Source organism: Alosa alosa, chromosome 17 (assembly GCF_017589495.1).
Source record: "Alosa alosa isolate M-15738 ecotype Scorff River chromosome 17, AALO_Geno_1.1, whole genome shotgun sequence".
NCBI lineage: Eukaryota > Metazoa > Chordata > Actinopteri > Clupeiformes > Clupeidae > Alosa > Alosa alosa.
This window is the reverse complement of record NC_063205.1, coordinates 7,609,474-7,671,607: the sequence shown is the minus strand read 5'-3', so window position 1 is coordinate 7,671,607 and position 62,134 is coordinate 7,609,474. Positions and strand designations below refer to the sequence as shown.

The window sequence follows — 62,134 nt, the reverse complement described above, 5'->3', positions numbered from 1 at the left end:
TGTTTACATTTTTTTTTTACCAGATGTACTTCATAGGAACCCCAATGTAGGCCTACAGAATTAATAGCCCTCTGCCAGCCAATCAGAAAATAGTATTTCTTGTCTCTTGGGGATACGTTCTCAATAATATGCCTTGTAGTTTCTTTTTAAAAACTTGGTATACCATGATTATTGTGTGGATATGTTTGTATTTTCAAATGACTAATTACTTGTATTTTAATTAAATACATTTTTCACATCAGTATTTTGTATTTTATTTAATTACATTTTATGAGCCAGTATTTGTAGTTTGTAACAAAATAGTTTTTGATGTATTTGGGCCCACCTCTGCATAGGCTACTACTTCTCCTCTCTACTTACAAACCTCTATAGAAACATACATACATACATACATACATACAGTACATACTACACATACATACACACACTCACACACACTATAATATCTATAATAAATCTGAGAGAGAGAGAAAGAGAACTACATAATGTGCACGGGCTATTAATATGTGTAAACACTTGATTTATTTATTTCTAGTGTAAAATACATAACATTCAACATCAGAAGGCCTGGGCCTACAGCCAGCATACTGTAGAGTGGCAGGTTATAGGCATATGGATTGCACAGGGAATATTAAGGTACACTGCATTATAAAAGCCATGAAAAAGCATATATTCTGAAACAACTGTTTACAAAATTGTTAGTTGGTCATGCAGGCATTTACATGAGTGTCAGTGAAATGTAGCCTACTATATTTTGCAGGTGACCATTCGCATAACAATAAGAACATCTTTCATCAAGGCATCTGTGGGGATCACAGTTTATAATCATTGAAATGATTACTGAACTCTATGGATTATCTGGCTCATGGACACATCTAGAGATACCTCAGCATTCATTGTATTTGTTCCAAAATGCAGAATAAAATGTTTAACTCCAGCAATTTGTTCAAAACTCACTGACTCACAACATGTTCAGCACACACATAGCAACGAGGTGTGTTTGTGTGTAGGATTAAGATTCCAAAGTATATGTAACAGACTGCTATTGATAACAATGTGTCAGGCAACAGAATAGTTATTGTTTACATGCATGACCATGTTTTGAAAACAGTAACCAATGTAAACCTCATGTTTAACACTGAAAAGCAAGTGTTTTTTCTGTTCATTTTGGCATGTATTCTTAACCTGGCAATAGCCAGATGAATTTCGCTCCGCCTAGCTCCACTCATCCATCTGGAACCGATCCATTGAAGTGTTGCTTCAGAAGGCTGGGCCAAATCAAAAAATGCTTGCATATGATTGAATAAGCCACTTGTCCGTCATCTATTGACGTGCTACTTCAACCACTCACATCGAAGCCAACCCGTGACGCTAATAACAGACTCACAGTCGCTTCTACGCTATGTCACATCTATGAAACTCCCGCCCTGCGTCCTGATTGGCTAAACCATGAAGTTGGTTGGAGAAATCACTCTCAATGGAAGAGGTCCCAGATGGATGTGAGTGAAGCTAGGCGGAGCTAAGCGGAACGACATTCATCTGGCTAGGGTCAGGTTAATGTATTCTAGCCACAATCTTAATTATGTGCAAGGAATTAGTCAACTGAATTTTATAAAAAAATATCAACACATACAAAATCTAGAGTAATTTTTAAAAATATATAATACAGTGGCTCACATTCATTCATCTATCAATGACCTAACTGCCACAGTGTTTTTACAAATACTCAAATTTGGCCCTATATTATTTTGTGCCATAGTTTTTGTGTTGCAGGATTATTTTCCTGTTTTCTAAAAAAAAATTGCATTGTATTTTATTTCTGGATAACCTGAGTTAGTGCTACCCAATCTTAACAATCGTACCACAGGTAAACTGATCGACTCTCTGGGTAATACCACATTTCCACAGGAATGAATCCCACTGTCAGTGCAGGAAAGCGCTTGCTAATGTGGACAGAACCTCCACTTGGTTCATGAAATTTCGTTACTCAGAGAGGCTTATAAGTGCAGGTCTATGTCCTCACCCTCCAAATCACATGCGAGTTCATCCATGAGGGGCTTCACTTTATTGGTGACCAGCTTAAGGTTGACCTCGTGGAGGAGCACCTGAGTCAGGTATTTCTCTCGCTTGATTTGCTCCTTGACCTTGTAGGGGACATCAGGGATGGTATAGGATAGAATAAATTTGGTGAGGTATACGATGTGCTGAGGAGGGAAAAAAGGCGAGCAAGCATTACAAAAATGTTCCAAGAAGTGAGAATGACCAAGCATTAAACACACAGAGAAATGACAACGAACATTAAGGTCTCTAACCTCAACAACAATGATGAAAGCTAGTTTGGCAGCTATGACATGCCAATAGTACATGTTATGGTCATACTGTTTGGGGTGACCTGGTGGGTATCTGAAATCTCGATACCTAAAATGAAAAGATATATTTGTACATGTCATATAGCACACACACACACACACACACACACACACACATACAAAACAAACAAACCAGTTATTGTCTTAATCACACTTTTCAGGGAAAATGAAAAAGGTAAATAAAGTCAAACTAGTCTAGTCCACAAAAATGTCATGTCTGTTGCTATATGTTCAATACCTGCAGGTGGTGCTGTTGTTAAACCAGTAAGGAATGATATCTTCAAGAGGTCTGCTTATGTTTGAGAAATCACTGATGTTAAAAATGGAGAGTGTGTTGTTGATGTAGCCTGCCATGGAGTTGCTGGTGATCTCCGTGTATGGTGACACAGAAAAAGACCAGTAATAGACCAGACGTGGAATCATGTCGGATGTGAAAGCTATTATGGCAGCCTACAATAAAGACATAAATAGCCAATTTATTAATTAGATTTGGTAGATTCCTATCTTCCATCAGATATATAATAGTGACATTCAGTGGTTACTTTGACTATTTACATATTCAAAGGTAGAGGGTTGTGGTTGTTTACATTTTCAATTTCTTCTTGTTGTAGATAATCAGTGTTACATGCATTTATGTGGTTCGGTATACTGTCAGTGAGCTCACATTGGTTGCTACAGCCAAGATAGCAACACCCTGAAGAATTGGTTGCCACGCTCCAATATCCTGGGCCTTTTCGGGGACAATCCGACGGAACTGCGTAGTCATCTTCCATGCGTCCACACGGATCTCAAGCAGGTTGTTCACCAGGGCCAGAAGAGGCGCCAAAGGGAAGGAGGCCACGAAGAGTGTCACAAAACCAAACTGGATTACTGGGCAAAAACAAAAAGGGTGATAAAATAACAGAAAACATTATTTACAGTTTGGAGTATGAAGATCAAATTCAAGTTCTATGGTATTTTTTCTTGACAACATTGTTAGACATTCATGATGGTGCCTGCCTTTAAAAATACTATTTTATGACTGTGGTAGTAAAATCTAAACTATTACCCCATTAGTCAATAGAGATTATGCTTGTCCACTTTTATTTGCCTTTCTTTGGTGTATGTAGTTAATGTCTCACCCATTTCCAGGTACTCGTAGAACAGGCCCAGCTTTCCCAGCGGCTGCAGCTGGTAATCCTGCTCCCACCGAGGGATTATCTTCTCTGACTTCACTTTATTGCAGTAACGGAAAATAAAATTTTTTACCCACCTGAGGAAAAAATTAACATGTGGCTCTCATCATTTTCATGTGACATTTCATACATTTTCTAAGATAAACTATGACTATACATAATGCTTAAAGCATTTTTCACAATGTGTTCATAACATCTTCACATTAATTTTAATGATGCATAAGGCAATCATGTAAGGCAAGTCTCGTGGATGTTAGATGTTTGCAAACAAAAACTCTGTCTTTCTTCTTTAAATAGAAGTTAAAGCAGTATATGTCTGAATGTTTGAATATGTTCCATACACAGAAAAGAGACCAGACTAGACTCTGAAAGCACAGATGGCTGAGGTGGGTACGCTTGTGACAGCCTGTGTGGGAGATGTGGTGAGTGTGTGGCAATCTCTGTGGACAGTAAACTCCAGACACTCACGGAACCAGAACTTCCTGTATGTTGTTCCAGATGGCCTTGCCTCCCATAATGACACTGAGCTGGGTGGTCAGTTCAATAAGACATCCTCCAGGATCACACTAACGAGGAAAAACAATTAGTTAATCAGCCAGAATAATGGCTAATTAGTAGCTGAACATTTTGTGACATGCCTATGTCAAAGAATCCACTGGACAATTAAATCTTTTCATACGATGGGCAAATAGGAACTTGGTGTTCTGACTAACGTTGGTGTTTTTTATTTTATTTCTTACCTCCTCATTCCGATACAACCCCAACCAGTACACAGGCTCTCCTGGGTAGCCCACCACTTTGCCCTTGAAAAAAGCAATGTAGATACAGGAGGAATAGTAGTTGACAAACTGAAAGAGGAACATCTTCAGTGTCAGGCTGTTCTCATAGTCTGTCTTTGTCCTTGGCAGCTCTGAGTGGCACAAAAATGGAATATTTTGAATACTGGGTTACAGGCATGGTTATTAAATGGGTTATTAAATGTATATTACAGGTATCTTCATTATATAGTGCTATGTGTACATTACTATGTGGACGTTCTGGAGCAGCACTAACGGCATCATCTCTCAATCAACTGACCAGGGTTTGATTTTTCAACCCCGCTGTCGCGAGTCTGTGTCACTTTGGGTTAAAAGTGTTTGCTGAACACCATACAACTTTAATTCTAACTTTATTAACTTTTAACTATAGCTGAAATATCAACTTAAGAAGTGCAATAACTGAAGAGGAAGTCTGTATTTATGCTGAAAAAAAATGTCATGCACTATTAATTTCCTCTTCTCTAAAAGACTAGATTATCATCAGCATCAGATTATGTTGTGACAAGTGATACACTGCTGACCCTTAACGGACTGTAGCAAAGGGAAAGAGCAGTCACCCCACCCAGTCTCAGTTTAGCAACCCGGCAGCTTGATTGCAACAGCAAAAAGCCAGACTCATTGGTATGGCAGTCAGAGTGCAGACTCAACCTTAATGAACGCACTCCATCTCATCGGCCTCCGCTTCTGAAGGTGTGTCCATGCACTTCACGCACACAGGTGTCCCTCATGCATCCACCAGCCGCTTTTTCTCCCATCCCAGGGTAGCCCACAGGGGTCAACCTACCCTGGAGGGTCCCTCATTCAACTTGCATACTGGTCACGCATCTGATGGCACATGTATCAAAAGAAGAGCAAAGTCCCCCCTCCTGGCCTTGAACCCTACAGGTTAACTGCGACACCAAACTGCGACACCACAGAGCCAAGCTCATTGGTATGGTAGTCAGAGCGCATACTCAACCATAGCCACAGGGATGGCACTCCGTCACACCCACTATCATCTGCTTCAGTCTGATATGATCTACTGACATCTCACAAACTAGCAAACAAACTTTTATACCCACCAAAGTCGGTTATCCAGATGGCAACCTTTTCATAGAGGTTGTTGAGGATCATGATGATGATGAAGTTGATGATTGATGCCGTGACGGTGGTTGCCATCTGGGGCGTCACATACTCTTTGAAAGGCTCCAGTCCTTTGATGTCTTCACGGAGCCTTCTAGAGAAGGTAAAGAAGACGGCAAGCCGGTAGATAATCACAGCCACCACCGATGCTATGATGAGAAATATCTGTAATCGCGGGTCAGAAAAAAAGAACATTATTAGAGGGACTGTAATGAACATTACATTTTATTCTTCTTGAACAATTGTAATTTGCTGATAAAATGCCATCTAATGGCTAGAATTAATAATTATCTAATAGAGTACTGTAGAAACAGACTTATTATGTGTGAGTTGTAATATACTTGAATAGTTATAACAGTATGAAGGATAAAATACACTATGTAAAATAAGCAAAGGTAGAGCTAATCTACACTGACACAGAATGGCAACAGTGACTACATTTACACTGACAGCAACAATCATGATGCTTACTTGAGCCGCTTATAGAATATTCCAGTCATATTCCTGTTTACATGTTACAGACCATAGTCCGATTAACTCAAGTTCACATTAAGCTACAAGGCAACCCTCTGTACGCGTCACATAATGCTGCAAAGAAATATCTTCCAATATTTCAATGTTCAATTAATGTGTACATGTCTACATAATGTCTACATAATGTGAAGTGAAGTAAAGAAGTTTGGAATGATCCACATCTTATTACGACTATGAACGTTTTTGGTTTACTGCTGTCCCTATAAACATAACAGTTGTGAATACTTGATTTATTACCCAGAACAGAACAGTCCCAATTCCACACGTCAGTCTCACACACCTCCCACAGGCAGTGTAAGGCACTTTCTCTTCATCCTGAAACAAAGTCATTAATCATCATTTTCTTTCTTTTGGTAACTATTAACTTTCAAGAGGTGCAAAATACAATGGGGAACTTGTACAGAGTCAAACCCAAGCAAATAAGTATCTTGAAAAGTCATGAACTCTAGAAACCTATTATTATATTACAGGAAAATGTTGGGAGGTATACTGTATGTCATAGTAGACCAACAATGCAATACAGATCAGTGAAGTTGAACTTCTTGAGGCAGGACCTGGTTGGTTGATGTGTTGGTTGATATACATACATATATATATATATATATATATGTGTGTGTGTGTGTGTATGTGTGTGTGTGTGTGTATGTGTGAGTGTGTATGTATGTGTGTGTGTCTGTGTGTGTATATCTGTGTGTGTGAGTGTATATCTGTGTGTGTGTGTGTGTGTGTATCTGTGTGTGTGAGTGTGTATATCTGTGTGTGTGTGAGTGTGTATGTCTGTGTGTGTGTTTGTGTCTGTGTGTTGTTTATTTACCAGGAGCTTCGGCTTGTTAAAATAGAACCCTGAATGTGTATGTCTGTGCGTGCGTGTGTGTCTGCATGTAGTTGTGAGAGTTAGTGTATATGGTCTGTGTGTGTATCTGCATGGGGTGTGAGAGTTAATATGCATATTGTGTGTGTGTGCGTGTGTGTGCGCGTATACAGGCTTTCAGACTGGCCCTGTTGATTCTCCACTCGAGCATACCCCAGTGACTGGACTCGTCCTGCTGTAAATGCATTTGGCCTCGTACTCTGGCCTTGGCTGCTCCTCCTGCTCCAGGAACTCCACCGTGTCCCACTCGTACTCCAGCTCCGCCTGATAGCGCTTCCAGAACTCCAGAAACAGCGTCACTGAGGAAAACCAGACGCTGAACTAGAACGCTTTTGCACATACTGAACTGAAAAAAAAAGTCATATATCCTAACTGCATGAAAAAATTATAGGTGAATGATACATTTTCATTCCTCTTCACTAATTATTAGGGCTGTAACGATACACCAACCTCACGATTCGGTTTGTATTACGATTTTTGACCCACGGTTCGATACGAATGTCGATTTTTCTTTTTTTTTAATAGCCTCCCTTAGAACACCAGAGGATTACAATATAATATATCTATTATTTTATATATAAAAATATTTTTCTGAATGACTGATATTTACAGCACACTTTATGCAGATTAGCCTATAGCCTAGGCCTGCTATTTTTTTATTACAACTCTACCTCTTTAATTCAGCTGTCTGGTTGAAGCCTGGAAATATTGTAAACAAAGTAGCATAGTTGGCTAGCTTAGCCTATCATAGTCTACTGATTGGACTGTTCAGTTTTCCCATGAGTGTTTAAGTTTCAAGGTAATACTTGTTCTCCTTGGGACAGGCCCTTTTGGGAAACGTTGGTATTGAGATGATTAGTCAACTTCAATGCAAGAGTTTTAAACAAATATGTGCAGCATGCTAATGATGCTAAGCGGATTTAATAGTAATTTAGCTAGTCGTCTTCTATGCGTCCTTGCTTTCACGATTGTGAATGTTTTATTATGACCGCCGCAATGTTTTATTATGACCGCCGCTAGCGAAGCTAGCAAAACGGTCATATAGGGATTGTCAAAGTTTTTTTTTTTTTCCGTCATCTACTTCCTGAATTTTTGGTCAACGATACCCGGGACAACGAACCACCGGGGCACATGACATTTGGTGGGTATGTAGCACCACTAGACTTTTACGGAAAAATTTTGTTTCGTCCCCGGGGGCCACTCACCCCCCCGTGCTGGACCCCCCGAACTGCAAAAAAAGCAGTTTTTCCTAAATAACTACCTGAACCGTGGCACTGAGGATGAAGAATCTTTTATGGTATGTTGGTCTCAAGGGCCCACATCAATCTGGCCCATAATCACTCATTTGTGATTTGCTCCCCCCGGTAAAAATGAAAATGCAATATTATTCTGCTTTAATCGCACCTATCTTCAGTTAAGATGTTCAGAACTGCACCAAATTTTATGTGTATGATTGACCTGGCATTCTCTAGGGGTATGCCAAGTTTCGTAGAATTTCATCCATGGGGGTCTAAAAAAATTAGGTTATGTGTACATTTAGTGACTGTACAGTCATTGGCCTGTAGATGGCGGTGCACACGTATACACATGCACACACACACAGGCACCCACATACTATCGGTATTAGAACGGCCGATACATAATTACAAATTCAGTAGGATTAAAAGAAAGCCAAAATAAATATTCATCATCATCATCATGGCTGCATTTCCAGTATTGGCGATAAGTAGTCGCTTGTCCACTAGATAACGATCGCTGCAGTGAGACGTAATTTTGTTGGAAGTTAAAAAGTGGGTTGGAAAAACAATGGACACTTCCTACAAGGACTGTAGTTTACCGCAGAGAACGCCTAATAAGGATAGGATGACGCTCACATGAAATGTAATTCCCATTTCTTCTTGAAGCCGAAATAAATCTGAGGATGTTTATCGGACATGCTTGGTTTTACTGCAGGTAACGTTAATCTTATAATATCAATAAGGACCTAAGTAATTACCGTTAGCGTTGGTTGAGTGATGGAGGCCAATTTGATTGATTGCATTTGTAGAAAACTATAAATGCGGTTATACCAAGCAAATTGATAGCAGCACTGTAATTGTATCTTCGACTGTCATTTGTTGCACGTGCTACAAAAAATCATTCTGTGCAATGGAAGATTTACCTACGTTACACCGGTCTGATACAGTTTTGCCTATACATGGGTGAGACTGAGACGCCTGTTTATTTTGTTTTAAAGGAGAATTCCGGTGTGATATTGACATAAAGTGTGTTGAAACATGATACCGAGTGTGAACGTATGTCTCATAGCCCATCTCAGATTGTCCCCTGCACTCCAAAAATCTGGCTAGTTAGCCGATGCTACCAACAGCTTTTTTCAATGGTGGTGCTTCGCATCGGGCTAGCCATGCAAATAAATCACTGTTTTTACGAGTTTTTACTGTTTTTACGAGGCTCAATGTATCTCCACACTTCATTGGTAGACTTCCGAGGGCCCTGACATTTAAAACGAGACATTGAGAACTTTGAAAAAGCACTGGTAGTTTACTTACAAGACGATTAATGCAGACAGTATCTTCACGAAGTTTAGCGTTTTGCAGCCATCTTGAATTTAGTCACGCGATAAGTCGAAGCGACGAGTAAGAATGAACAGGTATGATAAGGGATCAGATTCCAAAAATAATTCTGTGGAAATGCATGGATTCCAGTTGCTGCTACTGGAAGAAACTGGAATCCATGCATTTCCACTGAATTCTTTTTGGAATCTGATCCCTTATCATACCTGTTTCATTGAAGATACTGTCTGTATAAATCGCCTTGTAAGTAAACTACCAGTGCTTTTTCAAAGTTCTCAATGTCTCGTTTTAAATGTCAGGGCCCTCGGAAGTCTACCAATGAAGTGTGGAGATACATTGAGCCTCGTAAATGGTGTAAAACAGTGATTTATTTGCATGGTTAGCCCGGGATGCCAAGCACCACCATTGAAAAGCTGTTGGTAGCATCGGCTAACTAGCCAGATTTTGGAGTGCAGGGGACAGTTTAAAATGAGCTATGAGACATGCGCTCACACTCGGTATCATGTTTCAACACACTTTAGGTCAATATCACACCGGAATTCTCCTTTAAGTGCGTGCAGGGTGTGAGAGAGGAATCGATGTGCTTTGATTCCAGCTTGGTAGTTGTAGTCTGTGAAATTAAAAAGCATGTGTGTGTGAAGTATCCAAACAATGACACCTTCATTTCATTATGGCTGCTTTAGCAACACACCTTAAGCTACTGTGTAGTGGGTCCCATTTAGAAGTGGCTACTTCATTCGCGCTTTCCTTGACTCATGGAGCTGCGTGAATTTTACTACAACTTTTCGCCACGATATGGCAGTTTAAGTCCGCTTGATACTGTAAGGCGTAAGCCATTGGTTTCCAAAGGAGATTTTAGGATTTAGATTTGTGTCGCCAGCATATCCTATTGACAATTTATGTTGTAAATAGGCCTACCTTATAATCCTACCTGTAGCTTAGGGAAGCTAACAGCTTTCTATTAGGATCTAGTTTGTTAGTTACAGTTTTGTCATAACTCCCTGATGCATTTTTGCATTTAGAATAGCCAGAGCGTGGATATCTCAATCGGAAAATTAAACAATATTGGGTGCCTATGGACTAGGCTGGGTGAACCCAGCCTGATTTGCCCGCTATTTATTTTTTGATTTCTTAAAAGATTGAGCTCGGTCTGGTGAAAGCCAGACTAGCCATGGACCTCAGTTACACAATGCAAGGGAACATGAATCAGCCTATATTTGCACGAACAATAACGGACAACAGCTCTTTAACTTTGGCCCGTTAAAATGTGTATGAACAGTCTAGCTTAATGATTTCATCAAGGCCCATTTGAACATGTCAGTTATTTGCACCACTGGTTAGATGTAAAACAGCATTTCGTTTCAGACTACTGTTACTTAATTTGTGCATTAACAATAACGTTTCAGACTACTGTTACTTAATTTGTGCATTGACAATAAAGTATAACATGAACTAAAGATGACTAAAATCTTATGTAGAAGAAGAAACATTCACAAAAAATCCATCCATCCAAAAATGACCTTTGTTTTTGATAGCTGTTGAAAACGGCATGGAACTGATAGAGATGTTTTGTTTATAAATAAATAACATTATGCTGATACCTTTTGCTTTTCCCAAATACAATGTAGCCTACAGGTGTAAGTGACCTTTCATCAATCCAGTTGCAATGGATGAACTGTGATGAACTGCCCTACTTGTGATTGTTTAGAGATTTTAAAGGTTTTATAACAATGCTACATCATCTTTGGCTATTCTACAATCTATTCACCTTTTCAGCACCAATAGGCTACTTTCTGTGCAGCCAAGCACACACACACTCAGGCATGCCAAACAAGCATACACAAAAGTTTCAAGAGTGGGGGATGGAGTAAAATATGGAGACAAATTGAAGTGTGATTTATTTTCGCGGAACGGATGTACAGGACTGAGCGGCGGTCATATTTTGTACCGCTATGCGGTACATCTAGTTTAAGTCGCGCGTGTTCATTGAGCAGGAGAGGGAGGGAGAGGGAGAGGGAGGGAGCGCGAGAGAGAGCGGGGCAAGGAGAGGGGGTTTACTTCTATACTGTTTGGTAAAGTTGCACTTATAGTCTACAATGAAAGCAAGGAGAGGTATGAAATTATTATTTATTTATTTGTTTGTTTTTGGACAACGTAGGCTACCCATAAATAAAGCGGGAGATGTGGGTTGCTTTTGCGGCCGCGTAAGATGCAAAGCACTGCGTGAAACACTAGAAAGGTGTGTCGCGATTCTGCCTTTTCACACCGTGACAGTATCGTTGATATGAATGTCGCGATTTCGGTTTCGAATCGTATATCGTTACAGCTCTACTAATTATAGAACATTACTCACCCCAAATTGCCATGAATACAGCAAACACCAATGTCCCATAATTGTCAAATATACAAAGATCCTAAAGAAGCAAAGAAGAGTCCATGGAACAAGACATGCATAGATATGTTTTGTATGCTGTATGTATGTAACATGTATGATGTTAAAGCAAAGGTCTTGCATTGTGAGAGCAGAATAGAGCCTTTTGCCACAGCAGTTGGAATACTGAAGGGCTGAAATCAATGTTTTGCTTGAGGTCTATAAATACACTTGTAGTGCACTTGTGTCCAGGAGAGAGAGTGTTACTCACTTTAGAGGTCTCACACGTGCTGTTGAGCCGCCAGTAGGAACAGTCCTTATCACATCGAGGGCACATGAAGATCTTTCCCCCAATCTCTGGGTCACACACCTCTTTGCTGTCAAAGTGAGGAGTCCAATAACCAATATATTTTCATACAGTGAAAACCAACAGACACTAAACACTATGCTGCTCTGAGCTGCAGGTAGTAAATGCTGCTACTAGTATGAAATGTAGAAGTTTTGATGATGTGCACTTAACGGGCAAACCAATGTAAATGACAAGATTCATGTTTGTGGTTGTAGGGAATTGTGTGTACAGTAATAACCATGTCTCACTCTCACAGTTTGTCCATGGCTGCCTGTATTTGCATGCTTTCATACAGTGCACACAAATGAGCTACACTTGACTAAGCATTCAAAGTAACACCGTTCACTGACTATAGCACTGAGGAAGTGACATAAAAACTGTTCATGCGGAAAACTAAATGTCAGTTTATTGATTAACTCATAGTCTGGTTAAGCACCGTATATTACCTCATAGACCGGTTAAGAACCATATATTACCTCCACGTGCTGCTTTCCCGGGTATTATAGCCAAAGATGAAACAGCAGAGGCCCACAATGGCAGCCAGTGTCAGCATAATTGTGTAGAATCCCAGCCAGGCAAAGTAAATAGCAATTTTCTCTCCATAATATTTCCTATACAGAGAAAATTATTTTTAATTGTGCCATTAATTGTGGCATGTATTGATCTCTCTCTCTCTCTCTCTCACACACACACACACACACACACACACACATACACTCTCTCTCTCTCTCTCTCACACACACACACACACACACACACACACACACACACACACACACACACACACACACACACACACACACACACACACACACACACACACACACACACACACACACACACACAAACATACACACACACACACACACACACACACACACACACACACACACACACACACAAACATACACACACACACACACACACACACACACACACCTGATGAGGTCCAGGGGCTGCATCTTGTAGAAGCTTTTTGGATGGGCCCACTCATTATACAGCAGATACCTCTCATTGGAACATCCATCCTCTTTGGATTTGGCATTGAATTTGCACTGTAAATGGACAAGGACACACACAAGCACAGCATGAAGGGGCTTGTCTCTCTCCACGCTGTGAATCAGTGAATCAGTCCTCCTGTGAGTTAGTGTTTTGGTAACATGTGGTTCCACGAAAGCTGGAACTTCCTGCCCCATCCTAAGACTCTATAGCCCACACAACACCAGGTGGGGCAGGAAACAGGGGATTGTCATTGTTACAGCTAAGTCTCTTGAGAGTCATTATGCTATTAGAGAGGAAAAAGGTAAGCTTGGATACTCTTGGATAAGCTTAGTCCTACAATGCAGCTTGTTTTCCTCTTGACCTCTTCGTTTTCCAACAAACGAATTCCATGTGAATGAAGCATCGACAAATGCTACAGTATAGCTTATGTATGACAGATAACTGATTAATATTATGAGTTAAAGGAATACTTTGTAGTTTAATTGTTGGGGAAAAAACATTTGGTGCTTAACCTTAACTTAACCTGAGTATAAAATGGCAATGCTTAATTAAAAAAAAATTGCCATCATTCACCCAGATCAGAAGACTAAGGCATGACCCAGTCTGTTTGTTATAAGGCGTGGGACCATTCCTCTGCTGGACTATTCCCATGGGGTCAGTGCAAAGTTGTAAAACCACAGGATTCCAGCAACGACACAACCGAACGACACAATGCAACAACCCAACGACACAACCCAATGATCCAACCTGTTGTTCTTACGTCATGGAGCGGGTAGGCAGCCTTGTAAACGCCTCCATCCAGCAGCTTAGTGATGCCAAACTTCTTCACGTGACCCCTGTCTTCATATGGGGCCCGACAGAGAATATAGTATGCCTGAAAATGAGAGGACAGACTGCATCGTTGACAAACATTCAGTTGTGCAATTCATGTCTAATTGTAATCCGAAGCAGAGTTCTATCAGGAATTACATTGTTATTCTTTGTTTTAGAGTTCCCTTACTAGAAACACAATCTCCCATCCACCAACACTGCAGTCCAACAGTGCAAGTGGCATTGCCGGTTTGGAGTACTAGAAAGAATGTCATGCAATGTTTTTGCAAAAGTGCATAGTGGCATTTCAGACATTACACATAACAAGCATGATGTCAGTGCACCAACCATTCTGCTTCTCATGGCAGGCGTGAAGAACTGATCCTTGTCTTTGATATAGAAATACTCCAACCTATTCTTTTCAAAGGGAGCGGTGAAGTACTCTGTCTCCTTGGCAATGACATCCTCACTTGGGTAGAAGTACTTTGTTAAGCAGTTGAATGGTGAGGGTTTAGAAGCCATGTCATTAGCCTGGATAGGCAGTTTGATGTGGAGGACTTCAGCATATGTACATAGCACATCCCAAGGCATGTGGACCTTCACAAAGAGGAGTTTATCGTCTACTACCTAAAAGAAACATGTTGGAGAAAAAGGCAAAAAAAAGGAATTACAAAAATGTCTGTCAAAACATCATTGGCTATTTACTAAACAATTGGGAACTGTGTTTATTTAATTTGTAGTAATATCATTGTGCTTGTAATCATTATGCTTGACTTTTCAACTACCGGTACTTAAAACTGTCATAGGCTTTTCTAACTATGAGGATGTTATAAAAACCATGATTGTTGTCTTTTGTTGCTTTAAAAAAATCAGATAACAGTCAGGCCAGTGGTGGTGCCTCACAAGCATAACCACAATCTGATTCACTCACAGATGGAGTTGCCTCTAACACCATCCCCCTCTTCATCAGACTGTCTTCAAAATACTCTCTCCTTCGCTGCAGAGAGTTACCAGGGGATAAAACCCAGAGAGAGAGAGTGAAAGAGAGAGAAAAGGAGAAAGAGAGAGAGAGATTTGAGCAATGATGAAGTGAAAATGAAACTCAGTACTGCATGACAGTGGCACGCACTAAAACTGGATAGCCACATCCTGTTCACAAAATGCCAACCTGGTCATTCACCAATATCTATAACCCTTTTAGAACAATAGAAAGGTAACTGTATGTAATTGATCACAGCTTGCACGAACAGCCACTAATGCATCCAGTCTTGTAATTAAAGGCTGTCAGCTGTCTGGTTGCGTCCCAGAACATCTGTTGTGAAAGATCTTTGCAGAGATCTAGCAAGGTCGGTGGGAACATTTCAACACGGAGAGGATTTATTTCTTTACTCTCCTACATGTCTGCTTATTTCATAACACATAGTATTTACACAACACATCTGAACTTAATTAGAAACCAAAAGATATTTTCCACAAAAACATAAACTGAACCCATAAACTCGCTTAAACATCTAACATCAAGGATGACAGGAAATATGAGTGACATCATTTTTTAACAATGTGTTTCCTCCTTAAGTTTACCAGTAACATTCTCAGTCCTCATTTATTATACAATGTGCACACAAACATCCTCTCTCAAAACAACCCACATGTATTGATTTTTTTGTACATACTTCTCAGCTATACATTAAACCATCACATTCATTGCTCTGTGGTCACACTCTGAACACTTACTTTGCGCCGCTGGAAGGTGTGCTTTTTATCAACATCCTTCTTGCTCTCATTCTCATACACCAAAACAAAGTCAATGCGCCTCTTGCCATCGTTAAAAAAAAGGGAGTCCGGGTGTTGGTTAAATTCCGCCTGGGGACAAAACTCAGTGATGTCAGGAAAATCAGCCTTGTCAAACTCATAGTCTTCATCCATCATCTTTCAGGACAAAGCAGAATGTCTGGTGTTCTAACATCGAGTCCTACAAAACTGAAATCCCTGGCTTATGTGGAAAACAGAGCGATGAGTTCACTCTGGGAAATACTGACCCACCCAAGTTCTTTCCATGTAGGCCTACACAAGCTTTGCAGACATTTTACATGGATCAACTTAAAGTCAAAACAATCCATGGATTAAACTGAGTAGCCTACTTCTTTCTTTACCTCATTTTTAAAAGCAAATTATAAGACCAAGACATTGGAGACTTGAAGACTGACCTGTTCCAATTTAGACACTGTTTCTCCTTGAGGTCTGTATGATGGCAGATAGTTCTCTGAATAAACTGCAAATGCAAAATAATTTTAAACAGTTTTAACCTCTTTTCTGTTTATTTTAAACATGACAGTGGTGACCTTAAACGCAGGCTTACAAAGTGCTATAGAATTAGGCTGAACAACCATGTTATCCTAGAACACTTTCAAACTTTGTGACATTATTGTACAACAATGTTATACATAGGCGTGAAAAACAAACACAGGCAGGCAGCCCAAAGAGGATGGCCTTATGGTCAAATTTAACTCGAATCAGATGCTGCTATTTTGTTTGGAAAACAACCCCATAGCAACGCCCTCGTAAGTGCTATAAAAGTAGCCACACACTTCAATGGCAGTGCATGCCTGCACGGGATACAGCAAAACAACAGAGATATCGGACTGGTTTAACCACAACGTAGTATTCTTCTAATGCACAGGGATGGATTACTGCACGGGCCTACCGGGCCCAGGCCCAGGGGCCCAAGGGGTCAGGGGGCTCTGAAGCCCAAGCCTTTGCATGGAATCATTGCCTCAATATCAACAAATCAGGATGTAGGCTATGAATCTGATTGAATGCCATATGAATCTGATATTGGCCATCCCCAAAATGCACCAGAATACAGAAAATCACATCAAACAAATTCAAACATTTCTGGGGGAGGACCCCCACAATAAGTGGGGGGCCCTAAATACATCTGGGCCCAGGGTCCGGAAAGTTCATAATCTGCCCGTGCTAATGCAAATGCATTAAGTCAAAGGCTGCACTGGTAAACACCATCCATAATTCAAACGCCTATGGTATAACCTAGTTAATAGGTCTAATCTCTTCGAATCAGTGCAGAATTGCTTTACAGATTTACAGTAAACAGCATAAAACTATAAACTAGGTCTCTGACTGCCGATGCCGAATATGAAAAGGTAGGCCTACGCCTACTTAAGGAACAACATTACTTTTGAAAGACGTAAAGCTGTCGGTCGGCTGAGAAAGAAGAACAAGAAAAACGACACTAATTCAGTCTAGCCGATTTAGCAATCTGGATAGGCCTGTAAAATATTCCAAAAGTGCGCATAGGAAAAGTTTGAGCCTATTGCAACATGAAATAAACCACGTTTCGCCTACTGCTGTCATGCATCAAAAAGTGACTAAATTGGACCATGTGATGCTCTCCTGTCATAGGTAGATTACTACCATTTTAATTAGTGCCTACCAGATCACAAGTTAATCGCGAATAGCCTATAGGCTATAGCCTAATGAAACAATTTTGAACACCACAATCATCAGATTTAAGCCAGTTATTGTTACTCACCAACTTCATCTAACAAGCCCATCTCCGTCCCTCCCTCAAGATCTCTCTCCAAGTCCATATCAGAAATATTGTCCTCTTCTTCACACATTTTCGCAAGTCAGAACGAGGTAAAAATCCCGATAGGCTATAGGCTGTAGCGCATGCGATCGCAAAATGTTAAAGTTCTACAAATACATCCATTCTACAAATTGTTTAGGCCTACTGTGCCACTATTTTGACTGAAATGGCATCATCGGCATGTCAGTTCAAGCCAAGACATGAGAAAGGAAACCCTGTAGGTGTGGCCGATTTTCCCCCACTTCAGTAACTTCGTAACGCACCAGCCTACATGTGGTGACCGCCCCCAAAAACAAGTCACTGTAGTCTGCTTCTCATCGCATTCTTACACTCTGTAATATGATTCCATACAGCAAAGAGAACTACATTTTCCATGGACGTTGCAATTTAGTATGCTTGGTTATGTTATCATTGGAGAGGCTTTAGCCTACAATTTTTATCCACAGTGGCGGAATCGGCAAGAAATCCTTTGAAGTCCAACTAGGCCTATCTGTCTGTCTATCTATCTTTAAAGGGCCTAATTTAATTGATTTCATTTTAACTTTGTAATACACGTTGCCTATCAATGTTATAATAGCACATTAAGTTAACACATTCAGTTGTGCATTTAGCCAACATGTTTGTTCCGTTATATGTCTATAGTTTTGGAAACGCTGCAAAACTTCATTCTTGCATTGCCAAACCATACGCCATAATGGCCCATGGTAATTATTGCTAATAATGGTAAAAATAACGATACACAATATGCATTATTATTATTAGTAGTATTATTATTATTATTATTAGTAGTAGTATAATAATAATAATAATAATAATAATAATAATAATAATAATAATAATAATGTTATTGTCACTAGCTATCCTAAGATGCCATTATATATTTTAAAATTGCTGCTGTATTTTAGGGCGCCTGTTAAGATCTGGCTAGGAACAACAAATGGAAACTATAGCACTTGTAGCTAACTCCGGCTTGTTTACAGCAAGTAACTTGTCTGTTGATTAATGAGCATTGTCCCTAATAAATAAACAACACATTTTTTTTTGCAAAAACAGACAGGTAAATTTTCATACATAATTTATAATTGTGAATTTCAAAAGATATAAACTGAAGTTAGGTTGTTTAGATTTATTGTGGTTAGTCGTGTCTGTTTATAAAATCTGTCAATGTTAAGTAAATAGCCTAATCCTTATTACTTCTTTATTGCAACAATTGTTGCTGCTGCAGCTGTTTGTGTAGGTTAGGTGTTGTCGCAGGTAATGGCAGGCTATTTCACAATTCAAAGCTCCTTGGCAAAGTAGCCCAATGTATTTGGCCATTTGTTTACGTACGGCGCTATTTTAGTGATGGACACATGTTCCAACAAAGACATCCTCCGTCAGAATCCACCCCAGTGTGGTAAGAAAAGTGAGTGAGTTAGCTAGCTAGCCATTAAGGTAGGAATCTGCGTTGAACGCAACACTCAAATGCACCCATCTTTTTGACCTTTTCTCAGAAAAAACACTTTTGTGCAGGTCAAACAACTGAAAACTGCAAAATAAAAACGGCACGAACTTGTTTCCAACGATCGATGGAAATGTCTAACATTGCTAGCTAGCCCATTGGCTGGTTAGCTGAAGCTAACCGAGGTACATGAAGCATCTTTCCCTGCATCAGAATTTAGTGCGAAGATCAGGTACAGTAGCGAGTTGCTTGCATCGTGTAATTAAATAGTTCTTTAACAAGATTTGTGTAATCCTTATAGCGATCATTATATTTTGATAACGTAATATTGAGAGGTAATTTTGCTAACGCTTGTGTATGTGCGAGCAAATTCTCATTAGTTTACCGTGCGGCGGACACGTTAACGTTAGTTTATGTACTTGACCCCGGCTACTAGCATTAGCAAGATTTTTATTAACTTTGATTTGTAGCTGGGATGGGTTGATGAAACAGTGCAACAATCATCTATATCAGAGTCTGTTTGGTGTAAAAGTAGGTTACTTATCTTTCTTATCTTACCATATTCTTAATTACGTGCAAAGTACTCTGTAAAGCTTACGTTACTTAAAGTGTTATATGAAATCAGCTTTCAAATGAGCTAGCTAGCTTATAAGTGACACCTTGCACAAAGTAGTTCCAATCAGCCTGAGAGACATCTAATGAGAGACTCTTTCTTCCTGTAGTTTTCTAGACTCACCTATTATTAAGATATTGACTTAAAGTCTGTAGAGGGATTATTTGTATCAGTTTTTCAAGGTCCTGAGCCATACTTTGCCTGTATTTCTTTTTCTTCTGAGCTGTCAATCACGAAGTCCATGACAGGGCCTCATAACAAGCAAATGACACTCCCACAGCACATCTTCTCCCTTCTTGCTTAGACTACAAGCTGCAGGGGTGCCAGGATGAAGATGTTCTCAGTCTCCCACAAGACAGTGTTTGTGGTGGACCACTGCCCTTACATGGCAGAGTCCAGCAGGCAGCAGGTGGAGTGTGACATCCTGACCAAGAGCCGAGGCCAGGGTGTGATCCCCCTGGCCCCTATCTCCAAATCCCTGTGGACCTGTGCTGTGGAGTGTTCCATGGAATACTGTCGGATTCTCTATGATGTTTATCCCGCTGGGAAGCTGGTGAGTTTTTCATTTTATGTTGTCTTTAGATTGCCATTGCCATTTAGATTAGATTGTTCATTGAAAGTGGGAAATGGTTCTCTGTTGTCTGTTTCATTTTTAACAAACTAACGTTTGACTGATGTGAAAAAATGTCAGTGTTTCCCAAAGCCCAAGAATATGTGCTCAAATGCCCTGTTTAGTCCACACACTGAAGATGGTTAGTTTACCATCATGGAGAAGAAACTAAAGCATATATTTTAGTTTAAGGATGTAAACTGAGAGAATGTAGAGGTAGTTTCCTTGAAAAATTACACAAACTGATCTACAATAATCAAAATAGTTGTCGATTAATTTAATAGTTTACCAAAAATCTATTAATTGTTGCACCCTTACTATCTCCCGTTGCTGACATAGTTGTTACTGTCATTCCATATTTTGCAGGTGAACTATATTGTGAGTGACTCTGAATTTCACAGTCTAAACACCTGGAGACAAGAGGAGCAGAGCACTCACGAGGTAAACACTGAACAGAAATCCGAGGGCAGATGACTTAGTTAGCCATTTTAGGAGTTCAGTGCTAGCTACCAGTGTTCTGTTAGTAATGCAATTTCCTCTGTTGTAGCTGATGTCTGCACTGGCAGCTGTAGGGCCACCTAACCCTCAGGAGGACCCAGAGTGTTGCAGCATCCTTCATGGCCTGGTAGCCGCAGTGGAGTCCTTGTGCAGCATCACAGAGTACCAGCATGAGTCACGGACGACTCTCATGGAAACAGCTGAAAGGGTGGCCAACAGAGGTCGCATTATATGCCTGACCAATGCCAAGAGGTCAGCGATGTGCCATCATTACGTGGCAACTTTATACTGTGAAAAAACCTTTCTCTCCCTAATCTTTGCAATGCTCTTACTTGTGTCTTTTTTATCTTAGTGATACACATGTGCGGATGCTGGAGGACTGTGTGCAGGAGACCATACAGGAGCAGAACAAGCTGGCAGCTGGATCTGACAGGTCAGTTCGGGAGGCTTGTGGTTGGTGCAGTTTATTTTACGATGATCACCGCAGAGCATTTTCTCCTACCTTTTACTGATTGATTGATTGATTGATTGATTTGTTTATTTAAGTGTCAAACACCATGATGCCCAGCCCTCATGGGCTTATTAGACACTGCAGTAATAATTTCACAATTTTCTCCTACCTTTTAAGTACTTTTTCGTAGCGATGTGACGACCACTAGTAATAAATGAAGATGCTATAGAGTGCTGTGTTATGTGTCTCCCTCAGACTGATGCCCATCCAACAGTGCGAGCTGGTGTTAGTCCATGTGTACCCTCAAGGAGATGACACCTTAGTCTCAGACCGGTCAAAAAAGGAGGTAGGCCTAGCAATTATACCAGGTCTATGAGCTGTCTCAAAAAAACCTGGCCATGGAGTGGCAGAGATTATCTCATATAAACTGCATATTACCATGGGCACAGTTTTTCAGGATGCCTTACCGGATGTTTTACTGGCTGTCCACCACGGAGAGTGTAAACACTTTTGGGAAAACATTTGCGTGCTTGCCAGGGTGTAGTGAGACAAGGTGTCATTTCTGGAGGCGCTTCACACTCGTCTCTGTACCTGCAGATCTCGTCGGTGTTGATCAGTGAGGTGCACAGTGTGCGGGCCGGGCGGCACCTGGCCTCCAAACTCAACATGCTTGTCCAGCACCACTTTGACCTCGCCTCCACCACCATCACCAACATCCCCATGAAGGTACCACTTTTTCCTCCTTCTCCTACCTCTGCATGACACTCAAGCTATTCTTGATCAGGCCCCAAATGCCTTTCTGCTCACCTCACCTCAGTTTCAATTGCATTTACAAACTCTCTGTAATGCATTAAAACTCTCACCTCATTAGGTTGGACATGAGTTCACGGCTTGTTACTGTCAGACGTTCTGTTGTGTGACCTCTCTTTTCTCATGCACTTTGAATTCAGTTTGATTTGACTCATTTTGTTGCCATTTGCTCATTTTGTGTGTGTGTGTGTGTGCGCGCGCGTGTGCGACGTGTGTCACATGTTGTGCTGACTCTGAAACGGCTGCTGTTTTCATGCACTATTTTCTGTTTTGCTAGCCCACATTAAATGTTTGTGAGCAGGTCAGTACTCTTAAACACAGAATGACAGGTCTCCCTCCAGGCTGTATGCTTTGACTGTTGTGTTCATCCATCAGGCACTAATTGCCATCATTGGTTGTGGCAAATCTTTAGCCTGCCTCAGCATTCTGCCACAGCTTCCTGTTGATTCTTTAAGAGGTCAATGGTAGACACGTGTCTCAGAGCCCATACAGTTGGACTATTAGTGGTCCTAGTGTCTGTGTTATAAAGAAACACTGCCTGGTAGGTCTATAATATCAGCTATTTGAATGCCTTACAGTTGCCAAACGCTAATGCTCTTTGTTGTCTAATGCAACACAAAGAAATCTGTAAAAAGATACCAGTAATATAAAAGATAGTCCATTAGTATATTTCTAACTTGTGACGTTACTACACACTGAAACCTTTGCTGTTATCAATTGTCTTGTTAAAATGAAAGGGTGCTCCAAAAAAATATACCCTGATCAGGGTATCATAGTTCAGATCTTTTCCTATGAACAAGCACTGTGGGGATTGAAATGAGCCTGAGACATAACTCTTTGAAACACCAGTCAAGCATTTGTCAGAATGTTTGAGTTTAGAAGTGTACATATACTTCCTAATCAGTGTGATGATGCTGAGCTGGATGAAACTTCACATGCCTCTTAGTCACCACCATGTCCCATTAAGACCCCCCCCCCAATGTTTCTTGTACCTCTTCAGTACCTTCCCTATTTGAGATGGTTGGTCACAACCTCACTTGTAGTGTCTTGCAGTGGTCTGATCGTTTGTGCAGTGTTGATTAGTGGTGAATACCCCTTTGTTCTCCCTCAGACATCTCTATCTATCTCATCATCTTTATTTCTGAGCCGAGTTATTGAATCACACATTAAACTGAACTTCAGGAATGTAAACTCTGCAAACAGGGTTTTACATATCCCCAAACAGTTGGTGTTAACATGAATAATGAAATGAACCGGGAACTTTAGCCGAGAGTTGGTTACCTTTTTTAAATGTATTGTCAGCTTAAAAGCTGCTGTAGATGTTGTTGATTATGCACAGCAAACTGGTAGCATTGGAAGCACTGGTTTATAATGCAAATATTACACTAAGTTCTCTGGCCCAATAGGTTTCAGGCCTTTACTTGTACCAAAATATCCTCATTTGGGAACTGCCTTACTAACCCAAAGTACATGCTGTTGCATCAGCAGTAGTGTGACAGTCTTAGGCCTTGTGATTCCACAGACCTCAGTAGTCTGTTAGTGGTCAACTCTCTGCCTGTCCAGTGTCCACCCCTCTCCTTCCGTATTGTGCATTTCCTTTATGTCTCAGAGTGTCCCAAGTTGGTCACAACTGGCCTCTCTCACCGATCTCTATATCATCCAGGCGTCCCCCAGCATATGCTGTCGAGGCCGCCACATTGCTGTATAGATCGGTGAAGAGTGCCCCTTTTGTGCCACTGGAGCTCAGACAAACATGAAAGCAGCAGTGCCTTGCCACACAGAGTGCAAGTGGGAATAGCACGGCAGATGTTGTTTGATTTGTTTTGGTCGCTGTGCAGGAGGAGCAGCATGCCAACACGTCCGCCAACTACGACGTGGAGCTTCTGCACCATCGGGACGCTCACATAGAGTTCATCAAAAGTGGTAAGCCACATTCGGCACACTTCTTTTTTTTTTTTTTTTTTACCTTTTTTAACGGCAGTTTACCAGTAAAGGTGCCCCAGAGAGAGGTAGTGGTACTGCCCTTGCAGTCTTACGCAGAGCTGTGTAGCGTAATGGCAAATCTCCGTTTGCTATTCAACAGGAGACCTCCACATGGCAGGAAGCACCAGCCGTGACAGCGGGCTCAAGGAGACTGTCACTCTAAAATGGTGCACGCCCCGTACCAACAGCGTAGGTGAGTACCAGCACTCTACAGTGTTCATCAAGTTCACTTTGGGTGAACTTTTCCCTGAGGATTAATCTTTGATTTCTGATAGGGATGGACAATAACGGTACGACATCGGTATCGGCAGATATGAACATTTCTGCAGATATTCCTGCCAGATGAATCAGCAAGACTATATCGACACAACCTATTTGGGTTTCAGAGGAAGCATCATACAAATCTGTTCAAATAGGATGAGATCTACATTTCTAGTTGAAAATGTCATCTATATGCATATTTTACGTACATGTATACTTAATGTTACAATGATTACTTTATTTTTCATGAGGGAATGTCCACTTTTGTTAAAGTTTACAATCAGGGTAGAATGAATGACAGTGAATAAATTAATTTTCCCTTTATATGTAACACCAAGGCCATCACAGTAATAGAAATTGGAGAGACCCTTAAAGGAAATAAAAAAGATTTGTATATATTGGCATCAGCAATTGGCCAAAATGAGTTACAAATGTTGGTATATTGAATATTAGCAGAAATCCAATATTGTGCATCCCCAAGTCCTGATGTAATCCTCCGCCATTGTTTGTTTTTTGCAGAATTGCATTACTGTACGGGCGCCTTTCGGATGTCACCTGTGGATGTGAACAGTCGTCCCTCATCCTGCTTAACTAACTTCCTCCTGAATGGTCAGTCTCCATTCTGAACACCACGAAATCTAAACCTCTCAGAGAGAAACGGGGCAGAACAGGACAAGCATATTTACTAACCACAGCCATGCTGTGTCTTGTCATCCTCCACTTTTTTCAGGTCGCTCTGTGCTTCTCGAGCAGCCCCGCAAGTCAGGGTCAAAGGTCATCAGCCACATGCTGAGCAGCCATGGTGGCGAGATCTTCCTACATGTGCTCAACAGCACGCGCTCCACGCTGGAGGACCCGCCATCCATCAGCGAGGGCTGTGGCGGCCGTGTCACGGATTACCGCATCACGGTGAGTCTCACCTCCACCAGCTCTCAATGATGAGACCACTGGGAGGAAATGTGCTCGTTCATACTGTACAAAGTCAGAGTGGGCTTTTGTCTTGAACAATGTCTTGAACAATACACAGACTCTGGGGTTGGGATTGTCTTTGAGGTAACTGAAGTGAGTTCCAGTCTGACATTTAACTTGCACTGATATCCACTCATGTGAAATTTAAAGAGGGCTCTGGGTGTCTTGTGTTGCCACTCCATTTGCTCTGCTTAAAAGCCATTTCCTTGTTTACTGCGTCAGTGTTTGGAGTTGTCACTGTAATGAATGTCTGCTGATTTACAGGACTTTGGGGAGTTCATGAGGGAAAACCGCCTGACTCCCTTCCCAGAATCCTCGAGCAGGGACAGTGCGGGGAAGACCCCGTCGGAGAGAGCCAAAGCCCAGTTGGAGCGGCACACGCGGTACTGGCCCATGATCATCTCCCAGACCACCATCTTCAACATGCAGGCCGTGAGTGACCATCATTTTGTCTTAGAGCGCTGGTAGCATTGTTGTGGCAACGGTCCTTGAAATATGAAAAAAAATGGTACAAAAATTGTTTCCTTCATTTTTATCAGCGTTGTCATCTACAATGATACTACACCATTTTACATTTAAGATGTAGATACTGTAATTGTTTCATGTGGACCAATATGTGGTAACCTATGTCACATAAGGTCCTTTTGTACTGTAGGGACTTTTTCAGTTCCTTTTTTTTTGCACATTCGGACAGCATGGAACTGGGGATTATTGAGTTCCTCTGACTACAGTCCCTCTCTTTGAGCACCTACCTTGGGGTAGGGTCTTTTCCCTGTGCATAGCAACCATGACTGATGTACATGTCAACTTGGCCAAGGCAGCAGAAGCGCCATTTTTAAAAAATCTCTGTAAGAATAATTCAGCTTCTGTTGAAAATGTGCGTAACATAAAAACTCCACAAGAAGGTTGCAGAGGCATTTATTACTTCATGTTCACAGGCTACTAACGTGTGTTAAGTCATCTCAGAGTTCCTACTGTGTGCAAATGCAAACAGACAAAAAAGCCCAAGGAACTGTGGAGTTCTAGGAGTAGCCTCTCCAGTTAGTATGTAATAGGACTGTATTCTTAGAACTGTTGTGTCTGAATGCGCCTATAAACTGAAGCTGTGTTAGGTTTGTGTAGCAAGTGCTGATTAGCTGTTCTGTATGCCATGCAGGTGGTCCCCTTGGCTAACCTCATTGTGAAAGAGTCATTGACAGAGGAGGATGTGCTCACTTGCCAAAAGACTGTCTACAATCTAGTGGACATGGAAAGAAAGAATGACCCATTGCCCATTTCTACAGTAGGCTCCCGTGGCAAAGGGCCGAAGAGGTAAGTGCCTGTGGTCATATTTATTTCCTGGACTCAAAAGGCACCATCATTGTATTTGCATAAAGACGCATTTCAATTAGATTTAATAATAGAATTTAATTCAAGTTTTAAATGTCAACAGATATTTTTGGAGGACCTGGCAGTTGTACAGACAGGCGCGCGCGCACACACACATACACACACACACACGCTCAGCTTTATTTCCAGAATTTGTCCTTTTGGCACATCCTCTTCTAATTAAGACTGTTAACACCTGCTGCTTTGTTTGGTTTGGCATTAGCATAGCGCTCGATTACCATTACAGTGGCGGACTGACAGACAAACACTGTTGCCTGCAGGGATGAGCAGTACCGCATCATGTGGAACGAGCTGGAGACGTTGGTTAAGACCCACGTGAACACCAGCGAGCGGCACCAGCGCGTCCTCGAGTGCATCAGCGCCTGCCGCAGCAAGCCCGCCGAGGAGGAGGACCGGAAGAAGCGAGGGAGGAAGAGAGAGGACAAGGAGGACAAAGCTGAGAAGAACGGCAAGGATGAGGAGAAGTCATGGCAGGACTCGGATAGGTGTGTTACATAGCAGGGTATTTCAATGTTGTCCAGACAGTGTTGTTGACTACTATTGCTAATGTTTCCCACGGTGTGGAAAATGTGTGGTGGGGTTGTGGGGAACGACTAATGAACTGTTATCATAACTTTTTCACAAAACTCTCACTTTATTGACAGGAGCTGGGTTATCAGCAGATCCTTCTTTTAATTAGTTCACTAATTAATGTTTTACTTAGCAGAGCTACAATTGGCCTTTACTGTATGCATACTTATTATGCGGCTCTTCACAATGCAAGTAGAACGCTCCATTGACTTGAATGGGATTTCCCAAAGTTCTACCGGTCATTATTTTCGCCCAAGGACCTCTAAATAATGACCGCTGTCAATGGCAACGGACTTTCATTCAAAAGTGAAGGCAGACGGTTGATCAGCTGAGTTCTAAAGAACGTTTGATTCAAGTTCAGCGTGTGTTGCGAACTATTTGTTTCTCAGCAAAAGCCACAACGAAATGGTAAATAATAAATGTAAAGAGACATCGTGGAGTTTATTTTTTCGTTTTGGCAAGTAGCCGTATAATAAGCGGGATAATGTATAGATAGGCGGTCAGTATTGGAAAAATAAGTCCCTTCAGGGCGAAGCAAGACCCGGTCCGGTTCGCCGTGTCGGGACTTATTTTCCCAATGATGACCGGCGTTCTATACATTATCCCTTACTTGTATGCAGCAGATGCTTTATGCAAAGCACCAGCACCAGTATGTTTTTCCAGTGTCTACGATCCTTGGGCAAAATGGAAGAGAAAAACAAGTCTTCCACAAGGGCATTATTTTCATGCCTGATTCAGTGTGGAGTGTAGCCGTTCACTTTTCCAAGTCAATTGAATTTGTAATAAGCTCATATGAATTCATGCAGGATTCGCATTTACCAGCCTATGTCATTCTTCAGAATAAATTGCCATGCTAGCCCTTGAACCGTGTATTATACTCACCTGTCCTTGTTTTATTGGGCTGTTTGTTTCCCTCACTCATGTTAACATATCAGTTATGATCGCACTCGATGCCCCAGAGGTTAAATAGCTGGATTTGGAGAGACTTTTCGTTTAACACAGGATGGCCTTTGTGTTCCCTGTTGTAATAACTGGTGTGTTTATTTTTTTCCAGACTGAAGTGGGCACAAGACAAAGAGGATCAGACAGAGTCAGAAATCATCAAGGACTCTCCTGACTCCCCAGAGCCACTCAACAAGAAGCCGCGCCTTACAGAGGAGGTGCAGGTGCCGGAGAAATCAAAAGGTAGAGCTAATGATATTTTTCCTGCTTGCCACTGATACAATAAAAAAAACCTTGTGGACATATATTTAATTTTCTCGTCTTGTTCTGTATCGATTAGGTCCTGTCTCGCTACTTTCTATGTGGACCAGTAGGATCACAACGGCTAACTCCAGGAAGCACCAAGAGTTTGCTGGGAGAATCACCTCAGTCAACAATAAGGCTGAGTTGTACCAGAATCTTAAGGATGAGAATGGGTTAGTGTCTTCCCTACACATTCCATTCACCTTGTCCGTGCTTATTAATAGAAAAGAAACATACCTTACTTGGTGCATACCTGTTGGCAACATTTTCTTGAGAATTTGTTTAACTATAATTTTTGACAAGGTTATCTGTCTGACAATCTCAACAAATTTTGTCTCCTCACTGCATATTATGATTTGCCTCCTCAGAATGGATACACATGAGAATGGCAAAGCCACTAGATGATGTGCAGGAGCTCATGAGTGGAAGTCTCACCACATCTTCAACACCACTTGAGGAAGGATGTCGCTGCTCTAAAGGATGTGATGTCACGACGAGCCCTCACATTAGCGTGATGTCTGACAGGCTGGTACCCCTACGTGCTTCACAGAGACTTTTCTATACAGGGGAAATGGCAGCGGTCTTAGGACAAGGCATTTGTTTTTGTCTTATTTGTGTTTTTTAACCCATGTGTTTGTAGAATCCTAAAGATTTTTGGGAAAGAATAAACATAATTGCGCATTTGTTCATTTTATCTTTACATCTCCCCCGAGAGGAATGAGCCTCTTTTGAACATGAAATGTTTGAAATGTTTCATTCTTAAAATTATAATTTGAACCTTTCATTCCAACACATGGAGGAATAACAATGGTAACTGTATCTCTGTATAAGTATATTGAACCAAATAATGTAACAAATCCAGTCTGTATCATGCTGTGAAAAGGCACAATCCACACAAAAATATGCCCACATTTATATTAAATTACTACATTTCAAATGTCTTTCAGTGCCCTCATCAAAATATGTACATCATCTGCAGCAAATGCCCCTGTGTAAACTAAACAAGTCACCTTGTAACAAACCTTTTTATATCTAATGAGATGTGTCAATTTCATAACAAGCAACAATGGAATGCGTTAACATTTAGTAAGTGGTGAAATGTATCAAACCATTGTTAGAAGTTTTATACATCAACTTACTGCAAAGGAAATTTGGAGGCTAGGAACCAAAGGGTCTTATTACTACCTCTGTTAGTTCTAACTCTGTAAATTGCCTGAGATAAATAAGTTTGGCTTCAGCTTGTTTGCAGTTTGTACTTTTTACATTAAAACTTTATACATTTTACATACATGCTTTATGCTGAGCCTCAAAAAATGAAGTGCATTGCAAATTCCCATATTCACATTTCAGAGCCTAGTGTGGTGGAAACTGATAATGTGGAGGAAATTGATAAGATGTTTTTTTGATGAGATGTTTTGCCATGTGTGTCTATACTTTGACCTTCACAATACGTTTCAGATTTATCCTGGGCTGTAGTAAGATTGAGCCACAGCTTCAGGGGTGGTGGGGCCATCTCGTGTTGGAACTGTGGAGGGCTCCTTGGCTGCAAGGCCTTCACATCCAAAGGGTATGGAGCCATAAAACCGTCTGAAGGCCAAAGGGTTGTCCTCTGTGCCCAGAAGTGGTCCTTACAAAATCGTAACAGAGCCCATACCAGGATGATCAAGAGCAGCAAGCAGCAGACCACCAGCAGTGCTGTCACTACACTAGCCACCCAGTAATATCTGTCTGGTGGTAGGGTCTTTGTGGTGGTTGGAGGGGCAGGTGTTTGAGTCAATGTTTTTGTAGAGGTGTCAGGAGAACTTTTTGGATCAGGTAAGGTAACTTGGAGGCATTTTCCCCTATAGATTACCTGACCTATTTTGTGAATGGGGAATTCTGGAAGCATCGCTGTGTTAAAAGAAGGATTCACCTGTCCATCAATTGTGCTCATGGCTGCCCACATACTTTGAATCTGGGTCTCTGGGCACAGACTGTCAGACTTGTAGCTTTCCTGACACAAAGTGAAGTTGTACCAGGAAACAACTGTGGATCCGGGCTCCAGGGACAAGAGGGCAAGGTGATTCCCACTGGGATCGCTGAAAAACTCAGACAGCTTCTTCAGTAGGAGCTCCACCTTGTTCCGCTGAAGGAGTAAAGAGTAAAGGCTGCGCTTGGTAATCAAGCTAAAGCTATAGCATGGCTCGACGGAGGAACGACCGAGTTCCAGTGTGATCGGTAGTTGCGTGGACAGGCCATACCGGTCAGTGGCAACCAACACCAGATGCTGGGGAGAGAACTTCAGGTCTACTTCCAGGGGTAGACCATGCAGTTTCACTCCGGTCAGTGATAACCAAGACTGCTCAGGTGGAGGAGGTCCATTGATAAACAGAAGCTGCAGAGAGAGAGATCCTGCTCCACCATCCTCTGGGTCCTGGAAGGTTCCGGATGGTATTGTGAAATGGAATGGGAATCCAATGATGGCCTGGAGAATAGGAAGATGTTCCATCACTCTTGGAGGATTGTTAGTTAGTCCTGCAAACATGTAGAGAGTGTCAACATTAAGTTTACCCTAAAAACAGCACATCATCATCACAATCATCTCAGTATCCTACACACAACTGGGATTCATCTTACCAAAGAAAACTGTGGATGAAGCTGTCGGCTGAATAGATGACCTTTGCTCTACTGAAAGGTCCGGACTCCATGACAACTTTGAGGTGAGAGCACAATCCTTTGGCTCTCTAGATGTTGCTATTGCACTCAGAGAAGAGAGGTGTGGGGTGTAGGGCAGATGGACGCCTGAGGTGTGTATTGTATAGATGGATCCATCCCAGAAGACACCTTCAGAATAGGTTCCACTGAGTGACGCTGGTTTCATAGTCATAACAGTGGTAGAACTGAACGTTTTTGATATTTCCAAAAGCTCACTGGTGGCAGAAAATTGAGTAGTTATCCATTCAGTATTTATCGTGCTTTGCATGTCATGGTTACTGCTTTGTGTAGAAAGTTGGGTTTCTTGAATAGAAACCTTTGAAATGTGCTGACTTGTGAGGTATGTTACAGTTTCCTTTTGAGTACTGAAGGCCTTTTCTGAAGTATTTTGAGTCCTGTGAATACTTTGGCCTATACCATGGGTGGCTGAGGTGAGATAGCAAGGCTGGTGGGACTTCAGATTGTTCATCCACAGAGGGGATAGTTCTACAGGACCCTGAGGTTCTGAGGGATCCAAGTTTTCCTGCATACTTGTGCCTTCTATACCCACTGATTGTGGTGGCATTTGGTCAGCTGAAAAAACAGAATCCGCTATTGAGGGTATTGAAATGCTCTGGATCACATCTTCATTTACAGTGAGAGAAGGTGTTTTTGTTTCAAAGCTTAATGCTGTCATTGTTCTTCCTAAATCAAAAGTAGCTGTGATCTCTGTTTCTAAAGTTCCTGATGCCTCAGAAAGGAGAGTGGTTGAGAAGACCCAAGCAGACTCCAAGAAGCCCATGGTTAATGTCAGACTGTTAGGTGGGGTCTGCTTGGCAAAGTTCATGTTTGAAAAGGTCAGTGAAGTTTGAAGGACTGGATTGAAAACTGTTGAGACCATATCTAAAGTAGATTTGATAGAGAGGAAAATAGATTCCTGAGTTACATCTGTGGACTTTCCTGATCTTGATCCTTGCTTAGCCTCTAGAGGCTTGGTCACTGATTGCCCCAGTGATTGCGTCAGCTCAAACAGCACACTCAAATTTTCCACAGCAAATGGTGACTGCAAATATTCAAAAGTGCTATATGTGGTTGATGTTGGTTTTATTTCATGAAAGAGTGTCTTCAATGTCAGTCTATTCTCTTCACTGACACTAAAGGATTCTGAAAGAGAGAAGAGGGGGAATGAAAAGTCTCATCATGGTGTAATGTTTCGAAAACAAAATGAATGGTTTTTGAAAATGAATTACACTATACGCACTCCATATGACATAATACAATTTTTCACATACCTGCTGTATCTGATGCTTGATACAAAGACACTCTAGCCTGTGACTGTCCCATCCAAACTGTAGATAACACTTCTCCCATTGATGACACGTATGCCATTAAAGTACAACTCACTTGCTTTTCAGACAAGTGCGAAGAACTTGAAATAATAGTTTGTGTTTCAGTAAATACTAAAATTGGCATGGTGGTTGGTAGCTCTATGAAAGATGCTGACTGATATTTTTGAGCCTGGTTTAACACAGAATAATGAATATGGGGTGTCAGTGATTTTGTTGAAATAGGAGTTGTAGAAACCCCAGTAGTTTCTCCCTGGCTTGTGAAGACCGCAGATGAGTCGATATAGGGAGGGTAAGTCATCAATAATAATGAAGGATGAATAAAATGGTGGCTGATCTCCGAGTGCATATGAGAAAAAATCAACGGAGAGTCAGTTGGGATTGTATGGAGAACAGATGTGGATTCCTTTGGTTCATCTTTAGTGCTAAAAGAAGTCAGCGATATTACAATAGTTGGTGTATACATTATTGTAATCTTTTGATTGTAATCCTCAAGGCTTGCACTCTGCAAGGCTTTCCTGTCCAAGTCTCTACTTGACAAATCAGAGCTTTTCATATACTGGCTTGTCTGCTCCTCCGAAATCATGGGTTCCCATCCAAACACTGAAGATTCAATGTACAGAGGATGCTGAGATGGCTCCAGAACAGACCAGGAATCATTGAACGGTATCCATGGAGATGCATTTTGAGTCTGTGATGTCTTTCCATCTGAAGAGCTATCCACTGAACTCATAAAATTTGCTTTTCCCACATCCACAGTGCCTATAGCTGTTGTGGCAACAAACCCTTTTTCTGAGGAGGTCAGAGGTTCCTGGTCGATAATCTCATTGTCAGGACTCAGGTCTGACCTAGGGACTTCAGTGCTGGTAAAGCGTGTCTCAGGATCTATAAGAAATGCCTTGTTGGAATGGAATTGTGCTGTTAGAAAAGGAGTGGATGCAATCAAGGGAATAGTCCTTAAACTGGACCACTGAGGTTGCACAGGTTTTGACTCCGTGAGTTTCACATTTGTTTTCGAAATGTACATTTCTGACAGTTCTACAGCCGTCTGTACCTGAGCTACGTTGTAGGTCCCAGAAGAGGCTAATGACTCGGAAATCATAGAAGCATGATGAGTTTTGAAAATAGTGCTCCCCCCAAATGAGTGACCTGGTTCAAGTATGTGAGTAGAGTCGGTGGGAGACAAAGAATTTGTTGATGTTAAAGAGTGTATAGGTGTGTGTTTGACTTTAAGACAAGGCTTGAGAGTTGGTTGAGAAATTAGGTCTTGGTTGAAATCATGAACCCGACTTTGAGTCACTCTCTCCAATATAGATGGAGAGCTTGAGCTTGGCAGATGTTTGATCTCTGATGAAAAATCAATAGTTTTTAGATATAAATTTGTATGGATTTCATTGAGAATTGGCTCTGATCTTGGCAGGTGGCCTGGCTGACTTGTATCTATGGATTCAACATAGTTTAAGCCACTGGTTAAGATCTGATTGACTTTCTTTGAGGAAATCAGCTCCTGGATCGTTGTCTGTCTGTATGTCTGTGTATGTGGAATAACATCCCAAGACGAAGTTCTTTGGGTTTGTGTTACTTTCATGCTAGAGGTTGAGACAAGAACAGGTGTAGTCTCCAATGGCAATGGACGTTTTTGAATGTCTATCATGGTTGTTGTCAGTTTAGCAGATGTATGATAGTCCTGCATCTCAGCCACCCGGGTTGGAGGGGGCAGGCTGAGTGTTGGTGTAGGGGTTTGGCGTTGTTGCTGGGTACTCCTGCTCGTGCGTGATGGATACTTGTTGCCTAGCACCCTCCACCCCAGCACGGGTGTGCCCAGCAAGGTGTCCAGACGCCCAGTAGTCACACTGTGCTCCAGCACCTGGGCGAGATCGGACAGTTGGTCTAAATCTCCACAACCCACTGGCCAGAGGAGTTCAGATGAGGGAGCCTCTTTTCCTTCGGCCCCATGTTTACCATCTCCCTTAGCAACAAAGACTGTGATGTTTTCTGTTAGTAGTATGGACACGTTCATGTATGATAGTAGCTTGACTGATGCTGGGGTGAGGCGCAGGTACTCAGACAGTGTATGGACCAGCTTCACACGCCCCTGTGCATGCAGACTCAGAGCTCTCATCTGCAGAAGGAGATCTGCCCAAATGATGGTCTCCTCTTGACACATTAGAGTACCCCTGTCAAAAAATATGACACAAGAGCATTTTTATTGATCCCTTTTCTATTTCATGAATGATGGTATTTGCAGTCACCGATGTCTACATTTCTATTGAAATGTTTATGTTTGTATGTGGATTGAAACAGAGGAAATCCAGAGTTAAAATTTGTCAAGAAGGCAAAAGCAGGTTTTGGTTTTTAAAATCTAGCTGAAATAAAATCTTTCTTCAGTCACATCCTAAAATACATGTAATTTTAGATCATACCCTTCACACTTCATATTGTTAAGTCTTTACTTGACTTACAATGCAGAAACACTTAACAAACATAATTAGGAGAATGAGTGTGGAATATTAGAACAATTATGAAGATCAGGAGTGTAGGATATTAGAAAGATTATGAAAGTCCTGAGGAGGATATTAGAAAGATTAGAAAGAGCAGTGCTCTTACTTTGTCCTTGTAGGTGTCACACTTCTTTTGGTAACATGTATTTGAAGTTTTAAAACATATCTCAGGCATTGTCCTTGGATAAATTGCACTTCCAAGAAATGTTTACCAATCTCCTCACTGAGTGCCAGGCCAAACAGTGTGTTTGTGTCGGTTCTGTATGCAATCCATTTGGGGAGAGGTCCCTGTTCATTTCCTTTTGACACCTGTGAAATACCCAGAGGTCACAGTTAAAGACTTATCAAAACACCATAAACAGCAGCACTCCGTGGCTGGTATAATGTGAAGGATGTAGCATTTGAGCAAGCAATTGTGTACTTGAAAATGATAGTGAAATAAATAACCTTGACTAAATTAGTTTCGTGGTTGTTTGTAGGTAGCTGAAAACTGAAGACAACGCCAGTGAAGACAAAGTGTTCAGTGTGTCCATGCTGCTGATCAGGCGGAGGGCAGTGTTTTAGTGTCACCTGGTCCTGAAGCTCATAGCCCAGAAACAGGACGCCCATGATGGAGAGGATAAGAAGCAGGAGAGCGATGTGCCAGTTTGGGGGCATGAGACTTACTCCTTCTTCATCAAATCAACCATACCTTCCCCGTGATCAAGGCAACAGAAATACAATGATGAGAGTCTCAGACAATGACCCCATTCTGTCTTCCAAATGAGCTTTTGAGATGAAAGCTTTTTTCCCCGAGTCCTATTGTCTGAATAAACTCTGCCAAAATCCTCTGAAGCTTTATGACTCATTAACTGTCATTAACACGCTCAAATAGATTTCCCAGCAGAAAGCAGCCTCTTCAGTAAACACTTAGCTTTAGAAATGCTCGACTTAAGGGCAGTCTTTCACGTGAATTCCACTGCACTTGTGCAGCACTTCTGTCTGTTGCCTTCTGAGGATCTAATTACATGTATCTCAAGGTTGCTTGGAGACCTGTAGTGCTACCAGACACTTTCTGGCTACAATGACACCCTATACGAACCATTCAATTGTGTTTTAGAAAGGAAAAACGAAGCACATGTTGAATGATGACAATGAATGATGACAGTGAAAATGAACATATTTATGGCTTGGTGTGAGGAAAAATAACAAGACTAAGAGGGTTGTACTTTATAGAGCTATTCAACAGTTACAGCTATTATTCAGTATCAAGGGCATGTCAGTCAGCTATACTATCTAGCCATGTGAGAATAAAGGCTTTTTATTTAGTCCTCATGAGTGCCTCAGACTTTTGCTTAGAAATATGTCTGTCTATTTTATCTACTTCCATCTCAGAAATGGTATGTGCACTGAGATGCAGTTTGGCCTCTGTCTTCTTCCTTTTTTAGAAATGAGTGAGCCCAGGCTTTGGCTCTTCAATGTCCCTCTAACAAACCACATTTTTTGTCAGCTAATGAATCTCCTCTCTGTTATTAATATAGAGGGTCATACTATATGCTGCACCCAACCTCACATCGAGTGTTCCTGAATGAAAGCCCTCTTTCTTGGACCTATGAACATAAATCAAGTCTTTCTTGGTTATTGGGGAGTCAGTGTTTCCGATTCCGATTCCGATTCATTTGCCATGTCATCCGTAGAAGAAAGCCGTTAGCACAAAATGAAGAATATTACATAACAGCAAGGGAGAGCAACACTCTTGACCTATCCTCACACAGAAAATCTCATAATGCTTAGGGATTATGTCACATTAATCATGAGTTTCTCTCTCTCTCTCTCTAGCACAGACATCTGCTGCCCCCAAAGAACCGAGGTGCAGTGCTACTTTTTGTTTCAGAACCAAAACACATTGACAAACTCACAAAGTAGGTGTATAGTTCTAAAATATGAACTATGAGCGTGCTTCCAGGGTGTGGATATATTTAGAATAGTATCAGAAAGTTTTCTAATTCCATGTCTGTGACTTGGAGGAAAATTGGCAAGATATTATTATCCAACAATTTTATAATTTTCTACAGTCTTCATTTCCATGCATTGCCTCTTGAGAAAGTGCCAGCTTCTATTAAGTAATCTTCAGAGGCATTTAGATTTAATGAAGTAAGTTTTAAAATCGGTCTCCTTCACAAGACTCCTTTATGTGCCGCATTTGTCATAGAAAAATGGTCTTGCCCATTCCACCTGCAAACTAACCTGAGAAAAGAAAGACATATTGCTCTAGCAACAAGTAAAGTGCAAAGGATGACTTTTAAAGCTGTTGTTGTGTGAAATTAAGTTATACATCTATAAATGTGGCCATGAAATGTGGTTTACATTGTTCTTCAAGACTGTAATACAACTATAGAGCTTCTCACCAAAGATTCTAGAACAGAGCTCTAGAATCTTTGCTTCTCACTGTGCTCTTTGATCTGTAGTCATAGCACCCAAAAGTCAAACAAAACAAAACAAAAATATTCTGAATTTTGACTCCTGTCATCCTTTCTTGTCATATCCATGACCATTGACCTGGTTCTTCAGCAGCTGCTGAAGCTGTCTCTTTCTCCGAGGCACGGTCCTCTAGGTGGGGCACTGTTTCTGTTTCCTCCTCAGTCGTCCCTCCCACCCCCCTTATGCCTGGTCCATAGACTTTAAGCTGTTATTATCCTTCTCCTTTTTACTTTCAGTCTTCAGCTTAGCACCCTCCCACTCGAAGGACCATCTTCTGTGGGGGTGGAGGGTTTGCAAGCCAGTTAAGCTTTATGGGGGATTACTGTTGACAACAGTGTGAAATGTTTTTAGACATGTTGCATGTGTATGCTGAAGTCGATATTGTCAACTGTGTCCTACTGCAGGTTGTTTTTGCCAGAATAAAATGAAACTGATCCATTTATATAAGGTACTATACCATGACAATAACCTCACTGATAAAATCTATAGTATATAAAGTATAGAGTTGAGGTGAATAATTCAGTGTTTTTCTGTGCATGCTATGTGTTTGTCTTTCTGTGTCTCGCTATTCAACAAAACACCACAAGGTGGCAGCATTACAGAGGGGCTGAGGCCCGTGAGGGCCACAACTGAGCAGAGGAGGCACTTGGGCATGTTCCTACTTCTCTCTATAAAAGAACCAGATTGTCCATCTTATACCTGAGGCACCAAGGAGCAATAAGAGGGTTTGACGACATTATCAACAATATTATGTAATTACCAACCAAAATATGCCACCTAAGAGTTACACAACTTTCGGCTAAATGAAGTTTACTTCGTTATGAAGTTCCAGCCAAATTTGAATAATTGAATTTAATTGAATTGAATAAAACATCTCCCCAAGAGTTCCTTACAGATGCAGGAAATTCTAAAGAGCCATGGATCAATCATTTGACAAGTCATACTGGGCTGGGAGCAAGACAGGTATGTGACAGTGTCTGTCACAGACACTCTCATCATGACTTCAGTAAATCGGTTTAATTTTTGCTGGATAACCAAGTTTTCGATGTATCCCAACCATGAAGCTATTCTCAAATTCTGATGTTAGTAGTGTACTGCAAAAGGATGTTCAAGAAAATTACACATACTGTGTACTGTGTTCTTGTACACCTAATTATATATAATATATATATATATATATAAATATACATATATATATAATATCCTGATTTCAAGTTTTTTGCAAACCCATGCACTGCCAAATTGAGCAAATAATTGAGCAAGCGTGAGCAATAATGGAGGATGCATCCTACTTTGCAACGCCACACTGATTGCCACTGGCATTTGCGCAGTCAAAATGGCGCAGCCGTGGGAACCTATTTAATGCTCCCAGAAAGTACCGTTTACAGACTGTTTCCATAGAGACTGTGGGAGGCCAACTCGGCACCTAACCCCCACCACCACACTCTCTCCCTGGCTATCTCCATAGCCCCCACCCCCTCACCCCACCCCCCTCACATGATAAGAAGCGGTTGTAGGTGTGTCCATGCTGGATTGTCTAGACAGGGGAAAAGCTGAAATATCATGCAGGGACAGGAGATTACTCTCTATTTGACTTAATAGTGTTGTGGCAGAACGTGCTCGTCATCACCCTTAGTGCAACAAGGGTGCCTGATTTTATCCAACCTCCATGCCAGCCACACAGACAAGTTTCACTGGGACAGGGAAAAGCCCTCGGAGTCTTCCCATCTTAACAAGCATTCTTTAAAGCACAAGGAAGCCACTGATTCATAAGTAATTACCCTGAATAATGTATGACTGATCTATATTCATGGCACTATACTGATGCTGCATTATTGATGGCATCCTCTTGTTTTAGGTGTCTGGGCTGTGCAGGTGTAAGTCTATTTCAACTACCGGAAATACCGCCACCTGTTTCTGTTCCATGGCAATTATTATGCTGTGCCATCTGTGAAGATCTGTTTAGGAAGATCTTTATTTGGATGGACAGCCTTTATCTGAGTCTATGTGACTTTGCATGCATGAAATGTGGTATAAAGGCTGCTAGAGCACTGCACCATGGTGTATATTGTCAGATGAGTTGTGGTGAGCCTGCTAACCTTATTGACAATAACAACTCTACAAATACAGACTGCTGAATTGAAATCTCCCCTGCCGTGGGCAGGAGGGCGTGTGGGTGACATGACCTATATGAGGAGCGGTTCAAAAGGGTACGGATGAGACAGGGGAGAGGACATAGGGGTGAGGGCATCTATATAGTCTCTGGGTGACCCCTCTCTCCAAACCTACCCTCTTATTTCCAGTGGAGGGCAGAGGACACACCCGTGATTCGCCTTGACTGACAGCTGTCAGTCAGAGACTTGCTGCCCTTGCCCAAGGGGCTGTCTGATCTCTGGCCAAGCCAATCACAGTCACTTATATCAGCTACATGAGGAGAAGTGCACCAGTGCTCCCCGGACGTGTAATCTTGTTACTGCAGGATATGTTTCACAGAAGGTGCCACTGAGATGAGTGTCCAAGAATATCTGTAAAATGTGCTTACATAATTTGTTTATTTTCCAGAGGCCGTTGGTTGACCTTGCGTTTGTCATAGTGTTTGAATCTGGTTGAATAAGGTTATCTTCAGATCTAGCTCTATTGGAGTGTATGATTTAACTCCCTGAATTATGTGGCGAGTTACTTCAGAATGGTGTTTGTCTGGGATTTGTTTTTAAGTGTATTTTTGGGATTTTTTTATTCCTTTATTCATACAGGACAGTTAAGAATGTCGGGAAGCGAGTGTGAGAGAAACATGGGGTGGGACCGACAAATGACCACGGGTCAGATTCAAACCCCGTAGGCACATGGACCTGAATGTGGTACAGATGCTGGAGCTACTGGAGCCCCGCGTCTAAGTGCTTCTTAAAATGCTTTATCCAGCTATTGCTGTTTTGACCTTTCCCAGTATTATTGTCATACTGATCTCCCAGGATTACTCCAACATGTTTATTAATTGAATTTGTCGGTCCATCTCGTTGGTACATAAGGCGAGTCCATTAAAAATGTTGTTGACAGGCTTTTGGTCAGGAGTGATGAATGAATAAACAAATGGATGAACGAATGAATGAATGAAATAACAAACGAATGAAAGAATGTTGTAGCATTAGTGTGTTTTTCTTGTGGTTAAACTTCCATTTCAGTTCTGATGTTGACAACAGTCCTGTGGGGTGTACTACGAATCTCGATTAGTGAGTTAGCGAGGTATGTTGCGCTCAAAGCCAGGCTATGCTGTGACACGAAAGTGGATCTGTTTTAGTGTCACTATATCACCATGGTATCTTATGCTGTCAACCAAACCTGGTCGGGAGGAGGTTATGTGCTAAGTTATAGCTCAAATCGTGTAATCTACCGCACACTGACCAATCAATTGTCTTAAAAACGATGTTATCTCACGTGTAGGATTCTGTCATATATCTTACAGGCGGAGCTCCGCCTCTACTAACATTTTGGATCTCGAATGCTCTTTGATAGGGCTGTGCATGCAAATATCCAACTATGGACGTGCATACCATACAACAACTAATGGCAATTGATTTATTTGATGTTATAGGTTAGACACAAAAAATGACCGCAGTGTAGATTAAGCTATCGCTCATGAATGCGGAAGTAATTGTTTTTAAATAGAGGTGGTCTTGTGCGTCTCCACGTTACACGATTGGCCAAAGTCATCCCAACACCGGTGAACGCAGCGACAGATCTGAGCTGAAAGCCTAGTTTGACAAATATATCACATAACTGCAATCGTAGTATCACTTAACGTATACCCCTGAGTCAAGGCTTTGTCATGCCTCGATATGTCTACATAGCCTAGATATGTCTAACGTGCTTCGTAGTATACATTACATTACATTACATTACATTACATTACATTTGGCTGACGCTTTTTAACCAAAGCGACTAACAACATGGTAAACAGTAAGTTTTAGAACAATTCTCACAATTTTAGGACAGTTTCAAAAAACATTAGAGTACAGTAAGAATAAGTCGTCGGTGAGTGCTGTTTTTAGCAGTTACTTGTCAGTTTAAAAGCGGCTGGTGAGTGCTAGGATCAGTAAGACTTGTTGTAAGTGTTGCTATGAGTAGATGTTCTCTAAAGAGCTGGGTCTTCAGGAGTTTTTGAAAGTGGAAAAGGATGTCCCTGCCCTTGTAGGAACTGGCAGTGTGTTCCACCAACGAGGAACAACAGATGAGAAAAGTTTGGATTGGCTTGAGCGTACCGGTGGTAGAGCTAGGCGTCGTTCGTCAGAGGGCCGCAGCGGTCTGGAGGTAGTGTAAGTCTGTATGAGGGCATTCAAGTAGGTGGGAGCAGAACCGGAGACTACTTTGTAGGCAAGCGTTAGAGACTTGAATTTGATGCGGGCCGCCATGGGTAGCCAGTGTAGCTGGATGAGCAGCGGGTAACATGTGCCCTTTTGGGTTGGTTGTAGACCAGCGCGCCGCCGCGTTCTGGATCATCTGAAGTGGTTTCACTGCGCAGGCTGGGAGACCTGTCAGGAGGGCATTGCAGTAGTCGAGTCATTGAGATGACTATTGCCTGAACCAGAAGTTGGGTAGCATCTTGAGTCAAGTAAGTCCTGATTTTCCGCATGTTGTAGAGTGCGAAACGGCATGACCGGGCGACTGAGGCAACATGATCTGAGAAGTTTAGTTGGTTGTCGAGAACAACTCCTAGATTTCTTGCAGTCCTGGGCGGTGAAACAGACAGGGAGTCAAATTTGATGTTGATGTCGTGGTGTATGGTAGGTTTAGCTGGGATGACCAGCAGTTCAGTCTTTGAGAGGTTCAGCTGGAGGTGGTGTGCCTTCATCCATGTAGCTATGTCTGAAAGGCAATCTGAGATCCGTGCTGAAACCAGGGGTCGTCAGGTGGAAAGGACAGATAGAGCTGTGTGTCGTCTGCATAGCAGTGGTATGAGAAGCCGTGCGAACGGATAATCTGTCCCAAGGAGGTGGTGTAGATAGCAAAGAGGAGGGGCCCAGCACTGAGCCCTGGGGACCCCTGTGGTGAGATGGTGAGGTGCGGATAGCTGACCAAGCCATGATAACGTTAAACGGCGTCCTGTGAGGTAGGATTCAAACCAGGAGAGAGCAGAACCGGAGATTCCCATGTCAGCGAGTATAGAGAGAAGGATACGGTGATTAACCGTGTCAAAGGCAACCGATAAGTCAAGCAGAATGAGTACTGATGACCGGCGGTCGCCCTGGCTTCTTTTAAGGCTTCTGTTACAGACAGCAGAGCCGTTTGGTAGAGTGGCCGCTTTTGAACCCAGACTGATTTGGATCCAGAAGGTTGTTCTGTGAAAGGAAGTCAGAGACCTGTTTGGAGACTGCTCGTTCAATGCCTTTGGATAGGAAAGGCAGTAGTGAGACAGGGCGGTAGTTCTCGACTTGAGCAGGGTTGAGAGAAGCTTTCTTAAGTAACGGTGTTACCCGGGCCACTTTGAACGCTGTTGGAAATGTGCCGGAGGTTAGCGAGGCATTGATCACATGTGTGATAGCTGGAGCGATGGTCGGGCTGATGGACTGAAGTAGGCTCGTAGGTATAGGGTCCAGCGAGCATGTGGTAGGACGGCTGCATGTCAGGAGTCTGGACACTTCACTCTCGGAGAGAGGCGTGAATGCTGAAAAAGATGTTCCAGCAGTCCCTAGAGGTTGTAGGAGTGTGGTATCTGAGTCAGATGCGTTGAGTGGGCATGTAGAGAATTGACTGCTGATTGCCGCCACTTTGTTTGTAAAAAATGAGGCGAGGGTATCTGCAGTAAGGCTGGATGGAGGAGGAGGCAGCTGAGGGTTGAGTAGCGATTTGAAGGTTGAGAAAAGTTTTCGAGTGTCTGTAGCTGTTGATTTTGTCATGGTAGAAAGCAGTCTTAGCAGCAGTGATGCTGGCTGAGAAGGAGGTCAGGAGTGTCTGGTAGTTTTTGAGGTCGTCAGCTAGTTTGGATTTGTGCCATTTCCTCTCCGCGGCTCTGAGTTTGGTGCGCTGCGATCGGAGGGTATCATTTAGCCATGGATGAGAATGTTTGGATCGAGCTGGCCTTGTGGTAAGAGGGCACAGCTCGTCTAGACACGAGGTCAGTGTGGAGCAGAGCGAGTCAGTGGCTTCATTAACCTCCAGAGAGGAGAAGGTGTTGAGTGGAGGTAGACCGGAGGCAACCACAGAGGAGAAGTGCGTTGGAGACAGGTTCGGATGTTGCGGGCGGAACGTGACCATCGGCTGAGGAGCCGGAGGCTGTTCTGACAGGCTGACGTTGAACTGGATGAAGAAGTGGTCAGAAAGATGGAGAGGCGTCACCATGAGGGTGTCTGTGCTGCAGTTCCGAGTGAAGATCAAGTCAAGCTCTTTGCCAGCTTTGTGAGTCGGTGGGCTTTGAACCAGTTCGAGGTCAAAGGAGTGGACCAGGGCCAAGAAGTCCGTTGAGCCTGGGGCATCTAAGTGGATGTTCATATCCCCGAGAACAAGAAGCGGACAGTCATGCTCAGGGATGGAGGATAGCAGAGTGTCAAGTTCGTCAATAAAGTCGCCTAGTTGGCCTGGAGGGCGGTAGATGACCAGCACGTAGAGTTTTGCTGGGGCGATCACTGTGATCACTGTTGTAATGATCCTGTGTTTACTTCCTGTCCCTGTGTTTTAGTTCCTGTCAGCCATGTGCTCCTTTGTTTGTCTTGCCATGTCTTAGTTCCCTGTGTCTCCGCCCCTCACCTGTTCCTCATTATTAGTCTGCTAGTTTAATTATGATTTCCAGCCCTGTGTTCACCTGTCTCTTTGTTCCTTGTCCACTTGTGCCTTGTTAGCCTTGTTTAACCCCTGTGTATTTAAACCCTCTGTCTCCCCTCAGTCCCCTGTCGGTCATTGATGTTGTTTCGTGGTTTGCTGTAGTGTGCATTCACATTAAAGATTCCTGTTTTCACTAAGTGTGCCTCGATCTTGTCTTGTCTCGACTTGCCCTGCGCCTCGGTCCATCTCTCCTTACAGCTTACCGTGACCGAATGACCGGGCAAGTATGTTGCTCATTTTTCTGGTGGTTTTGGGATGTTAGCCTTTTGGGGAACCCGGCTCGCCATCAGAAGGTTCCCCAGTACCTTGGAGTACGAATGGGCCTCCGACGAGGACGACTGGGCCTCAGGGAGGAATGGCCGGGTCCCTCTCCCATTCCAGCTCCAATCCCATCTCCTCGATGCCCTCCCGGCTCCTCGCCTCCTCGCTCCAGTCCCGGCTCCTCGCCTCACTCCAGTTCCGGCTCCTCGTCTTGCTCCTGTGCCAACTCCCTGCGACTTCTGGGCCCTTCCTATTCCTGACCTCCCTTCTCCTATGGCTCCAGTCCCCGTTCCTGCTCCAGTCAAACAAGACATCAATGCATTTGTACACAGGGGACATGCATATTTGGCATCATATCAGCAGTGTCAGCTGGCTACCAAGCTCTGCAAGAATCCTCTGCAAGAAAATACTAACATCCATACAACTGACAGGTTGAAAAAAGTACTGTACCACACATTTCTCTCTCTCTCTCTCTCTCTCTCTGTCAGTCTCTCGGATGAATTGCTTCACTCTGGACACAGCGCTGCCGGGCTTATCTCTGATGCTCACCAAATTGAGGTGGGACCTGTAGCCAGCCCCTGGTATAAAAGAGCTTTGGGCCATCCGGCAGGACATCAATCTCCTCGCCCATTCGGCCAGACACCTGGGGACCCACAATCCCCTTCAGCCAATGGAGTGCACCCACCGGCCTGATACCGGAGTCATCGAGACAAACGCCTCATGCGTTCATTAGTTCTCTTAACTCCTGTGGTTTTAGTGAGGTCAAAATGACCCATTTTTTATAGCTTCCCCCAAGATTTCTGAATGTAATAAATGCACTTGATTCATTTTACGGTTTAATGGAAAAGAATTGCTAACAGCTCATGCTGTTTGCTAAGTATTTATAGCCCAGGGTGCTATGCCAGGTCTTCCTGACCATGGTCAGACTAGGGTGACATGGCAGTCTCCTTTTGATTAGAAACAGGGAAAATCCATTTTTGCAAATATCAACGTGTTATTTCACTGCCTGCTTTTCACATTTATTCTCCACACTCCCCTGCATAAGCTGGCTGATCCCTCAGCAATGTAAAGGCAAATGTGATGTACATGTTGGTGTAATGTTACTCAAATGTTAAGAATTAAAATACCATTATGTTAGTTGGATACCTTAAGAACTATTACAGAGCTGAGAACGGAATAAGGCTCATAAGATCAAATATTTATATTCTAGACACACACACACACACACACACACACACAATGAAGAACTCCAGACCGTACTCTCTATCTATGTAACACAAGGTGAGCCCTCCTTTACCCTGAGTGAGACTCAGAAGAAAAATGGAGCCTAATGAAACTAAAAATAGCACCCACCAGTTGGAGCATATCTTACCCTTATGATGCACTTTCAACTCCTGCAGTGTGGGAACACCTAGCCTTTGCAGCAGATATCCCCTTTGAAAACAGTTTAGTATAGTCTGGACTGGGGGGATGGAGCTGAGTGTGCGGACCCAGATGGGGATGTGGAGGAGGCGTCTAAACAAGGTGACAGTGTGGCACTCACACTAGGACCATCACAGTGAATTGGGGAGAAAAGAGGGCTTTGAACAACAGCCATCAGCAGCGTCCCCCAGCCTGCACTATTGATGATGAAGCTTCAAATCTCTCTGTGATGTGTAGGCTACTGTATTGATATGTGGAGATAAAAATACATGTACTGATTGAATAGTAGGAACACACTGCTTCTGCACATAAGACTATTCATAAAATAACCACGTCTGAATCAATGTCCTTTTTTTCTTTTGTTGCTGTGTGTGAGTGGGTGTGTCTGTGTGTGAGTGTGTGAGTGAGTGTGTATGTATACATGTGTGTGTGTATGTTTGAGTGTGGGTTAAATTGACACGTTTGCCATCATCTAACAGAGAGCTTGTGGCTGTGCCCACAGACTGTAAGGACACAAAGATCCGGTCAGTGAGTCAGTGCATGGGATGCGTGGGAGTCTGATATCTCATTCAAAGAAACAAGCTCTTGAAGCATACTGAAGCACAACCCCCATGGAATGTTCCAGTACTTTTATGCTCGGCGTAACAGTGACAGGCCTACAAAACAGAATATCATTTCCACTGGCACGAGGGTCAGAACTCATGTATCATTTTGGGTTTGTGTTTGCATGCATGTGTGTGTGTGTGTGTGTGTGTGTGTGTGTGTGTGTGTGTGTGTGTGTGTGTGTGTGTGTGTGTTTTTGTGTGTTTCAGGGTTTGGAAATGCTTAAAGCATACATCTGATAGATAAAAAGGCTAAAGGGTCAAGGTTGATGTGTGTCTTTTGTCATTGATCGCGCTGATGAACACCTGCATTGAAATTCATGCTCACATCTGTTACCTCTCCACAGTGATTCACAGTGACACACCAGCTTTTCTCCTTCTCAAGTCAAAGATAAAACTCTCTCTCTCTCTCTCTCTCTCTCTCTCACGCACACACACACATACGAACACTCTCTCTCTCTCACACACACACACACACACACACACACACACACACACACACACACACACACACTCAAAATGCAGTTTCCACCATCTCTTTATTCTCTAGCTACTGTTGATTTTGTTCATGCAGAATAGCTGCCTGCAAATTACATCCTGATAATTGTCCTTCAAAAGGGAAATGAAATGAACCCTTCTTTTGATACAGAAGATGGACAAAAAATCACATGACTGTTCCAAATTTCATAACACACTATGTCATTGTGCGGCAATGGTGTACCAACAATTATGCATGAATAGTTATACAATAATACATAGATTTGAATTACTCAAAAAGGTTTGATTTGTGTGTGTGTGTATGTGTGTGTGTGTGTGTGTGTGTGTGTGTGTGTGTGTGTGTGTGTGTGTGTGTGTGTGTTCATTTGTATTTGCATGTTTGCATCATTTTTGTGTGCATAAGTGTGTGTGCTTGTGGATTTTGTCAAAGTGAATAAGTGCAGAGCCATCTAATGAAAGCTGATTTCACTGGTCCTGTCCACAGGGCACACATGTCTATTTCTGGCCTCTCCTATCAATGCATCTCCACCAGCAACACCTCTGTGTGACATTTGTCACCGCCACTACATGGCAACCTTTCATTTGTGCTATTTGGCAGTGACTTTGCTTGATCACATGTACTATACATATAATCTAAAATGTGTAAATAACCATATACGCATGCAGGATTAAGGCTTACACAAGCATCAGGGGACAAGGTTAATATGTTATCTTGAATTTCCCCTTGGGGATCAATAAAGTATCTATCTATCTATCTATCTAAAGCTAATCCACTAGCTGGTATAGAAATGCTGCAGTATCATCGCATAAAGACCTTCATAGTATAATGCTATTGAATTAAGTGGCTTGTGTTCCTCACTCAGCTGCTCCTCTGCATTCTTCACTTCCATCTCTCTGCTCCACTATGATTTGATTGCTCATCAAGTGCACACCTCTACACTGGAATGTCTGTAAATAAAGGCACTCGAGGCTAAAAAGTGGCGACCTTCTATTGGATGAGCCTGACGTCCAATCCTCAGTGCCCTTTTCCCAGCAGCACTCATTCATCAAGGAAGCAGGCCTGGGCCCAAAGACATGAGCATAGCACTAATGTGAAATCAATATTACACATGCTTCCTGACCCGCCTGCACATCGCAATCCAGCAAAGGATTCTCCGAGCAGAGAGCATCCTCAAGCCGATCTGTTCGCTGCCAACTTTTGCCTTCACAAGCATTTGGAAAAGGGCTAGAGTCACAATACCACAACACTGTAACACTACAGTGTAGAGATACCTGTCAAGCTCAGTAATAACTAATGATGAAAAACATAATGATCATATTTAAATAGAAATTAAAATGCTAAAATGCTAAACCAGCCTATATAGAAGGCATGCACAAACAAATCGTCATATGCAGTACATTTCTGCGGAACCTTTCCTCAAGAATTTGCATTGGGGTCCCTGATTCAATTGGGTGAGACTGCATTTGTTTGTGTCACATCCTGCTCGTTGTTGAGCGGAGTCCACGTGTTAATGAGCATGCATTCCATATGATGGACTTAGCAACAACACAGCTTATTTTAGCCCACAGTCTGGTGTACGGCCACCAGGCCTAAAATTTCCCACCAGCTCTCTTTCATGCCCAGCTGGTGAGACCAAACCCATCTGAAAAGGCTGCTTATGATGCAACCACATGTAACATCAAGATGGTCCATTTCAAACAGATCCATAGAATTTTGAATTACTTCAAAGGGCTTTCTGGGTCAGTAGCAATGAAAGAAATGGCAATGAACAGCAAGCAAAACAAGAGTTTTTTATACCTTAAAATAATGTTTCCAAAATCGTTTCAGTGGTTCATCAACTCGTAACAGGGTGAACGGCAATTCTGCATTAAACCCATGACCCTCTATCGGCTATAACCGCACTATGTAAGTTTGCCAGATCGGGTAGCGGATCTGTAGTTCGATGGAATGAGACATAAGAAACTACAAATTTGACTTGCATCTGATGTTGCAATACATCATACTTTTATAAGTCATGCAAAATATTCTACCTTGTCTGTGGACATCGTTATTTGCAAAGCTTGTGCTGGATAAACAAATAGCGTGCGTGCGACAGAAGGAAAGTTATTTGGTGTTGCTTTAAATAACCAAACATGAGAAAAAAACATGAGTGTAATTTGCAGTCAGCACATATTATATATGTATTTGCCAGTGTATGAATACAGAAAGAGATGCAGGGAACTCATTTTAGTTCATTTGAGTTCTGTGACATTATGAAACAGAAGCATGCGGAAACCCCCCATCGCTGCTTCTGTACTGGCAACAAATGAATTGCTCCTGCAGGAGGGATATAATGGTTGTCAGCTGACAGCACAGATGGAATGTCGCATTTTCATCAAGAGCTCTAATTGCAATGTCATGAGCAATTTTCCCCTGTAGGGTTTTTGATGTGCATTCTCAAGAGCGGATGCTTGCGCTCTCCTACTGTTGTTTGTGTCGTCTACCAGAGACGCCAAAATATGCCCCTCTTGGCTACCTGTTCAGCTTTATTAGCTCATGTGTGCACTAAAAGTTGATAGTAGGATGACAGCATTGTTTGGTATTTGGGTTGTTCCAGGATTTAAGTGGGTGAGGGATTATTAACTGGGGTTCATGACCTTTCAAACCTGTTCCTCTTCCTTTGAGGGAGAGAAGGGATGTAACCATTTTGCAACCATATGTCTGAAGTTGTGGTTAAATAAGATGGTATGTGTGTGGTTGGATTCATCTGATCGACACGCTTAAGAGCCTCAGATTGAAGACAGGTTTATCTAAAGAGATGGAATGGATTTATAACGGATATACTTTGAAACTCCTTTGAATGCCATAGCCTTAAATGCACAAAGAACAGCTATTATTATTATTATTATTATTAGAGCAAGTGGATGGCTTTGTCAAGCAATCTGATATGCACAATGACCTTGAAATCCTTTTCTTCTATATCCAAAAAGATTATTGGCATTGAACTATACTTCTGAGAAAATGGTCTACAATGCAGATAGCACTGCCGTTTAAATAGAGTCTTGTCTTGTCTGGAGGATGCAAGACACATGTCATGCCTGTTGAAAGACAACAACAAGTAAACAAAGAGACCTCGACTAGAATGTAATATAGGGTTTCACTTTACTTGACAGTATCGACAAAAGAGTGACATGACACTGTCATGAAAGTGTCATAAACGTTTATGACATACTGTAATGCTTCTGTTATTAAGTGACATTCGGTTTTGTCATAACAAGTTAGGTTTAGGGTTAGGGTTAGGGTTAGGTTTAAGGTTAGAGGTTAGGATTAGGGTTAGAGGTTAGGGTTCGGGTTCATGTGTCATGACAGTGTCATGTGTTCATGACAGTGTCATGTCACTCTTATATCGATACTGTCAAGTAAAGTGTTACCTAATATAGTCTCCCTTCTCTACTGGTAGAACATTCTAGTTCATAAATGCACATGAGCTGATGATTGCTATTTCACCAGGACCTTGAAGTGGTTTTGGTACTATATACCACTTATAAGGGCTGTGTAATTCTGTAGGATTTGAGTTGTCTCGAATGTAATGTTACATTCATGACAGCACTCTTTCATCGAGTTAAATTGTATTCAATACAGCTCTGCTTGAGATATAAAGTGGTACTACAAGAGAGCTTGCCCGATGTTAGCTGGTTTGCATGCTAACTTGAATAGATGTCAAGGCAACACAGAGTATTGGCATTTTTCACATTAAGTCAGAACGGTTATTTTTGAAAGTTTTATACAAAACCAATTCATAGGCCCATTAAGTAATCAAGGTCTGAATACAATCTACCTTAAATTTCGCTTTGGATAAAAGAGTGCTAAATAGTGCTAAACAGTCAACAAGAAGAACTAACAAATGTAAGAAATTCCTTACAGAGGGAGACAATGTCTCATGTGAACGAGATTAGACGTAAACTTGCAATGAGTCCTCACATATAAAGATATCTATCCAACATGGTAGGCCTAAGTGAAGGCCAAAATCTTGACTTAAAACAGACCTCTTCTCCATGGCGTTTCCTGCCCTTTATGACTGTTATTGATATCTGCATTTATGTACTTGTTTGTGTTATGTGTGTATGAGTTATGTGTTTATGTGTTATGTGTTATGTGTGTATGTGTTATGTACTACTGTCTTTTAATTGCATTTGTACAAAACTTTGGTCAGTGTATACTGTATTTTAAATGTGCCTTATAGATACATTTTACTTACTTAAAGCCCATGTTGTCTGTGAAAAAAAAGCTGTTTGCTCTGTTCTTGTACTCTGTTCTGCTTTTAACAATCTGAGAGAAGGAGTGTGAGTCATTTATTATCGTCCTCTCACTCTGCTAACTTTCGTTAGTGTGGCCTGAGATGGCCAGTGGGTGGTTGCGGATGATGGCGAGGGCCTGAGATGGCCAGTGGGTGGTTGCGGATGATGGCGAGGGGGGGTGGGTGACGGTGATGGAGCGGGCCAAACATTAGGAGAGGCACACAGTGGAGGGAGTGTAAATGGCGATGTGGCATCCGAGTCGTGAATGACAGCGCTACAATTAAAGTGACAAGGTGGACATACTCAACATTCGCCATTTTCTCCATAGGGGCCTTCCAGGGAAATCGGACATCACGACCCGAGGTGTCTGGGTGGGCTTTAATTGCACGGATGACTGACTTTGGAGAGACTCGCCAGATTAAAAAAAAAGTCTTGAAGTTTTCACACAGGCAGTAATAAGGGGTTGGATGCCCAAGGTAAACTAAAAAAGGGGACAGGCAATACTTACCATGCTGATGCTGTCCTTCGTTGAGATGCACAGACGAAAGTGGTCTGCAAAAGTAACTCAAAGTAAATGCCGTCCAGATTTAAACATAGAAGAGAACATGAATTCGAATGCAGATTGTCTACATAACACAGTGTTGATAGTGACAGGAAATACTTTTTCATGGCCTCAGTTAAAGCATAAGAAGACAGTGGATAGACAGAGAGTCTACTTGTGAAGTTCACTTTTAATAAAATGATGATAGAGGTGAGTGACACTGTTCACCATTTGCATTGCATCATTGTGGAGGTGTTCTCACATATGATCAGTATGAAAACTTTTTATGCTCAGGTAACTGTGTGGAAAAGGTCTGATTCGAGGTGCCACCGATAACAAAATTGTAAACAGACAAGCTGCGCTCAGAAACTTTAATTTACTGCAAAGCAGAACGAGAACATTGTTATAGTAAATAGATTCCATCCAGCAGAGACTTGACTGGCTGAACCATGCATAATGATTCTTGAATATTTGGACTTCATTCAAGTCTGTTTTGATGAGGAAGAACAACTATAATTAGTTCTGAAGTTATTTTAGCTTTCAGCATCAGAAACAACTTCCATTTCTGTCCTGACTGAAGTCGCTGTGCTGTGATAATTAGATACCATGCAAGAAAATCATTGAGCAAAACAGTAATTATATGAACATTTTGAATGACGATATCAAAATAGAGTGCTTATGGAAAATGTGCACTGGTTCAATATTTCCTATTATCTTATGCATTTGAAAAAAAAAAAAAAACCCCTGTAAATTACTGCTGAACCAACCATGGCAATGCCTTCAAGTGGAGAGGAAGACATTTACACACACACACACACACACAAATACACTCACCCACCCACGCCCCTCTCTCTCTCTCACACACACACACACACACACACACACACACACGTCAGTTTGATTTCTGCACAGCTTTCTTTCTGCTCAGCCATTCCAATCTGTCAGACAGGGCAACAGTTTACAGCGCAATAGGGATTATCTCACACAGTGACTTCAAACAATAGGCACTGGAACGAATGATAAATGGACTTATCTGAACATGGCGAAAGACACTAAGACAGGAGGAAAAGCATGAAGATATGTACTGAATTTTTCAGCACGCAAAACACATTTCAGTACACAGAAATTCAACACAGGAATTTTTAAGAATTTTGATTTTCTGGAGTTAGTCTATGCTGCCGGGTATCACGCAGATTGGTGCTACCACATTGTTAGTGAGGATCCTCCTTCCTTTGATAAAGCGCTGAATGTATTTTGCTGTTGTTTTTATGCTGCATAAGATCATGCAATGATATGGTAAAAGCTTTCCTCTAATGGCGGTATTAGCTGGATGTGATGAGAAAAAGAGATCATCCATTATCATCTACAGTATGTGATGACATCAGAAATATATATCGCCATGAAATAGAGGCTAAACAACACTTAATAAGCCTTTTCTGTAAGCCTTTTGGTCACATAGAAGTGTTATTCTTGAAGGTGTACCAAGCAGCCTCTTCATGCACATTAGTGAAGTGAGTGACGCAGAAGTATGTATGCAGGCCTGAAAGTGGTCCTCAAACGTTGCTGTGGTTCAAACCTGATATGGACAGTCCATCCTGATGCTTAAATAACTGCTGCTGATGTTTACAGCCACTTTCAGTTGGTCACAATTTTCTTGTTGTTTAGACAGTCATTCTCCAGCTTCATACAGCTGTTTGATAGTGAGAACAAAAAAAAGATGAAGGCTCTGACTGCCCATCCATGCCTAACATCAAAGGTTACCTGCACACCAATTGCTGTTGCACTTTGATAAGAGGTTGTTTTTTCTTTTTTTTGCGAGAGTTTCAGAAGAGGAGAGGTGTGGAGGCTCAGTAAAGAGATTTCGTGCTTCATTTACCTTTGAACGGAACTGTTTAGTCTCGTTTACATCTCAATCCTGCATGAGCCAAAGACAGCACTGCTGGCTGGGAGCTATTTTAGTGTGGGGTGCACTCAGCTTGATTTTACTCAACTGTCTCATTTTGTCATGAAGGAATGAATGTGAGAGAAAGATAGAAACCTAACTGCATTTGCAATATAAAATACTGGAGTACATGTATGAAATGAATAAAATATAAAATATAACAATATCTAGTATCTCCATATAGCTATGAAGGGCAATGTACCACTGGCTGAGGTCCCTTCTCCCTGTTCTCATTTGTGTTCCTGCACCATGGCTACCACTCCTTTCAATTAATTTGCAGACATTCACAAGAGCTAAATTATATGCAGGAGCAATGAGAAGCCCATTAGCTAATGGCCCTGAAGCATAAAATGCCTCTCTGGTTCACCTGAGGAGAGAGAGAGAAAAAAGAGCTAATTTCTATTTCACTGTTCCCTGTAGGATCCAGCAATCCAGAGGTGGGAGCATTTGAACATATTTGCCGTCGCTTATGGAAAACAAACTGGAGTATAATCTTATAATCACCTATATAATCACCTGCTTTAATAGCGCAGTGGTCAAAGAGCTTCAAAAGTGGATTTCCATGAAGTGAAAGGCAAAGGTGGTGAAGAGTGCAGGCATATTAAGCTGTATCCCACTCAGTTTCCACGTTTTCCCCACATGCTCTGACTATACCTTGATCAGTAAATTGTTCACATAAATTTCCCCTTGGGGATCAATAAAATATCCATCTATCTAAAAAACATGTTCTGGTTTTAGCACTTTTGCTTCCTAGGCTTTGGACCAAGTGAACTAACTCCACCCTTGACATTAGCATCACTACCAGCATGACCTGTTCACAGAATTCACTAACTTGTTATAGTACTTACCTCCCTTCATCGCCATGAGAAATGCTGGGGTCTTTCATGGTGCACTAAGCTTGGTTGATATTGTTACCGTGCAACTGACCATCAGTTTAGGACAGTAGAGAAAGTTCAAACTACTCAAGTGAATTACAAGACATTTTGAAATTCAGTAAGACAAGTTTATTTAATTAAAATACATAGGAAACACGACCATAAAATTATCCATTTCTCTTTTTTTACTGCAAATTGTTACAAAAATTATCACAAACTGTACACTTCATGACAAATATTTGCGATTGCTCTTGTTCCCCAATATGCAGCAAGTTTGCACACTACTATGTCACTTAAAAGCATGTTCAAGCGTCAACACAGGGGGCTTTGAATTTGAACCAGTGGTACAACTAATATACAGTGGCTGAAATGTAAAATTAGATAAGCTGTGTTGTATAGTGGCTAATCAATATTTAATCACTTTCTGGGAAAAAAACTATTAGAAAATAGAAAATGATTTAACCTAGTTTCTTTTTCATTTCCATGTAAACTTAATAGCATGATGAATGATATAGTTGAGCGATAAATCTGAAAATTTAAATTACTAGAACAAATTTAGAGCCCTAGCTGCTTCTAAGAGTGATAATACTGCTTATACACTTACAGTCTGACAACAGATGTTTCACCATAAATGCAAATTGCATATCAATTTACCCAAAGATCACAAGTCACACGTCCACCACATGATTCATAAAAAGACAAACTTGTACATCCATATCAGATGGTTCATTTTCAAATATTTACACACGTTGGCATAAATAGAGTATATTATATACAATACAAACACAATGGTTCACCATACAAAATAGCATGTAATTTAGGACACTGGTCTTTTTTCAGTTTTGGAATATTGACCTATTCTACAATGTGCATGCTACAAGAATAAATAGTCAATTTTGCTCTAATAAGGGTTCAGAACGAGAATCGAAGCATTTTTTTAAATGTGCAAATAAAAGGTAACAGTTCACAGCCTTTGAGTAATTGCCACAGTTTGAGTTGTCCTTATTACTCACACTCATTTAAAAGTGAAAATGATTCTGTTAACTCGTCGTAGTGGACCATATGGCTTCACAAATGAAAAGGAGATGGTTCTGATAAAGCGAATATTAAATCAGCTTGGTGAGATTGGCACATATTTTGATACATAGTCCTCTTATATATTATTGTAAACAAAATGTAAACAGTTTCCCAACCCAGGCGCTATTTCAATATCTAAAAATATTGTTGTATTTTTCAATATTGCAACCTTGGAAATGTTTTATTTATTCATTTATTTAATGCTCTATTGGTTCCTGGAGACTTGAGATAGATTGTGTGTGTGTGTGTGTGTGCTGTCAATATATATATCAATCGTGTGGAGAAATGCAGTCATCATGGCTGAATTACAATAAATAATGTGATGAAATGTATAAGTTATGTGGTAACATAGCCATTTGATTTAGGTATTGATTAAAAGACTGCAAGATTCTGCAGCCTCCCTCAAAAGAATTAGCCTATGTTTGGATGAGAACGGGAGGCTCTGTTGTTTGCTCATTCCTTATTATTACAAAAATGTAACTTTATCGCTGGTTAGGTTTCCAGCCAACTCATTTGCCATATTTTAAGGATATTTATGAAAATCCCACTAAAATAAATGGGAGTCATCCTGATCAAGGGCGGAGTTGTGAACAGCTGTGGGTTTGTAAAATTTGAGGTTGTCAGGGTAACCGAAACGAGAAATAAAATCTCAACAAATGCTATGCAGGTAAACTCATTTCCATCAACGTTAGTCACATTCTACTCCTGCGGCGAATTGGTTTCTTATTTGACTTCATGCTCATTTCAAGTGTTAGGATCAGGATTTCTTATTTGATTGGTCTAAATCCACATTAAAAAGTTGGACTAATGATTGACTAAAACTGAATGGTGTACATAAAGCTGCATCATAACACAGCACGCGCCCCAGTGCATATTCACACTTCCAGAGAGCATTATGTAACCCTTTCACATGCCGTATGCCTGCAATATGCTGTTAGGGGTGATAGAGATGGTTTGGCTGTTATGGGAATAAAAATGTCTTGCTACATTTTCTGGCTACATCTCTCCTTGTAACCACTCTGTGTGAACTCCATTACGGGCCTAGACAATGTTTTGAAAATGAAATTGTAGTATTTCATCTCAAATAATGGCACTAACATGTTGTAATTTATTCTGCACTTACCAGGAGAGTCCTCTCCAATTGCTACAGGGGCAGCACACATACCCTGAGTATTCATCCAGTGAAACATTTCTGAGGAAACTTATAAAAGTTGTCATAAGTTCAAACACCATCCTGAAATACTTTAATACTGTCACAATGCCAATCTATGGCAATTAATAATATTTTAAATTCTGCTTTATTTGTGATGATGCATATTACAATATGCAGTAATGGTCATACACAGTAATGCTTCAATTGTTTCTAACCTTAATCACAACCCATTGTCTCTAGAAGAATTACATTTGTCTATTTTCAAAAATGTCTATATTAAACTACTCTGCATGCAACACTGGAAATTTGATGAAACGTATAGTGTTAGATCTATCTTACTTGCTTTGAACAGGTCAAGTCAAAATAGAGAACTTTACTGCTGATTAAATACTTGTGATACTGGGTCACCATATCCATCAATACATTATCTCTCAGGGATGCTCATATAAGCTACACCATCAACCAACAAAACTGCACAAGAACCAGACAGGAAGCACATCACACATATCGATATTGTAATAGTATCAATGTTTTTCAGGTTGGTTTTGCTTATCCGACAACAGATGAATATATTTGGGCATGATTGGGTTTCCAAAGACCTTATTTGTCTGACTCTGTGCTGACTGATTGCAAGCTACTACATGCAGACATATGTTCCTCGGTCTGTCTATGTAGTCACTAGCCTGAGCATTTTCTATCGAAAAGGTTACGACCATCTCGTGCACTTATTAATGTATCTTAGTCATTAGTCATGTCGCTGTGAGATATTGTGTGCTGAGAGCAATTGACAAAGTGCTGTGTGCTTCCGAGCTTGAAGCTTTGCCAGGACCTCTTTGGAGGGAGAAATCTGGATCTCAGGGATCCATCTGCGAGTTGCCTCCTGCTTCCTCTAGCAGTGCATGGTAATATTAACGTGAAGCCCTCAGCCTCATGTCAGTAGAATGCTTTCAGTGCAGAAATGCTTCAGATGAGTACAAACTGAAGTGCCAAAAAACACCAAACTGTTAAAGTATGTGCTTTTAAGTGATGTATTGGCTGGTGATGCCAAACAGATTTGCCCCCACAGAGTGAATGAGATATTTACTTTAAAAGGATGACAATTACTGAAATTTGCTATTTGCATTTGTGAAAGTGTTATATGAAGTGTTATAATATGGTTATTATGAGTGCTCAATCGACCAGTTGTTTTCACCTTCTTTCTAGTGACAGTAACATTGCCATCATCGTAAAACCTCTCATAGCACAATGAACATGGAAAGTAAGCACTTTTATGGTTTCAGTCATAATATTTTGTAATTCAAAATGTAGACAATTTACAGGCCACAGATAACAACGGTGTCTCAATAAATCACCTATATATCCCACAGTCGGTTTCTAAACCGGTTAGCAATGTTTGTTTGAACTGTTTGTACATCTCTTTGTCTGACACCCACATCTTCCCATAAACTCTTCCATAAACACACTGATTTCTTATTAGTTGATAACTTGCTAGAAGACAAGTGTATTTCCAACCACATTCACATCCAAGTATAATTTCCCAGTGGGCCTCAAGGTTTTATGACTTTGCTTCACTTATAACGTGTGTATGCGTTAGTTAATGTGGGTCTGTTTCCTTGAGACGGCACTTTGCTTTTTATGAGCTGGTCACCCAGCCGACTCATGGCCCACCACTGACTCATGCAGTGTAAGTGATTGCGTCAACGGGAAGTCAGAAGACAAAAACAATGGTGAACCTCTGAGAATTGGTAGCACTGAATAAGGTGGATAAAGCCTTACATGTCATGACTCATCTGGACAAATGAAAGGGTGATTTCTGAGAAAGGTGAGAAAGCGAGCGGCTCCTTCATCATAAGCCGGGTGGACTCAGCGCCAAGCGGTGAGTCACAAACTACCAAGTTGGGTGATCTCAGTGATTACGTCAGACAGCCTATGGAGTTTGAGGAGGCTTGGGAGAAGGACAGGAGCCCTGACTTTCAAAGCTCGTCGCTCTTCCTGGCCACTGGAAGACCAAAAAGACCAAAACAAAACATAGTTAAAACCATGCTCATTTAAAAAGACAGTTTGCAAGGCTATCTTCTCTCTTCCCATCCCAGATGTCTAATTATGTTAAAATAGAGCATAGCCACAGACAGTTCAACAATCTATATTCATGTACGGTATATGTATATTGATTATCTATCAGTATATTGATTTGATCAGGCATTACTGTAGTGCAATTCCATGTGATAAATGGAATGCTGGCAGCAGAGTCCCTTGCTAAAACTCTGGCCGTATTTTGCATGCAAGGCACAGTGATATTGTGGTGCACATCTTTGAGGGATGCATCTCATCTTTTGTATTCATACCAATTGGAAATTTGATTTAGAAATTACAGAATCTTTTGGGAAAACTGTTCCTCTTTCTGTTAAAATACAGAATACAACCCAAAGAAGGGTCTTATGTGATCTCATACTCACAATTTCTCAGTGGCTGGTTTGTTTGGCACCAACAAAATCCCTGCATGTGATCATGCAGCACCACTTTGTCATTCAAATCATCAGGGGATTTTCCAGTTCTCTCTGTTTGGCTGCAAAACGCTTTCCTTTTCAGTCCTGCTTTGTATTTCAGTGCTTGCTTGTGATGGCATCATTACTATGATCTTTCTGTCTTGTGTGAAACATATACTTACGTATACATGTATTTTTTATGTATGCAAAGGCATTTTCAGTAATTACGACATGCCACTGATATTGGTGAAACTGGCATAAAATTGCTAAATTCTCACTAAACTAAACCTTTCTTATCCCTAAACCCTCAAATGATAATCAGCTGCTCACAGAACACTTGTTGTCTTAATTTTTCCAGTTATTCTTCCCTTATTTCCTGTTCGCCGTTTCATATTCACAAAAATACAACCTCGCAGTCAGGCTATTTGTTCAATGGCTTTAACAGGATTTCCTGTTGATTGCCTTCAGGCAGCTGTGAAAGTGCTGGCAGGTGGAGTAGCAGGTGTCACCAATCAATGTGTATTTGCAGCAAAGCATCGTGAGAGCCCTGGAAGACCTCTGCGATTTGGGTATATACCTCCCCTTACTTTCAGGAAAAAGGAACTCTCCGGTACCTCTCCCAGGGCATGCCAGTGTGTGATGGGCTTGCGTGGGTAAGCGAGCATCTCATTCCAGTGGTCACGGCCCAGACCCTCTGCGTCAGGCCCCGTTCGGCACACGCCAATCACTTCATTGTGGCCCACTCTGTTCAGAGAGGCAACACAGGATGTGACTTTGAGAATTGTTCGATTTCAAGTGTCTACACAAAATTGTGATCACCCCTGATGCACTTTGTTGTGAATAAACTGAAGGACAAGGGAGTTAATGGAAGGAAAAAGGCTATGAGAAAATGACAACCCTCACAAAGTCAGACTGAGTGCACATAGTACTAAATCATCCCCTATGCACTTTTTCAATGCGTGATTAAATAATTATGCCAAGCCGCTAACTGCAGTCAATTATGGGGCCATTCAAAAACATTTACATAAGTGGCCAAGATTAACTGATTTTTTGCATAGGAGTTGTGAAGAAAGTAAAACAACAAAATCTCAGCATCAACTCTAAATTAGCATTCTCAATCAAGTATGTAATAGTAAAGGATTATAACTTTTCATCGTGACTTCACTTCAAGGATTTGTCCTGGTATTAGCTTATTTATAAACATGTTGTAAGAGTGAGTATAAGAAGCTCTGTCTGTTTTGTTAACCACAACAACTGAATATGAGTATTTGACTTATTATGACCGCCGCTAGCGAAGCGGTCATATAGGGATTGTCAAAGTCTCCCCCGTCATCTACTTCCTGAATTTTTGGTCAACGATACCCGGGACACCGAACCAACAGGGCACATGAAATTTGGTGGGTATGTAGCCCCACTAGACTTTTACGGAAAAATTTAGTTTTGTCCCCGGGGGCCACTCCCCCCCCCGTGCTGGGCCCCCTGAACCGCAAAAAAAGCAGTTTTTCCTAAATAACTACCTGAACCGTGGCACTGAGGATGATGAATCTTTTAAGGTATGTTGGTCTCAAGGGCCCACATCAATCTGGCCCATAATCACTCATTTGTGATTTGCACCCCCCCGGTAAAAAATAAAAATGCAATATTATTCTGCTTTAATCGCCCCTATCTTCAGTTAAGATGTTCAGAACTGCACCAAATTGTTTGTGTATGATTGACCTGGCATTCTCTGGGGGTATGCCAAGTTAAAAAAAATTAGGTTATGTGTACATTTAGGCTACGTTTATATGGTGACGATGAAAAGAGAAGACGCAGAAGTGGCATTTTTTTATTTGCGTTTAGACGAGCATTCTCAGGGGGAAATCTTTGTTTATATGAAGACGCAAGAGTATGTGATATTCGATTGGATATGCATTCCAGACCGCTGGGGTGGTGGTGTGATAGAACCCCGGTACGTCATGCGCAGACATTCTAATTTGACAGTTTAGCCAGAGAGGTAATCAAGGTTCTTTGGTTTAGCCGTTTAGACGGAGACGCAACCCGGGTCGTCTTCAAAACTCTACACTCTGGAAGGAGTCTTCAGATTTTTGCGTCTTCAAGCCCCGATGGCGGGGTCGCCCTGTAAACGAAAGGCACTTATGATATGTCGTTCTTGTATAAACGGCCCCTCTGTGACTGTACACTCATTGGCCTGTAGATGGCGGTGCACACATATACACATGCACACACACACACAGGCACCCACATACTATCGGTATTAGAACGGCCAATACATAATTACAAATTCAGTAGGATTAAAAGAAAGCCAAAATAAATATTCATCATCATCATCATCATCATGGCTGCATTTCCAGTATTGGCGATAAGTAGTCGTTTGTCCACTAGATGGCGCGTCGTTGCAGTGAGACGTAATTTTGTTGGAAGTTAAAAGTGGGTTGGAAAAACAATGGACGCTTCATACAAGGAGTGTAGTTTACCGCAGAGAACGTCTAATAAGGATAGGATGATGTTCACATGAAATGTAATTTCCATTTCTTCTTGAAGCCGAAATAAATCTGAGGATGTTTATCGGACATGCTTGGTTTTTACTGAAGGTACGTTAATCTTATAATATCAATAAGGACCTAGGTAATGTTACCGTTAGCGTTGGTTGAGTGATGGAGGCCAATTTGATTGATTGCATTTGTAGAAAACTATAAATGCGGTTATACCAAGCAAATTGATTGCAGCACTGTAATTGTATCTTTCGACTGTCATTTGTTGCACGT

At 41.6% G+C, this 62,134-nt stretch overlaps 3 protein-coding genes across 15 annotated transcripts in view; 1 reads left to right on the top strand and 2 right to left on the bottom strand.

Annotated features, from left to right (window-relative positions):
- Window positions 1-1,441: 1,441 nt before the first annotated feature.
- On the bottom strand, window positions 1,442-19,835 carry ano6 (anoctamin 6). 2 transcript variants are annotated; one of them, XM_048267330.1, is made up of 20 exons: window positions 19,779-19,835; window positions 16,202-16,266; window positions 15,729-15,857; window positions 14,926-14,991; window positions 14,343-14,621; window positions 13,945-14,058; window positions 13,122-13,237; window positions 12,659-12,793; window positions 12,105-12,210; window positions 11,816-11,876; window positions 7,043-7,188; window positions 6,256-6,333; window positions 5,424-5,649; window positions 4,285-4,454; window positions 4,013-4,110; window positions 3,491-3,621; window positions 3,034-3,239; window positions 2,608-2,819; window positions 2,313-2,418; window positions 1,442-2,204 (listed from the first exon to the last, which is right to left on the bottom strand). In XM_048267330.1, the coding sequence occupies exons 4-20, from the start codon at window positions 14,959-14,961 to the stop codon at window positions 1,998-2,000; spliced, it is 2,427 nt and encodes an 808-aa protein (XP_048123287.1). In that variant the 5' UTR covers window positions 14,962-14,991; window positions 15,729-15,857; window positions 16,202-16,266; window positions 19,779-19,835; the 3' UTR covers window positions 1,442-1,997. The 2 variants fall into 2 exon arrangements, with proteins under 2 accessions (XP_048123287.1, XP_048123286.1); XM_048267329.1 differs by lacking the exon at window positions 19,779-19,835 and adding an exon at window positions 17,545-17,850.
- Window positions 18,965-29,725, top strand: ints13 (integrator complex subunit 13). Of its 5 annotated transcripts, none has more exons than XM_048267334.1 (19): window positions 18,972-19,035; window positions 19,114-19,274; window positions 19,960-20,208; window positions 20,632-20,706; window positions 20,813-21,015; window positions 21,116-21,196; window positions 21,470-21,560; window positions 21,812-21,940; window positions 23,863-23,947; window positions 24,108-24,200; window positions 24,283-24,297; window positions 24,788-24,877; window positions 24,999-25,177; window positions 25,502-25,669; window positions 26,394-26,548; window positions 26,887-27,111; window positions 28,251-28,381; window positions 28,479-28,614; window positions 28,810-29,725. In XM_048267334.1, the coding sequence occupies exons 3-19, from the start codon at window positions 19,984-19,986 to the stop codon at window positions 28,844-28,846; spliced, it is 2,118 nt and encodes a 705-aa protein (XP_048123291.1). In that variant the 5' UTR covers window positions 18,972-19,035; window positions 19,114-19,274; window positions 19,960-19,983; the 3' UTR covers window positions 28,847-29,725. The 5 variants fall into 5 exon arrangements, with proteins under 5 accessions (XP_048123289.1, XP_048123288.1, XP_048123292.1 ...); XM_048267333.1 differs by having other exon boundaries at window positions 18,973-19,006; XM_048267332.1 differs by having other exon boundaries at window positions 18,965-19,227.
- A 25,042-nt stretch (window positions 29,726-54,767) lies between these two features.
- The window catches only part of syt10 (synaptotagmin X), a 24,604-nt gene continuing 17,237 nt past the window's right edge, over window positions 54,768-62,134 (bottom strand). For 4 of the 8 annotated variants that reach the window (XM_048268553.1, XM_048268555.1, XM_048268559.1 and 1 more), the window contains exon 6: window positions 59,559-60,113. In XM_048268553.1, the coding sequence (XP_048124510.1) occupies window positions 59,882-60,113 (232 nt within the window). In that variant the 3' untranslated portion in view covers window positions 59,559-59,881. Of the gene's footprint in view, window positions 58,892-59,558; window positions 60,114-62,134 lie in introns of those variants that run through there. The other 4 variants (XM_048268557.1, XM_048268558.1, XM_048268554.1 and 1 more) reach the window with 3 other exon arrangements.

Coding starts and splice junctions, on each gene's coding strand:
- ano6 (XM_048267329.1), bottom strand. CDS start 17,632: ATGTGTGAAGAAGAGGACAATATTTCTGATATGGACTTGGAGAGAGAT. Junction 7,189..11,815: donor TGTATTCATGGCAATTTGGG/GTGAGTAATGTT, acceptor GGTTTTCCTCAG/TGACGCTGTTTCTGGAGTTC. Junction 3,240..3,490: donor CTACGAGTACCTGGAAATGG/GTGAGACATTAA, acceptor GTTTTTGCCCAG/TAATCCAGTTTGGTTTTGTG.
- ints13 (XM_048267332.1), top strand. CDS start 19,984: ATGAAGATGTTCTCAGTCTCCCACAAGACAGTGTTTGTGGTGGACCAC. Junction 24,878..24,998: donor AACTAACTTCCTCCTGAATG/GTCAGTCTCCAT, acceptor CACTTTTTTCAG/GTCGCTCTGTGCTTCTCGAG. Junction 26,549..26,886: donor CGTGGCAAAGGGCCGAAGAG/GTAAGTGCCTGT, acceptor TGTTGCCTGCAG/GGATGAGCAGTACCGCATCA.